The sequence below is a fragment of the Thalassophryne amazonica genome, chromosome 10 (assembly GCF_902500255.1).
Source record: "Thalassophryne amazonica chromosome 10, fThaAma1.1, whole genome shotgun sequence".
Classification (NCBI taxonomy): Eukaryota; Metazoa; Chordata; class Actinopteri; order Batrachoidiformes; family Batrachoididae; genus Thalassophryne; species Thalassophryne amazonica.
In genome coordinates this window covers 58,588,364-58,660,452 of record NC_047112.1, presented here as the reverse complement: position 1 = coordinate 58,660,452, position 72,089 = coordinate 58,588,364, and the positions used below count along the sequence as shown (strand labels likewise).

Here is a 72,089-nt window from a genome sequence, read left to right as displayed (position 1 = left end):
GGGACAAGACGTTCATCCAGTCACCTGTGGCCCTGGGTTGAACATCAGTGGAAGGAGCTGCACCCATCTCTCCCAGACATCCCTGATGGGGGCAAGCTTGTCAGATCCAGCTCTGGTATCTCTGTTGTCAAATCTGAGGACTCTTGATATCATTTGAAAGGTCTGAAGTGACGTTGTTGCCCAAAAAATATTTCTGCCTGTCGATGCATCCCACAGACTATCAGTGGCCTCACTGCAGGATCTGTACACTCCAGCAAGAAGAGCAAGAAGAACACCAGTATAACCATCAATGTATTCCTCATCAATGTCTTTCCACATGCTGCCATGGACTTTTTTCCTTCAAGGTTTGTCATAGCAATGATGAATCTTTTTAGTAACAATGGCATAAATAGCTCAAAACATGTCTTGATGTCACTGACTCTCATCACAGCAAACCTTGTGATTCCAGGGGTCATTTTGATGACATTTGCAGCAGCTGCCCTGCCATGTACATCAGGAGGTACTGAGCTCCAACAGATCTTACCATTTTTGGACTTGAATCTTTCAGTGGGAGCAGCTTCAGCACCGGTGACCTCCTCATCAGACACATCAGATGTGTCTGTGTCTTCTGGATGATACTCCACATTGTCTTCCTCCTCAGAAACCTGCTCATCTGAATCACTATGCTGCTCTGTGTCCTCTCCCTCATTTTCACCAAAAATACGAGGTCTGTTAGAAAAGTAACGGACCTTTTTATTTTTTGCAAAAACCATATGGATTTGAATCACGTGTGATTGCATCAGCCAAGCTTGAACCTTCGTGCGCATGCGTGAGTTTTTCACGCCTGTCGGTTGCGTCATTCGCCTGTGAGCACGCCTTGTGGGAGGAATGGTCCAGCCCCCTCGGTGGATTTTCATTGTCAGGAAAATGGCCGAACAACTGCCGCTTTGCTGCATCAAAATTTTTTCAGAAACTGTGAGAGACAGCCAGGTGGAAACCATTCGGAAACTTCAGATGGCTTTCGGTGAAGATCTTATGGGCATCACACAGATTAAGGAGCATTACAACCGGATTAAAGACGGCCCACAGCGGCTGAGGGCACGCCGCGCTTCAAGCGGCCATCGACAGGCTGAAACGACCAGATCATTTCCAAAGTGAAGGCTGTGTTGATCTGGGACGTCGTCTGACTACCAGAGAAATGGCAAGAGAGGTGGACATAGCACTTTTTCGGCACATTACACTGTTACAGGAGATTTTGTAATGAAAGACGTGCGGCGGAATTCGCGAGTCAGGACGGAGCCGCTAATGGCGCAGAACAAAAAGCACCTCCGTGTTGGAAGTCTCACGGGACATGCCCAGCTCTTCCACCATTCGGAAGATTCAGACAGCTTTGGGTGGCTTTTCAGTTGAGTGAGTATCCAAGAAATTGTCGAAGAGCTGAGCATGTCACATGTCCTGTGAGACCCGGAGACACGGAAGTGCTTTCGCTCCGCACCATTAGAGGCTCCGTGGCGAATTCCTCCGCTCCTGTTTTCATGACAAAATCTCCTTTAACAGTGGAATGTGCCGGAAAAGTGCTGATGTCCAACTTTTCTGCCATTTCTCTGGTAGTCAGACGACGTCCCGGATCAACACAGCATTCAGTTTGGAAATGATCTGGTCATTTCAGCCTGTCGATCGCCGCTCGGAGCGCGGCGCGCCCTCCGCCATTGTGCGCTGTCTTTAAACCAGCTGTACCACTCCTTAATCTCTGTGATGCCCATAAAATCGTCCCTGAAAGCCATCTGAATTTTCCGAATGGTGTCCACCTGGCTGTCTCTCACAGTTTCTGGAAAAATTTGATGCAGCGCTGCTCCAACCGTTCAGACATTTTCCTCACAATGAAAATCCGCCGAGGGGGGAGGACCAGTGCTCACTCAAAGCCTGCTCACAGGCGAATGACGCAACCGACAGGCGTGAAAAAACTCATGCATGCGCACGAAGTTTCAAGCTTGACTGATGCAATCACACATGATTCAAATCCATATAGTTTTTGCAAAAAATAAAAAGGTCCGATACTTTTCTAACAGACCTCGTATTATCCAGAACCTGCCTTACTGAAAATCTTTTTCTCGTTTTTGCATGCTACAAATTGGAGATGTCCACTCTGCAAGTCACCTGCCCGTTTTTGCAGGTATACTGGAAAACAAGGCAAAATGAGAATCCCCTAAAGCTCACATAATTGGGAGAAGAGCTGGCTGTCAGTGTGTTGGCTGACAGTGAACTTGTGATTTCAGTTTTGGGTCTAATTTTTGCTTTATAATCTTATTTTTATAACTGGGTCGAAAACGACCCTAACAACACAAAGGTCATAATTTCAACTTGAGCATTTTATAATTTAGTGAAAACATTTTTTTTGTTTTGTTTTATTTTGTTTACATAGAGGTTCCTGACAAAGTCATAAAGCCTTGATGCAATAAACAAATTTATATGGTTATTTTATGCATTTAAAACCTAAAAATGGGTCGGTGCCGACCCTAACACAAGACGAAGGTTAAACAAGTTTATTAACTCAAGGGGACGAGGATGACTGCATGTATTTTTCCCGGGGTATTTTTCATGTGTAACATGCAGCCCCGGCATCCCGGCCTGGCCAGTCGTGCCGGGGGGCAGATCAGTTTAAAACTTCGGCTTCTTAAGTTTGAATGAAAGCAAAAAACGTCAGCTTACCTAATTCTTTGTGGTCTCTAGGGACACATCCACAATACGAGCACTTGGCACTGCCCTTTTCAGGCAGGAACTCCTCACAATCGTCGCATTTGGTGCAAGCACCACGCTCCTTCCCGTGAATATCAGGTGCAATGATTTGCTGATCTGGTCCTGCTGTTGGCCGTGAGATGGCGTCCAGTGTTTGCAGAATTGGCGCGTAACGCACAGGGAACCTGGCCGGCCAGGATGGGGCCACATCCGGGGCCACATGCATTGCGGGATTTTGTAATTTGTGTTATAAACTCCTAATTTTATTTTTTACTGGGGTCTGACGAAAAACTACCCCCTTTTTCTAAACTCTCTGGAGATGGTTTGAAAAGCAACCCCCTTTCCTCGACTTTCTCAGGAAAAATCTTCCCGAGATGAACGGTTAAAATGTACCCCCTTTCCCGAGTAAATCGGAACGCGCATGCGGCCCCTTATGTGTCTGGAGTGGGGGGGCTGGAATTTCTAGTTGCTGGATCACGCTGCCTTTTGAGTTTTTCTGAGTTTTCCTGCTGATTTGAACATTGTTTCGTGGTACTACTGATCGCCCTTCTCGTTTTGACCTTGATCTCAGTTTCCTGCCTGTACACCTCACTGACACTGTTTGCACTTAGTCTCTCTGTACAGACTACAGACCTAAATTCTGTTCGTGATTTGAATAAACAACTGCGTTTTTAAGTACACCTGTCTGTATCTCTGCGTTGGGGTCTCCAATAATGCTACAGTTGTGACAAATGTTGCACTACTGTATGCATGGATTCTCCAGTCACAGGCAAGAAACCTATAACTCCTTACAGCTGTGATGTGTGTCTTGGTGGCTTCCCTCACTCTTCTTCTTGCACGTTCTCACATTTTTGAAAACTACCAAAATACCAAATTGTTTGTATTTCTTAATGATTGTTGTAAACGCAGTCGGAAACATTTCCAGTGACTTGGAAATGTTAATGGATCTATGCCCTGACTTGTAATTTAATTTATCCATTTGCTTATGGGTTGTGAAAATGAGGGACTGTGCTTAAAAATGGCTGTTAATGGTTCATGTGATATATTTGTTGAACATCTTGAATTGAAGCTAAAAGTCTACACTACAAGCTCATTTTGTTTGTTTTATTTCAGCTCCATTGTGGTGGTCTATAGAAGCCAAAAAAAAAAAAGTTAGGACGGGTCCTGATGGCTTGAATAGAGGTTTTAATGTCATATATCAATTCAGTATGTAAATAAACAAAACCATCCAACTGTTGCTGAAGTGTCTTCCTGATACTAGTTACTGAAGCTTTTTGACTAGCTTTTCTTTTTCTTTTTTTTTCTTTTTTTCTTTTAATTTGAAATGCACGTTTTATATGTATAGATAAAGTAAAAGGGATAACTGCTCTTACAATTTCCCTGTGTATTGTAATATTTCTACCAGTTATGTGTTATAACTCAAATTGTCCAACAGATGGCAGGATATTCCCGTTTTTAGAATCAGTAATCATTGTTGGGATATCTGATTCAAATATATTTTAGTGAATCTTAATGTCCAATATCAGATTTACAAAGGACTAAATGACACACACACACACACACACACACACACACACACACACACACACACACACACACACACACACATATATATATAGCACATATTTTTCTTTTACTTGTCATTTTCTTACACATTCCATCACAATGTCTTAATTTGCAGTTTGCAGTGCTGATCAACATTTAGTTGTGTAATTACCTCGGTCTACCGACAGAGGCGGTAGAGTTTACATTATCACTCCTGTTTGTTTCTGGGAAATTTGTTGATCCAAACCTGCCTCAGTTTTTACCCTGTAATTTATTTCTTCAGATGCTTTACACTTTGAGATAGGCTTTCTTTTTTCTCTCTTTGTATGACATCACAAAAGGCGACTTATCTGACTATCCTCTTGCACTGGAGGGAGCTGGTTTGTAAACATTTCACATTCTCCCACAGTGTAAACAGCGCGCGCATGCGCGCGTGTGTGTCTGTTATCCTTGAAAAGACGTGAGTTTTTAAATGATATCAGTGTGGATTAAGCACGTGGAGGCTCCACGTGGTGTGGTGTCTCTAGATGGCAGGCTCATCTGCATTTTTGGACAGATCCCGACCAAAGAGCACAAAGAATCAAACTCCACAAAAAAAATTTCCTTTGAAGGTCATGGGTTCAAATGCGGGTTAGGTGGATTGGAATCTTTAAATTGTCTGTAGGTGTGCGAGTGGGTGTGACTGTGTTTGTCTGTTTGTGGCCGTGTGACAGACTGGCGTCCTGTCCTGGGTGTACCCCGCCTCACGCTCTATGACTGCTGGGATAGGCTCCAGCCCCCCGCGGCCCTTAATTGGACCAAGTGGTTGAAGATGAGTGAGTGAGTGAAAAAAAGTGCCATTTGAATGTGTTGACTGTGTATATTCTGCAGGTTACAGTTTGACACACAGGTCAGGTGGCTGCGGGTAAGCTTGGTGAGAAAATATTTTGAACACCAACGAATTGGGCGGAATCCATATTCAGATGGCCATTTTCGATACCAGCTTTCCCCTCTCCCGAAGACCAGTGTATGTACCAATTTAATTTAGACGTCAACCTGTCAAAGTGTTATCCAGTTACAGTGTGTGGACAGAGAGATGGGTGAACAGATATTACCCCCTATTACAATACGGGGAATTACTTGCACACAATCTGCCTCATTGAATTGGCAGGTGACTTTAAAATGGCTTTTTTCTATCTTTCATTCTCTTTTTTTTTTTTTATACACAGACTTGACAGCATCAGCAATCACCTGACTGTCAACATGTATAATTATTTTGCTGAACTATTCTGATGATGATGAAGACAAGAAATTCAGAGGTTGGAGAGCTGGACAACCACTTTGTATGTCCTTCCACAGGAGGTACAGATTTCTGGCTCGTCCAGCTTTTTAGTCTTGCAGGTGTTACAGCACCTTGAAAAAATATTCATCTCCTTGGGATTTGACGTATTTTTAAATTTGTTCATGCCATTTCAAATACAAAAAGTAATTCCGGATTCTCGAAATAAAAATTTAGAAAATTATCTTCCTTAAACTCAAACTCAAAGCAAATCTATAAAACTTGATGCAAATTAAATAAAAATATCAAAGCCAAGATGATGGGTTGCATAAGTAATGGTCACTTTTATTGCCAGTTTTCTTAGACAAGTCAGGGATACATGAACATTTCCAAGTCGGTGAATACGCCTTGGACTTAATTTGCATCAGCCTGTAAGAAATATAAACACCATAGTACAATATGGTAAATCTGCATGGAGGAGGCAGTTCTTTAAAACTAAATGACTGTGCAGGAAGGAGACGAGTGAGGAAAGCCACAAAGACACCCAGACAACCCACAAGATGTAATTGGCTTCTCTGGCCACGACTGGAGAAATAGTGCACAGTGCACTTTTGTATTTTGCATTATCACTCTTAGCTTCATAGTGAAATGGTGCAGAGAAGGATGTTTTTCAACAAAAAAGATCAAATCTAGGCTTGCATCTCAGATGCACCTTTTGGCAATTTTGAGCTGAACTTTCAGGTCTTCTTTTTAAGAAAATCCTCCCCTAGACCACTTCATTATGAAGGTGTATAAGTGGTGATGCAAAATTCAAAATTTGTACTGTGCACAATTTCTACAATCACAGCCACAGAAGTCAATAACTTCTTCTGGGTTGTCTGGGTGTCTCAATGGCTTTCCTCACGCTTGTCCTTCTTGCACAGTCAGTCAGTTTTTGAGAACTGCTGTTTGTATTTCGTAAAGACAAATGAAAATAAAGTCCAAGACATATTTAGTGACTTGCAAATGTTCATGTATCCATCCCCTGATTTGTCTGAAGAAAACTGGCAACTAAACTGATTATTTACAGGTTTTATACCAAAGGGGTAACCCATCATCTTGGCTTTTATATTTTTAATTAATTATGTCAAGTTATAGAGATTTGCTTTGAGTTTGAGTTAAAGGAGGATCATTTTAGAAATTTTAATATTGAGAAACCTGAATTCCGTTTTGTATTTGAAATGGCATAAATAAATTAAAATGTGTAAAATCCCAAGGGGCTTTTGGCACTCAAGGACATTCAAGTTGTCCTGAAACCACTCCTTTGATATCTTGACAGTTTGATGGGGTCACTGTCCTTCTGCAAGATGAACCTTTGTCCCAGTCTGAGGTCAAGAGCACTGTGGAGGAGGTTTTCATCCAGGATGTCTCTGTATATTGCTGCATTCATCTTTCCCTCAATCCTGACTAGTCTCCCAGTTCCTGCTGCTGAAAACATTCCCACAGTATGATGCTGCCACCACCATGATTCACTGTAGGGATGATGCCTGGTTTCCTCCGAACATGACACCTGGGATTCACACCAAAGACTGGCATTCTCATCAGACCAGAGAATTTTGTTTCTCATGTTCTGACAGTCCTTCAGCTGCCATTTGGCAAACCCCAGGTGGGCTGCCATGTGCCTTTTACTAAGGAGGGACTTCCATCTGGCCACTCTAGCATACCAGGCCAGTCTCACATTTTTTTTTTTTTCATGCTCCCGTGACAAAATTAGTCAAATTTTCGTGACAGGTTTTTTTAAACTCACTATTCCTAACCCTACTCCTACCCCTGACCCTAACTTTAACCATAACCTAATCTTACTCTTTCCCCCCACCCTAACCATACCCCCCCCTTCACTTTTAATTTTGTGCAGCCATCACGGAATGAATTAGAATTAATTTGTGCTGCTGTGACGAAAATGAGACACTTTTCGTCAAAATAACATGAACCAATAGATTAATGTATATTTCGTCCTGCTGAATCACGACTTGCCGTGAGACCAGGTTGGGCATACATGCCTGATTGGTGGATTGCTGCAGCGATGGTTGTCTTTCTGGAATTTTTCTCCTCTCTCCACAGAGAAATGTTGGAGCTCTGACAGAATTGGGTTCTTGGTCACCTCCCTGACTAAGGCCCTTCTTGCCCAGTTGCTCAGTTTAGACTGGTGGCCAGCTCTAGTAAGAGTCCTGGTAGATCTGAACTTCTTCTGTTTATGGATGATGGAGGCCACTCTGCTCATCTGGACCTTTAAAGCAGCAGAAATGTTTCTGTACCCTTCCCCAGATCTGTGCCTCGAGACAATCCTGTCTCTGAGGTCTACAGACAATTCCTTTGACTTCATGCTTGTTTGTGCTCTGACATGCACTGTCAACTGTGAGACCTTATACATGTAGACAGGTGTGTGCCTTTCCAAATCATGTCCATTTAACTGAATTTACCTCAGGTGGACTCCAGTTAAACTGTCTAAACATCTCAAGGATGATCAGTGGAAGCAAGATGCATCTGATCACAATTTTGAGTTTCATGGCAAAGACTGTGAATACTTATGTACATGTGATCTTAGTTTTTTGTTGTTGTTGTTTTAATGCATTTGCAAAAGTGACAAAAAAATCTTTTTCACATTGTCATTATGGGGTATTGTGTGTAGAATTTTGAGGAAAATTTTTTTAATTTAATCCATTTTTGAATAGGGCTGTAACATAAAATGCAGAAAAAGTGAAGCACTGTGAATACTTTCCAGATGCACTGTACTTACTTTGAAGGAAACTTGTTGACTTTGTCCACAACTGTGTCATGTTGTGACTCTCAAGTGACAAATGTCAGAAATGGAGTAGACTGCAAAACAATGATTCAGCTCCAGTCTGCTTCAAATCATTCAGTTTCTGGGGAACTAACCGGTTGGTTTAGCCATTCTTGCCAATCATATTATGAACCTTCATTCTTAATTTCATATGTAGTGCAAGTGTTAAGACAACAATGGGGAGTGAAATAAGAATTTTGAGACACTGATAGATAAAAGTCATGAATTCCCCTTGGTGGCTTCTGAAACTTTCCTATCTTTGCCTTGAGGTAAAAACTCAGTTGCAGTTTCTGCTGACACCCAGTGGAAGGAAGGATCGGTTTGATGTCTACAAGTTCTACTTGAAAAAAATGCTTGAGGTTTTTTCAGTGGTTAATATAAAATATCCGTTTATATTTATGTTTGATTATTACGCCTACATTGTGATTCCTGCAGATTGTAATTGCCTTGCTGTCAAAACCTGTAGCAGGTCATGTGACCATTATGGAAATATGAGGTTTAGTTTGTTTATGAGAAACCCCAGCAGAGGTGGGTGTTAGGGTGTGCAAAGTGCAAATGCATTTAGGTTGGTGTCAGCAATACTGCAGTGAAAACCTCACGCTCAAAGTAATAAAGTCCATCATCACGTCAAGCCTGTGCTGAGGAGACCTGAGCAATTACTTTCAGTTCCTGTTACTGTGTGCAAAAGGATATACTTAAGGCCCCATTATGCAAAGGTTCAATGAATGCTAATGTTATTTTTCTTCTCCCTGTAGCAAAGATTGCACATAAGTCGTGCCATGCTAAGCTAATGCATCCTGAACCAGAGACAAACAATACAATGATAGCACCTTATTATTACGTATATATAAAAATGGTGGATGATGCTAATGAACAAAGAACGACAAAAAAAAAAAAAAAAAATTATTATTATTATTTGACAAAACCTGTTACAATGCGAAACAAACTTGGTGGAAAGCTCGCTAACATCACTAGACAGCAACCGATGTGACAGTAACTAATATACAATTATAGACTTTTGATGAACGGGTACACCGAAATCAAAAGTCTATAACTGCTTTATTATATGGAAAACAAGAAAATTTAGTTTGTCAAACATACTAAAACTGAAAAATCAATCTCAAGTTTCAACTCTTTATTATTACTGTCATACTGCACCAACTGACATCCCATCGATCGACTGGAGATGCCTGTTGAGTCATCAGGCTTGTTTTCTTATAAAGTTCGCCATTCGCCTGTCTAGCTTCCATGTAAAATCGACTGAGTACTCCCTCAAGCATCCGTCTGTCATAAGTTTCAAAGTTGGGCGCATGTTCCTTTTCAGTGACGCACTTGCGAAACATGTTGGCTGCTGACTGTGTATTTCTGTGGGTGTTCTTCGCATCTTTTTCGTGTAAAATTCATTTTAAGTCAGCATCGCTAACAGACGCAAACCTGTCTTCTGCCATTTTGTCAACAAACTGACAGCCAAAGTAGGCGTTGTATTGCGTTATCGGATTGGTCGTTATCAATAGAAGGCGTCGCTCGATTTGCTAGCGCTACGCTGCACGTGAGGTGTACTCGTTTTGCACGTGCGGTCAACTCGGCATGTGGTACAGCTCGGAAAGTGGCGAATGCGCCAATCAGAAGTTGGCAAAATCCCATACCATATAAAAATTACCAGTATCAAAGTCTGAATGTGTTAGCTAGTCAGTTTGGTAGCATCACCTTGACGTGGCCAGACCTCTGTAGATATAGACTGATTTGGTTTAGGATTAAAGCTAGCAAGTTGACAGCTTTGCTAACAAAGCAAAATATCAAGTAAATGCAACAATACATGACGTAGCATTTGCATGCCAAATTATAGTGGTCCAGCAGCAGGAAGGTCCAGCTTGGTGTCTTATTATTATCATTAATAATAATAATATGCATATGTCGCGGACATGAACAAGCGAAGCTCTTCAGCATCTCACCATGTCATTAGGTCCTTCAGATTTTTTTTTTTTTTTTTTGAGTAAATGCTTCAGGGGAGCATTGGCATGGCTAAAACCTTTCAGCTTCTGGTGGGGTTCCCCCCAAGACCCCCCGCCTTTTTAAGAATTTTTCTTTTTTAGCCTTTCAGATTCTGGTGGTGCTCCACCCCACAGACCCCCCCCCCCCCCCCCATTACAGCCCTCTTAACCCCCTGACACTTTAAGCATTTTTTAATGTAGATGTAAATTAATATTAAAAGTTTCCAGTTAGTTGACAGTAGGGCTGTACAATATGGCCAAATTATTGTATCTCAATATTGTCCTATCAATATGATACACGATATAACTATGATTTCGCACAAAGTGCAGCAACAGTGAAAATTAAACATTATTAAACAAAACAGTAATAATACCACACTCATTTTGCACTCATCATGAAGTTAGGATACTGTGCCCTCCAAAAGTATTGGAACACTTGGTATTTCACACATTTTAATTTGTTTATGCCATTTTAAATACAAGAAATACAAAAAATATAAAGAATAAAAAAGTCTACGATTGTCTTCCTCCAAAATCAAACTGAAAGCAAATCTCTAAAACTTGATGATATCTGTAAATAATAATCAGTTTTATTGCTAGTTTTCTTCAGACAAGTCAGGGGATGGAAACATGAACATCTCCAAGTCACTGAATATGTCTTGGACTTTATTTACATTAGTTATGAAAAAATACAAAAGTTTCTTTCACGAAAACATCAAATGTAGGCTTGCATCTCAAATGTACTTTCTGTCAAATTGAACTAGGACTAGAACTAGAACTAAACAAAGTGAAGCAGCATTTAGTTATTATGCTCCTCACCTGTGGAACAAAGTTCCTGAATATATGAGATCTGCTCAAACTGTCAGTTCATTTAAATTGTGCCTGAAAACAATATTGTTTACTGCAGGTTTTTCATAAATTACTTTTTATATATTTTTTCTTTTCACTGTTTGGAATGCACTTTGATTCATTTTATTTCAACATTTTATTTTTCTGTTTGAATTGCCTTTTGTCTTTTAATGCGCTTTTATTGTCATTTTAATTATGGATTTTTTGCTTTTGTAAAGCACTTTGAATTGCCTGTGTATGAACTGTGTTATATAAATAAATTTGTCTTGCCCTGCCTTATCAACAAGAGCAATCATACATTTCTGACGTCCGCCAATCCAGATCTGGATCAACTCCAAAATGCAGTGGAGTCTTTCATGCTCTAATATCAATCTGTGGTGCAAATTTGGTGAGAATCCATGAAGTAATTTTTAAGTAATCCTTCAAAGCCCATATAAAGGAAAAATCTTGATCCAGAATCAGGATCCAGATCCGCATCACCTCCAAAATTTAATGGAGTCTTCCTTGGCCTAATATGTGTCCATGGTGAAAATTTGGTGAGAATCCGTGGAGTAGGTTTGACGTAATCTTGCTAACAGAGAGACTGACAGACAAATCAATAAATGCCAATGATTTTATTACGTCCTTGGCAGATGTAATAATGACGGTGATCATGATTTGCAGCCTGAACATGAAGGCATACTCTATGTCTTATTATAATCTAATGTACTGTGAGGTGTTGACAACACATTTTTACAGATTTTAGTCACTTCCTTGAAATCTTAAAACAAAATTACAGCATACAGTATTATGAAGCATTTTCTGACACCAAATACAAAGATCCAACATTTATCAATCAATCAATCAATCAATTTTTTTATATAGCGCCAAATCACAACAAACAGTTGCCCCAAGGCACTTTATATTGTAAGGCAAGGCCATACAATAATTATGTAAAACCCCAACGGTCAAAACGACCCCCTGTGAGCAAGCACTTGGCTACAGTGGGAAGGAAAAACTCCCTTTTAACAGGAAGAAACCTCCAGCAGAACCAGGCTCAGGGAGGGGCAGTCTTCTGCTGGGACTGGTTGGGGCTGAGGGAGAGAACCAGGAAAAAGACATGCTGTGGAGGGGAGCAGAGATCGATCACTAATGATTAAATGCAGAGTGGTGCATACAGATCAAAAAGAGAAAGAAACAGTGCATCATGGGAACCCCCCAGCAGTCTACGTCTATAGCAGCATAACTAAGGGATGGTTCAGGGTCACCTGATCCAGCCCTAACTATAAGCTTTAGCAAAAAGGAAAGTTTTAAGCCTAATCTTAAAAGTAGAGAGGGTGTCTATCTCCCTGATCTGAATTGGGAGCTGGTTCCACAGGAGAGGAGCCTGAAAGCTGAAGGCTCTGCCTCCCATTCTACTCTTACAAACCCTAGGAACTACAAGTAAGCCTGCAGTCTGAGAGCGAAGCGCTCTATTGGGGTGATATGGTACTGCGAGGTCCCTAAGATAAGATGGGACCTGATTATTCAAAACCTTATAAGTAAGAAGAAGAATTTTAAATTCTATTCTAGAATTAACAGGAAGCCAATGAAGAGAGGCCAATGTGGGTGAGATATGCTCTCTCCTTCTAGTCCCCGTCAGTACTCTAGCTGCAGCATATTGAATTAACTGAAGGCTTTTTAGGGAACTTTTAGGACAACCTGATAATAATGAATTACAATAGTCCAGCCTAGAGGAAATAAATGCATGAATTAGTTTTTCAGCATCACTCTGAGACAAGACCTTTCTGATTTTAGAGATATTGCGTAAATGCAAAAAAGCAGTCCTACATATTTGTTTAATATGCGCTTTGAATGACATATCCTGATCAAAAATGACTCCAAGATTTCTCACAGTATTACTAGAGGTCAGGGTAATGCCATCCAGAGTAAGGATCTGGTTAGACACCATGTTTCTAAGATTTGTGGGGCCAAGTACAATAACTTCAGTTTTATCTGAGTTTAAAAGCAGGAAATTAGAGGTCATCCATGTCTTTATGTCTGTAAGACAATCCTGCAGTTTAGCTAATTGGTGTGTGTCCTCTGGCTTCATGGATAGATAAAGCTGGGTATCATCTGCGTAACAATGAAAATTTAAGCAATACCGTCTAATAATACTGCCTAAGGGAAGCATGTATAAAGTGAATAAAATTGGTCCTAGCACAGAACCTTGTGGAACTCCATAATTAACTTTAGTCTGTGAAGAAGATTCCCCATTTACATGAACAAATTGTAATCTATTAGACAAATATGATTCAAACCACCGCAGCGCAGTGCCTTTAATACCTATGGCATGCTCTAATCTCTGTAATAAAATTTTATGGTCAACAGTATCAAAAGCAGCACTGAGGTCTAACAGAACAAGCACAGAGATGAGTCCACTGTCCGAGGCCATAAGAAGATCATTTGTAACCTTCACTAATGCTGTTTCTGTACTATGATGAATTCTAAAACCTGACTGAAACTCTTCAAATAGACCATTCCTCTGCAGATGATCAGTTAGCTGTTTTACAACTACCCTTTCAAGAATTTTTGAGAGAAAAGGAAGGTTGGAGATTGGCCTATAATTAGCTAAGATAGCTGGGTCAAGTGATGGCTTTTTAAGTAATGGTTTAATTACTGCCACCTTAAAAGCCTGTGGTACATAGCCAACTAACAAAGATAGATTGATCATATTTAAGATCGAAGCATTAAATAATGGTAGGGCTTCCTTGAGCAGCCTGGTAGGAATGGGGTCTAATAAACATGTTGATGGTTTGGATGAAGTAACTAATGAAAATAACTCAGACAGAACAATCGGAGAGAAAGAGTCTAACCAAATACCGGCATCACTGAAAGCAGCCAAAGATAACGATACGTCTTTGGGATGGTTATGAGTATTTTTTTCTCTAATAGTTAAAATTTTGTTAGCAAAGAAAGTCATGAAGTCATTACTAGTTAAAGTTAATGGAATACTCAGCTCAATAGAGCTCTGACTCTTTGTCAGCCTGGCTACAGTGCTGAAAAGAAACCTGGGGTTGTTCTTATTTTCTTCAATTAGTGATGAGTAGAAAGATGTCCTAGCTTTACGGAGGGCTTTTTTATAGAGCAACAGACTCTTTTTCCAGGCTAAGTGAAGATCTTCTAAATTAGTGAGACGCCATTTCCTCTCCAACTTACGGGTTATCTGCTTTAAGCTACAAGTTTGTGAGTTATACCACGGAGTCAGACACTTCTGATTTAAAGCTCTCTTTTTCAGAGGAGCTACAGCATCCAAAGTTGTCTTCAATGAGGATGTAAAACTATTGACGAGATACTCTATCTCCCTTACAGAGTTTAGGTAGCTACTCTGCTCTGTGTTGGTATATGGCATTAGAGAACATAAAGAAGGAATCATATCCTTAAACCTAGTTACAGCGCTTTCTGAAAGACTTCTAGTGTAATGAAACTTATTCCCCACTGCTGGGTAGTCCATCAGAGTAAATGTAAATGTTATTAAGAAATGATCAGACAGAAGGGAGTTTTCAGGGAATACTGTTAAGTCTTCCATTTCCATACCATAAGTCAGAACAAGATCTAAGATATGATTAAAGTGGTGGGTGGACTCATTTACTTTTTGAGCAAAGCCAATAGAGTCTAATAATAGATTAAATGCAGTGTTGAGGCTGTCATTCTCAGCATCTGTGTGGATGTTAAAATCGCCCACTATAATTATCTTATCTGAGCTAAGCTTTATGTGTATTTTATGTACAAAAAAGTAAAACTTATCTTGACATTCACTCAAAATGCAGTATTATGTGTATTTCTAGTCCAGTTTTAAATGAAATAACATCAGGGGAAGAAACAGGGCCATACATGTAGAAGTTGATTTCAGAGTTTTCTTTTCGCCACCAAATATGTTTTAGAGGAGACAGGTTTCCATCAGTGGTTCTGTGCAGCTGTGACCAACGAAAAAACAACTACAAGAACAAAAACAACAGCCCCCCCCCCCCCCCCCCAAAAAAAAAGCCACAAGTATGCCTTAGCTGGCAGCTCAGTAATTTTGTTTCCTGAGTAAAGAACCAACATCCTGGTTGTAAAATTAATTTCTCAGCTACTGTTGGCTGAATTCAACTTGTGTGAATAATATTTAAAATACAGTAAAACTTGCATATAATGGATTGAGGTGGACCAGCGAATTTTGTCCGTTATAATCGAAATCTGTTATATGTATAAAACAGACAAAACCCGTTATATGTATAAAATGGACAAAATCATATTATATGAATGTAATAGATTAGTTACAGTCACAAGGCAGCAAATGAACTACGGGGAATCCTGAATCGGGACCTGCCTCATTTAATGACCGTGTCAGAACTTCATCTGAAAAAAAATAAATGCCTGTCTTAAATAAGGACATTATGTGCATTTAAAAGATTACATTTGGTTGAGTCACTCCTATTCTCAGTTTGCTGTGGAGTGGTACCTTAAAATCCTAAAGCCTGATTTATTCTTCTCCAGCTCTGTAGACATGCAAAGACGTCGACGTGTGCGTGACTCTTTAAAGTTCTCCGTCGTGTCTTATTTCAATGTGCCGCAGGATCAGATCAGCTGCTTTTTCTGGATCAATTTGTCCCTCAATGACCTCCACCTTTTTTATACAATCATCAACCTCCAAACCAACGATACGGTACTTACAATTTCCTCCATGAATTGCAAGTCATTTGAGTGTCTTTTTCTGACTCCTTGTCGTAAAGTTAGTCATATTTGCTGACTTTTCTTCCAATCATATTTGATCCATCATGGAAATTAAATCAGCATGCGCACTGCAAAAACTTTTAAAATATGACGGGAGAGGAAGGAGCGAAAGCGGAAAAGCAGGTGCACGTCAGGCTACGGGGAAGGTTTGCAGCCAGCCAGAGGGCTCTGATCTAATGGTCTTTGGTTCATCACACCCAGGGAATGTGTGAAACGTCCTGCCTTGTTTAGGTCCTGTGTCTGAGCACGGTAATCACGGAAATACAGTACCCACTCTCCTCAAATCAGTGAGTGTCAGTGCTGAACTTCATTTCGTACCTCTGTTACTGGGGCACATCTAGACTGATCTGTCTAGTACAGGTGATGAGTTTATAATGGAAATATATTGTGATGGGGTGGGGACATTTTGTCAGATGTGAGCGAAAATCTGTTGTAAATCTGTGATATACAGTGTTTATTACATGGAAAACAAAGCAAATGCATTGGAACTTTTGCTTTTCTCCCATGAGTGCGAATATCCAGTTCATACAATGACAGTTTAGCTGAGTTTTAACTGTGTGTCACATTGACAATAAAACTTACACTTACTGTGTTACAAGTGTGGCATCCGTTAGCATTCACAACATCACAAACATTTAGCAATGCAAAACGTCACTCTCAGAAAGGCAATAAGAAAACCAAAGTGGCGAGAGAGTGTCAGATATAGCAGCAATGCTGCGGCTGCAAATGTGACAGAAACATGACAACGGAAAATTCACCCCACGTCTTGTGAAGAACACCCTGAAGTGATAACACATTTCACAGTGTTTTAAAGAAACAGTCATTCTCAGTGTGAAAATGACTGTGTAACTTCAGTGCAGGAAACTGTTTTTTATCAAGTTATTAAAACAAGACATATATATATACAAAATTTCAAATTTTATTTAATTTTCACTTACAATACAATACAATTACAAGTTAAATTATATATATTATTATTATGAACCCGGAACCTTCTGCACTGAAACCAAGCACATTAACCACTTGGCCACCACCCCTGTTAAAAGGGAGTTTTTCCTTCCCACTGTCGCCAAGTGCTTGCTCACAGGGGGTCGTTTTGACCTTTGGGGTTTTTACGTAATTATTGTATGGCCTTGCCTTACAATATAAAGCGCCTTGGGGCAACTGTTTGTTGTGATTTGGCGCTATATAAATAAAATTGAATTGAATTGAATATATATATATATATATCAACAACCAAGAAAACTGTTGTGTGGGCCGCTGAAGAGGAGGTACTGCTGGCCCACTACCACCAGATGGTGCCCTGCTTGGAGTGCGGGCTTCAAGCACGAGAGGGCGTCAGAGCCGCTGGGAGTGACAGCTGTCACTTATCAGCACCAGCTGTCACTCGTTCAACTCATCACCATATAAGCCGGACTGCAACTCCACCTCCTTGCCGAGAAATCAGCTACCGTTCCAGGTAACCTTCTCTGCTGTGAATTTTCTGAGACTGAATATTGTTCTGTGTGCAGCCGTTTTCCTGTGGTGACAGTCTGAAGCTGGATTGGCGGATAGTGTGAGCGCGACGTCTTCGCCTCTCACTCCTTCCAGAGAAGTGACTGACAGGAGCTGCACGGGTGATTCTGTATCTGGAGGTGGAGGTTTTCCCTCCTGGAGGAACTAAGCTTTACACAATTGCTGGGTGTGTATTCACACACCCACCATTAACTGTTTCTTTTTCTGCCAGCAGTACCGGGTCTGACTGCTGAAGACAGTGGCCACCTGGGGCGCAGGGCTTGGCGGCTCCGGTGTTCTTCAGATCGGTTGGTGGTGGAAGCTGTGAGGGATCCGGCTCTTCTCTCGCCAGACGTCTTCTATCTTCAAGCCTGCCCACACGTCACCTTGTGTATAATTGACAATCCACATTATTGTTATTGTCTGTATTTTGTTGTGCGATTCACAACATTAAATTGTTACTTTTGGCTTATCCATTGTCCGTTCATTAACGCTCCCTGTTGTGGGTCCGTGTCACGACACCTTCCCAACAAAAACTAGATGTATCAAAATGTGTGGGAATATTACTTGGAGAGACATCTAGAACTGATTAGACTTTGAAAAATAGTTTGGTCAAAGGTCAATGTCAAGGTCATGGTATAAAAACTCACCTTTTCTGTATATCTCATCAATCAAGAAGCCAAGATAGACGATTATAGGCATGTATTTATCAGCAAAATATTTGTGATTGGTTAGTATTAATAAAGTCACACATAGTCAAAAACACCACACGCATACAGTTGTATGCAAAAGTTTGGGCACCCTTGATAATTTCCATGGTTTTGCTTTGTAAATCACTAGTTGTCTGGATCAGAAATTTCAGTTAAATATATCATATAGCAGACAAACACAGTGATATTTGAGCAGTGAAATGAAATTTATAGGATTTACAGAAAGTGTGCAGATCAAGCAATAATTGCAGATGGGCTTTCTGAGGTCCCAGATAGCTTTTCTGATTTCCTTTTCTAACTTTCAGAATTTAGTAAATTAGCATATGGTCCATTGATACTTATGTGTAGACACTAGTCCCTAGAGGCAACTATTTTTGGTTTCAAATCTGGGTAAATGCAGTCCCAGAAAATTCTGAATGTGACAAACAAGAAACAGGTGTTGTAAACAAGTCAGTGCTGCTAAAAATACAAACTTGCAGAAACAAAGACTATTCTGACATGGTTTGCACATAAGACTGACATAGCATGTTTCAAGTACACACATATATGTCAGAAGGTGGGGGGGACATACCATATTCTGTCCCCCCTGGTTGAAAAGGTGGGGGGGACATGTCCTCCCTATCCCCCACCAAACTGTGCCCATGTACGCTCACCTCCAGACCACCAAAATCCCAAAGACAAGGAAAAGTGGTTGCTAACTTCTACATTTCAGTTTCAGGGTTTCTGGTTGACAGTTGTATAATGTATGTGATAATATATTTGAGACTTCTGTATTTTGGGCTCCAACATAAGAAAAGAAAAGAAAAAAAAACTGAAAGGTAGATCCCAAAAACAGGTAAGCATTAAAGTGGCACTCCGACCAACTGCACATACACATTAACTGTAACAAAATAAAAACAAGGCCTAGTGCTGAAAACACTGGGGGGGGGGGGGGGGGGGGGGGGGGGGGGGTAGCTTTTTTGCAGTTGAACAGTGATCAAGATGGAAGGCCATATTTTATATCTGGTGCAAAGTAGAATAATCACTTTTCAGTTAGTGCAGTTATTTTTTGTGCGCAGTGCTCATGTTGTTTAAGTATTTGCATTCATATGTGTGCTTATGGGCATGTAAGTCTTAAAATGAGGTGTGCACTGTGCATTACTATCTTGAGGCAACAGAAAGTGACTGAAAATTAGACCAAAAAAAAAAAGAAGACAAAAAACCCTGGTCTGAAGTCAAGTGCAGAGTTTTTCTGCTGTTTAAACAGCACAATATTCAAGTAAGGCTTACGTCGACATACTGTAGTCTCTGCACTCATCTTCCTCTCTGCCTCTTGCAGTGCATTTGGCCTCTTAGGGCCACCGCACCCTCCTCTTCACTCATCACTCTAAAACAGAAGCAATTTGAAAACAAAAACCAAATAAAAGTAAAATCTAAAAGAAAATTTCAAAGCAGAGATTCTTTAGCAAATCAGGTTTGTAGCATATTCTTTAATGCTTGTTTTTTTTCTTCACCCAGACTCACAGGCAGGTTGCACAAAGACTGGACCAGCCTAGGGAGGGGCTGTCTGCACCTGGTGGGATATGGAAGACGTCGACTGGATGGAGATGGAAGCGTTATTGCCGTATCGAAGCACTCAGCTGCTTCACCTCGAGGACTCTGCTGGATGGTCCTGTAACTGATCCACAAATGCACTTTGACATTTTACACACAGATCGATTCTCTCACCAGAAAACCTCTTACTCGCTCACCTGAGGACAGGTGAAGTCCAGGAGCATGTGGTGGCGGCATGCGTCACTACATCCACCACAATATGCAGTCGCCTCGAGTCCTGTTTGGCACCCACCCAGACAGACAACATGTCCATCACCACATGTCTAAAATAACTATCTATGTGCTGCATCTACACTCACCGGTCACTTTATTAGGTACACCTGTTTATTTGCATGTTAACACTAATAGCTAAACAGCCAATCACATGGCAGCAAATCAATGCATTTAGGCATCTAGACATGGTGAAGACGACTTGCTGAAATTCAAGCTGAGCATCAGAATGGAGAAGAAAAGGGGATTTAAGTGACTTTGAATGTGGCATGGTTATTGGTGCCAGACGGGCAGGTCTGAGTTTTTCAGAAACTGCTGATCTATTGGGATTTTCACACACAACCATCTCTAGAGTTTAGAGAGAATGGTCCAAAAAACAGAAGCTATCCAGTGAGCGGGATATTGTGTGGATGAAAATGCCTGGTTGATGTCAGAGGTCAGAGGAGAATGGGCAGACTGGTTGAAGGGGTGACTGCATGATGCCATTATGTCAATAAGGACCAACATCTCTGAGGAATGTTTCCAGCACTTTGTTGAATCTATACCATGAAGAATTAAGGCAGTTCTGAAAGCAAAAGGGGGTCCAACCCAGTACTAGCAAGGTGTACCTAATAAAGTGGTCAGTGAGTGTATGTGTTGCATCATGCACAGAGAAACACTCGACATAAGCAAACGTATCACAGCTGATGTGCCCTCACAATGCAAATGATACTCCCCATCCTAGTCTCTCTTACAGTTGAATTCTATTCCACAGAGCGCCGTTCCTTCCCATTTCATCCTGAATAGTAAATCAGGGTGCGTTTTGAAGCATCACAGTAACTACTTGATCCATCTTTTGTCAATCTTGAACAAACTTGGTATATGCAGTAGTTACGGTCACCATCAGCACCAGTTTTACAACTGGGGTGAAATTTTCAAGATGTTCAAAAATTTCTTCCCGATTCGCCATATCGGTGTCATTACGCGGTCACTTCCAGGTGTTTGTAGTCTTAACAAGTTCAGTCATGTTCAAACATCTTTAAACGGGGTCGTCCTAGTGAGCACAGCTTGAAACTTGTCTGATTGTGCTCCATCATTTGCTTTTGTTTTCAAGCTGGTTGCCAGGTATTATATGACAGCCAGTTGCCAGGTCTGGACTTTATAAGCCAGCCTGATAGGGGGCATGAAAATTCAGTAAGGTATATCTTCTATTATACATTCCAAATCTAAGGTAGAACTCAACTAGTGTGTACTAAAGTATATCTAAATATCTAAAAAAAAAAAAAAGAAGAAGAGTAGAACCACTTAGGTGCCTGGTCTTGAGAACCTGGGATGGTAGGTTTCATCCCATTTTTGCACTTTATTTGGATCGTGGGGATCATAAAACATCTCCTGTGGAATAGGCTTGTTAGCAACTGTTTGATACAAAGTCCTTCCAGCGGGTCCCAGGGATCCTTCGAAGACACCTAGTACCAAAGACATGTAGTCATCACCTTAAGCCACTGGTTAGCATCCAAGTCTCACATTCATACAGCAAGACAGGCTGCACCAGGAGCTTAATGACTTGTACCTTCTTTCACCTGCAAAGTTATCGGCCTCACCAAACATCTCCATCCAGCAACTTCATAACTCCATGAGCTCTTCCCAAGTGTCTCTACATCTCATAGGCCGAGGCCCCAGAGGCAGGAATGTTACCTGCGTCCACAACTAGACAGCAATGTCCCAGGTTGAAGCACACTATTTTTTTGAAGGCAATGGAAGAAAGGAATCTGCCTAAACCAGACCCATGATTAATTAACAGAATAAAAACAATCTTTTAGCACGTTTCACTGTAAGATTATGCACTGTGCGCATAACAAAGTGAAGTAGGACACACCAAAAATGCCACTTGCACTTTATGCTGTATACTATAGATTAAAAACACACATTGGGGACATAATATGTTCTCAGTCATACTCACTGGTCATAACTTTGCTTCAAAAATTAGACTGATATCTTATATATAGTAATTTTGTGGTCTTTAAGTGGCTTGTAAAACAAATATACAGCAGACATATAATGCTTCTTAAGTTTGTGTACCCCTTGAGCTTTTACTTGTTTAAATTTTTAGGACATCAAAATCAAAACAGAAATTCAGGCTTTTTATATTAAAATTTCTAAAATGGTGCACTTTAAACTCACAGTGAAAAGTAATATGTCAGGATTTGAGATTTTGTGACGTTTGTTTAGGGATTTCCTGTTTAGGGGGAATTACTACAGGCAGATCCATGGTTGTGCGATGGGGTCTCCGGTATCCCCCATTGTGGCCAATCTGTACGTGGAGCGAGTGGAGAAGAGAGCCTTGACGTCTTTCACGGGCATCCCTCCCAGTCACTGGTTCAGATATGTCAATGACACATGGGTTAAAATCAAGCAACAGGAGGTTGAGAACTTTACAGAACACATCAACTCGGTGGACTCCAATATCAAGTTCACACGTGAGGATGCCAGAAACAACCATTTAGCCTTCTTGGGCTGTGATGTTACGATTGGAGAGAACAGGCAGCTCCAGACAGGGGTTTACAGAAAACCCACTTACACTGACCAATATCTGCTCTTTGGCTCAAACCACCCCCTTGAACACAAGCTTGGGGTGATCAGGACTCTTCAACACAGAGCCCTACAGGTGCCCACAACTACAGAGGGAAGGGCTAAAGAACAACAACTTGTCCGGAAAGCCCTAACAATATGTGGGTACCCACGATGGTCCCTGGATAAAGTGCAGAAGTCCCAGAGAACAAAGAGACCAGATAGACAGGAGACGGAGACAAGAAGAAGAGGAGTGTCTCTCCCTTATTTAGCAGGAGTAGGGGAAAAACTACAGAGGATCTTCAGACAGCACAAAATCCCAGTTTACTTTAAACCTGTTAACACCTTGAGACAGAAATTAGTTCACTCTAAGGACAGGATCCCTAGTTACACTACATTACAAGAGCAATGTAGTGTATTCTATCAGATGTCAGGAAAACTGTAATGAACACTACATAGGTGAGACTAAGCAACCTCTACACAAAAGGCTATACCAGCACCACAGAGAGGGCACCAGTAGACCTCAGTCTGCAGTTCATCTCCACCTTAAAGACACTAACCACACGTTTGAGGACAAGGAAGTTAAAATCTTAGCCAGAGAGAAGAAATGATTTGAGAGAGGGGTGAAAGAGACATTCTATGTGAAACAGTTGAAACCCAGCCTTAACCTGTTGTTTACAATGGGATACTCAGATTAAAGCAATTTCAGTCTTTTGTTCATGGTAATGAGTCATTCACGCCATCTGGAGAGGCGTCAGTCCCATTGTTAGGAGGGACAGCTACCCTGTCATTAGGAGGGTGCTAACTAGAGCACAATAGGTGCTAATTAAAGCAATTGTTTAGTCACTAGCCAATAGCAATCTGCCTCTCGGTAGGAGGGGTCTGGTTAGGTTTAAAACTCCAGCTTTTGTGGCTTCTGTTTGTTCTTCTCGACAAGGGTCAGACAGAAGTCAGACTACCAGAGCAAGAATTTTAGCTGAGGAAGCTTCTGCGATTTGAAGCGAAACGTCCTCGCGTCAAGCAACCCAGTCCAGTTGAAGATTCAAGCTTCTCTACTATGGAAACCTCCTGGACAACTGAGAGCCTACACAGAAATGTTGTTTGTTTTATTTTGTGGTCTGTTTTGTTATTTTTCTGTTCATTTATTTTCTTGTATGTTTATTCTCTTGCTGGGTTTTTCCTGCTTGGGTCTGTATGTCCCTTTCTCTCCTGTCTGTCTCCTGGTTCTTGGTGGTGGGCGTTTCACACTCTCTGGCCACATCCTCATTCTGGTCCTTTCACGCACACTTGTTCCTAATTTGCAGCTCATCACCTGAGTGTATTTAAGGTTCACTGTTTGCTCTGTTCCCTCGCCAGATTGATGCACCTTGTGCCTTCTCTTCACCTCAGTTCTCATATTTCATTCATTGTTCCCTTTCCTGTGTCCAAAATCATTAACCCAGTCTCTGTCCGTCTCCGTCTTCCAAGGTCCATACGTATTCGTTCCACGTCAGCCACGTCAAGCCATTCTGGTCCAGTCCTTTGACCACCCGCCTGTGTACCCGACCACACCTAAGCCTGATGTCAGTTGTACTTTTGCGCTTGTTGGACTGCCTTCTTGTGTACCAGAACCCGTTTGCTGTCTCAGTAAACTGTTTTTACATACAGCGCTACCTGTCTGAGTCCTGCAATTGTGTCCAGCCGCTTCTGCCTACCAAGCCTGATATAATATCAAGATCATGAAGTAAAAGAAATAAACATCTAAAAGTCAAAATGATGACTAAATAAATGCATCCTTTAGTATAACACAGATAAACCATCACCTTTACATCAAGTCTTCTTCAGACAAGCCTGGGCATGGATACATGAACATTTTAGAGACACTGATTATGTCTTGGACTTTATTTACACCAGTTATTTCATGATATAGATATTACTTTCCACTGTGGAATGAAAGGGCATCATTTTCAAAATTTTAAGATGAAAAGCTAGAATTTTTGTTTTGTTTTTTGATGTCCTAAAAACTTTCAAACATGTAAAAGCTCAAGTGGTTCACAAACATTGAAGCAGCACTGTAAAACAAACCAAATCAAAAAGCTTGTTTGCTGCTGAAGTGTCGTGTGGTGGCCTGTGGTTTTCTACTGTAGCTCACAACATTTCACTCTCACGACCACCAAAGTGACACCAACGCCCCTATAACCCAGACTTTCAAGTATGATGTCACTGTGGGTATTTTTACCTCCGCTAAAGAAGTAGAGAAGCTTGAATCTTCGACTGGACTGGGTTGCTTGACGTGAGGATGTTTCGCTTCAAATGACAGAAGCTTCCTCAGCTAAAATTCTTGCTCTGGTAGTCTGACTTCTGTCTTGACTCTTGTAGAGAAGAATAAACCAGAAGCCAACAAAAGCTGGAGTTTTTTATCCTAACCAGACCCCACCTACCGAGAGGCTGACTGCTATAGGCTAGTGTCTAAACAATAGCTCTAATTACCACCTATTGTGCTTTAGTTAGCACTCTCCTAATGACAGGACGGAAGCCTCCCCTGATGGCTCCCTTGACGACTCTCTCCTGATGACGTGAATGACTCATTACCATGAACAAAAGACTGAAACTGCTTTGACCTGAGTACCACATTGTAAACGGGACAAAGCGTGTCTGAGACCCGCTCCGCGGTTAAGGCTGGGTTTCAACTGTGGAAACGTCCTCACGTCAAGCAACCCAGTCCAGTCGAACATTCAAGCTTCTCTACTATGGAAACCACCTGGACAACTGAGAGCCTACACAGAAACTCCGCTAAAGAAGTTGGGCAGAGGTTATGTTTTTACCCCAGTTTGTTAGTTTGTGAACAGCCTGGGGCCCACCATTTTTCATATATCATTATTATTATTATGATTATTATTGTTATTTTCAGAGGAGTCATATCCTGATAGGCAAGAAGTGATTCAATTTTCAGGGTTATAGGTCAAATGTCAAAGACAGGAAAACTCTTGGAAAATTTTACAAAAATCCTCATCCTTTAACATTGAACAAATTTTCAAAAATTCACAACTCTAAAAATAAAAAATCACATTTCTTTCATATTTGAGAGTGTTATGTAGGATGTTTGATCCAGATCTGATCCAGATTACAGATTTTGTGGCTATTTTAACTGAACATTGAAAACCCCATTTAATATATATTTTACATTATATCTTAAGCCAACATGCCCCAATTACTCTCATATTTGAACGTGAGCTGCCAACTGGCACTCACTATCACCTGACAAACTTTGAGATCGGTGGCCTCATGTACAAATACTTGCATCTATTTCCTCCTGAAACATGGCGTACGCTAAAACCCAGAAACTGGCATAAGTACAAAAATATCCAGATGTATCAAAGTGTGCGTGCACGTAGATCCAAGGACATTCCGTTTGAACATCCAACTAAACGTGGAATTGAACGCGCGTGCCGATGTACCAAGCTCCCCTATTTCCACGCCCCTATTTAAATATGCAGATTCATGTAAATAGGCCCTTGGAGCTGGGATTCCCCACTCTGTCAGATCAGTCAACATGAACACAGAAAAGAAATTATACCCAGTGTGAGCCACAGATGACTGGAAATGATGTGGAGACACACAGGGATAGTTTATTTGGTACCCTGTCAAACGGAATAAACATGAAACTGGAAAAATCTTGGTAGGAGCATGTGTGAGGTTGTAAATGCTGTGGACTCAGAGCAGCACACACACACACACACACACACACACACACACACACACACACACACACACACACACACACACACACACACACACACACACACACACACACACAGAAGTTTAAAAAGTGAGGTGCACCGCGGTTGACAGTGTGTGACATTCACAACTTTACACATGCCTTTATTGACAAATATTGAACACAGGAAAACATCGGTTAAGAAGCTCTGCTGCTCTAGTTCTACCATCAAGAAAAATAAAACATATTGATAATAACAAACAACATATATGACTGCACAAATGCCCAAATGTGCCCACACTAGTTTTTGTTCAGAACAATTACACTATTTACACAGCAAGCAGCAACCCATCGTGCACCGTGCCAGCCTCCAGCCTGATGCACATTTGCACATCACATATGATGTGAACATTGATGGAATTAAATTGTTCCCTATTAACAAAAACAAATTCATCATGTGATGACGCCTTTGTTGTGCGCAGTTAATAGCTCCAATTACATTAGGGAAGCTGGCTTTCTCTGAAAATTGCACTTTAATGTTGTCAGAATGTGATGTACCTGGATGACATTCTGATGATTGCGTTCCACACATCTGGCTCGGTTCAAGGTTGACTGGCACACTCCTACCCGATCGCCCAGCTGCCACTGGAATGCCCCTTTTGCCAGGAAGCCCAATGTGGTCAACACCTGTGTGTGCACAGACAACCCCTGGCTCCTCGCCATATTGCACTCTGGGCCGACCGCAGTTCTGTGTGCAACGCCAATAACAGTGGCCTTGGTCATCGAAATCGGTTTATGAACCAATTATTGTCATTTGCAAGTAAATCTCTGAATACATGCTTACCTCGGATTGCACCATTTGCAAGGTCCTCTAACAATACTAATGCAGCCATCCATATAATTGCAAACACATGGGTGCCTTAATTGCTCATCAGTGTGTTTCTGATGTGCACATCACTCCGATGTCGTCTTGTTTTCACACAATTCACAGTTTCCAGCATCACCTCTACATGTTGGCAAAGGAACAATAAGCTGTAGAAACGTGTGAACGCCAGCTAGGATTTTTGCGTGACACACCACACAAATCCACGGTCATTTAACTTTTGATACATCTGAATGTTGGCATAGAGACAGGCAATGCCACGTTTTTGTGCGTATGCACGCTTTGTCCATGAGGTCCCTGCTCCAGATTGTGGATTTATTTGATTTTAACACTGAAAAGCCCTTTTTGATCTATATTTTGTGTTGTAGCTTAGCTTATGAAGTCATTTCTAACAGGACTTGGACCTTGAAAATTTTCTCCAAGGTATAAATTTGCGGAAATGGAAACTAGTGTTGGAGGAGGTTTGCGCGGTGCTCTAGTTGCTCCTTTGTTAAATAGGCATTAGATGAAATCATCAGATTGCAATTGTGTTACAATGTGGCATTTTATCCAAGAAAAATCAGGTATACATTTAGAGGGCATCACAGTCTACGCTTTTTTGGTAGATGGCTGACAGCAGCATACTCTGTCTCAGTTGGCTGAATCTCCAGCGCTGCATGAGGTCTTTTGGGAAAATCCAAGATGCTGTAGATGGGTGATGGTGCTGGCAAATTGATGGAAGCCACAACTGTTTCCTGCCAGGAGAAGCAGAGCTAAGATGAAACATTCCTGCAGTGGGTCTTGTTTTCAGCTTTAAATATTGGAAATGCAAATTTGGAATCTTACCTGTAGTATTGGATTAGGAATTTGCTGTTGATGATGCTCTGCATGCAAAACAAAACAGGCAGTGAGGTGCCAGTCAGACAAAGAATCAAATTTCACTGAAAGTCAAGTCTGCACATTAGCTACATTTAATTTATGGATTTTAAAAGCAGATATCTGGATATCGTCATGTAGGTTATATTTCCACCCACATCACTTTGTTTGTTAACGGGACGATGTGAAACCTGGTGACTTGATTTGAATGAACTTTAGCAGTTGGATAAACATTGTCCCAAGAAGATCTGGATTAAGTCATCAATTAGGAAGTTATTTTTCACTTTTATTAACATGGCATATTATTAGCATTGGGTGTGTTCAGATCAAGTACAGGAACTCAGGATCAATGATAAGGAATTAGATTCAGTATTCAGCAATCAAGATCAAATATCAGTGAGCAGGATCAAAACGCAGTATTTTAGTCAGCGGTCAGGATCACTGCATAGTGAACGGGATCAAAATGCAGGATTTAGGATCAGTAGTCAGAGGTCGGGATCACAGCACAGTGAGCGGGATCAAAGTGCAGTATTTAGGATCAGTAATCAGAGGTCGGGATCACAGCATAGTGAACGGGATCAAAGTGCAGTATTTAGGATCAGTAGTCAATGGTCGGGATCACAGCACAGTGAACGGGATCAAAGCACAGTATTTAGGATCAGTAGTCAGAGGTCGGGATCACAGCACAGTGAGCGGGATCAAAGTGCAGTATTTAGGATCAGTAATCAGAGGTCGGGATCACAGCATAGTGAACGGGATCAAAGTGCAGTATTTAGGATCAGTAGTCAATGGTCGGGATCACAGCACAGTGAACGGGATCAAAGCACAGTATTTAGGATCAGTAGTCAACGGTCGGGATCACAGCGCAGTGAACGGGATCAGTGGACATAAAGCAGAATCAACTGTGTCAGACATTTCCAAAACTAACTTTGATTCTTCATCACTGGCATATGTGGCACATGGCCATTTTTAACATTTTTGTCAAAAAATGTTAACAAGCGGACATAAACATGGGGAGAACATACAAACTCCACACAGAAAGAACAAGATGGGAAGAGATCCCAGGACCTCCTGGTTTGAGGCAGCAGTGTTAACCCTTAAGGCACCGTGCTGCAAAGTTTGCTGCATAAAAAAATAATAATAACTTTTTTAAAAAGAGCAGAGATTTCTGATGTCCCCCATTCCACATCCAGATCACCTCCAAAATTTAATGGGGTCTTTCATGGCCTAATATCTATCTGTGGTGAAAATTTGGTGAGAATCCGTGAAGTCATTTTGACGTAAGCCTTCAAAGCCTATATGAAGTGAAAATTGATCCAGAATCCGGATCTGGATCCAGATCACCTCCAAAATTTAATGGAGTCTTCCTTGGCCTAATATGTATCTGTCTTGAAAATTTCATCAAAATCTGTGCAGTAGTTTTGACGTAATCCTGCTAACAGACAGACAGACCAACAGACAGACAAATAAATAAATGCTGGTTATTTTATTGCGTCCTTGGCAGACATAAAAATGCAATCCTGCAGAAAAAGTATGCCACCATGATCAGTCTACTTCTCTCTGCTAAATAATCATCATCCTGTTTCACAAGCATCATTTGTGGTCCACGCTTCAACCAGCTTTGCAGGAACTAATACAGAAGCACACAGTCAGCTAAAACCTGCATTCATCGGCACGTATGGTAAATCGACAAACTGTGGTCTCCGAGGTCACAGTGGCTCTTAAAACATTTGAAATCGACTACGTTCTGGTTCAAAGCAGGCCAGAAGGCGTCATCTTTGAAATGACAGCATATTTATAACAAAGGGAAAAAAACTGACAGAGCAAACGTTTTATTTTTTCCACTCTGCCCTCAGTTATAGTAAGCACTGAAGGCGAACTACTCATCAAAGACTGTGAATCATCACACTTATCAAAAGGATGTGAAACAGCAACATGGCTTCTGTTTTGAGTTTGAAGCCACCACTACAAAAAAAAAGTGTGTTCCTCGCATTTGCATTTCTTGTATATGTGTTTGTTTCCTGAACGTGATTGGTTGAATGCTTCTGATACTCACACACACTGGAAATACTTGATGCTGGATCGCACATGGGTTTAAATGAGCAACTTTTGTTTTACGGTAAACATTCGGATTTCCAGTAGGGATGTCACAGTCAGAGTTTTTTAAATCTGTATCATTTTTTCTCTGTTTTATCTGCCGACACCAAGTCCTGAGCCAATACTTGCATTTTCCTAAACAATGCACTTGCACAGCACATTAAAGCAAATCCACTATTAACATTTGGCAATATAACAGCTCTGTCATTTGGCCCCTTCACACACAGCACAAATGAGGCAGAATGGCCCACTAAGGAGGAATCACATGCCATTCATGAAAAATATGAGCTGCCTCTTAACACCTCGTACACCTGTCACCAACCATTCACGCACGGCCGAAAGACAGAGTGCGCCCTGTGAGAGCCCATTCAATCCCTTTCTTGGCAGGTGTCAGCCAAATTCCAGGTGCCACACATGCACATACAATACCACTCGCGGAGCACTTAGGAAATGTGTGGCCATTCGCACAGCCAGCACAAAAATAGACAGCAGACGACCACTTTCAAGCTGGCTGTGAAATTTGTCTAAGTGCCCCCATGAGTGTTGCCAAGCAACACACATGTGGTGTGCCAGAGTGTTAACTTCCCCTTCAACACGTGGCGTGCGTGTGTTTCATGCCCCCCACAACACGTGGCGTACGTGTGGTTCGTGCTCCCCCCCACACACACACAACACATGTAACGTTCCGGGGGTGGGGGACACACTTGCATGAAATGCTGATATGTATTATGTATGTACAGACATGATCACATGGGGCCAGCCAGCCACGTCTGAGCGCACACAGCACGGCAAGGCGCCTCTAAACTGATTGCTGGCCAGCCACTCGCTGACAGCTGGAAATGACAGCTCAGTCCACACGAGGTGTTACATGAAAAACACAGAGACTACAGGTATAGAAATAATTACTGCAATAACTACATACACAATTACATGCCAAACAACTAAAATGAGTGATCTCACACACACACACACACACACACACACACACACACATATATATATATATATATATATATATATATAAATGGCTGCGTGGATCCTTGTCATTTGAGTGGTGACTTGTATGACACATGGATTATTCGTACGATTTGCCATTGTGTTTCATTGACATGCAATCATATACAAATAATGAATGTTTATGAGTTCAATGGTACAAATATATAATGAGGGGAAAGTACCATTCAACGAGGCGAAGCCGAGTTTAATGGTACTTTCCATCTTTCACTGAATTAAATATTTGTTCCATTGAAAGAATGTAAAACATTTATTATTTGTTTTATATAACATTTAAAATAGATCCATGTCATTTGATACTATATTAATTCATAAACAATAGAAAAGGGACTTATATTTTGGTGCGTCACTGCTGCTTTGACATCAACAATTCAACAGAAACTTTAAATAGGAGGCCAAAAATAATAGATACACCAACTTTATGTACTTCCAAAAAAGAAAAAGAAAAGACTGTATACTTCCTCAGTGCAGTGAAAGAATATCATGTCAGAAATTAGTCCAGCTTTTCATTCTAACTTCCTCCTAACAGCTCTTCATGCCTCCAAATGGCTTACATCGTAGTGGATGTGTTTTGTGTGTGTGTGTGTGTGTGTGTGTGTGTGTGTGTGTGTGTGTGTGTGTGTGTGTGTGTGTGTGTGTGTGTGTGTGTGTGTGTGTGTGTGTGTGTGTGTGTGTTAGAAGAATTAGCACCATCAATTAGCTCCTTCAAATCATCGTCCATCAGCAAAATAAACTCCGCATGTTTAGCTACCCCGCACCCACTAGTGGGCAGGGTTCACAGCGTGCAATGGTACAAAACGTATGGAACCAAATTTGCACGCTAAATGGAACCAAATTTGCACGCTAAATGGAACCAAACTGCATGCTAAATGCAATGAAACACTGATGGGACGAATAATCCATGTCACATGACATACAAAGCACCCAACAAATGACAAGGATCCACTCAGCCGTTACATAGTTCTTTTTAGCGTACAATTTTGGTGCTATATGAAATGTGCTATTGCACGTCCTGACCACCATGCATGCTCACACTACCAGAGGCGGCGTTTAGCTAAACATGGCGGAGTTTGTTTTACTGGTGAACAATGATTTGAAGGAACTAATTGACATTGCTAATTCTTCTAATACAAAAACAAACAAATCCACCACACATAAGCTGTCCAGAGGCATGAAGAGCTATTAGGATGAAGAGGATGAAGTTTGAAAAGCTGGACAAATTTCTGAGGAAAGCAGACAGCAGTCTGTACACGAAGTCAGTGGATGACATCACGGACTACTGAGAACAATTTTGGACTCCTATTTAAAGTTCATGTTGGACTGTTAAGCACCAGTGACGAACACCAAAATGTAAGTCCCTTTTCTGTTGTTTATAAATTAATAAAATATCAAATGACAAGGATCTATTTTCGCCATTATACGAGTATAAAACAAATGATTTTTTTCCCATTCTTTCAATGGAACGAATATTCGCCTCGTTGAATGGTACCCTCCATCTTTCACCTCATGAAATATTTGTACCATTGAACTCATAAACATTCATTATTTGTATTATATATATTTATAAAAGTGTACATAAACATAAAAAGAAGACCATGTTTTGTACTTTAGTCTGTCATACCTTTGTTTTTCACGAGGCACCAGATGAACCAAGGAAGCAGAGCAACTAAAAATGCCAGAAATGAAATTGCAGCAACAAAACTGATATCAACTAAAAAGGCATTGGAACCTTCATTTTCCCCATTGCTTGTGTTGTTCTGTGGTACTGGAGCACCTGGAACAGGTAAAATGAAAACATTTTTTTAAACAAATGTGTTTTTACTTGTCTCTTCTTTAGGTACTGCAGATAGATTTGGAAAGTACTGATAAAAGGAGTATCACACAACATTGTTGTTTTAACTCTACACTTTTAAGTGACAATTTCTGGCCATGTGAGGACATTTAAACCTGCGGCATACTTGATCAGGACTCATGGTGGCTCTGTGCTCCCAGACTTGACTTGATACTTCATCAGACAAGGCCATATGTGGGAGCCATCTGTCTGTTCTCATGGAAAGGATCATATTGCATGGGCATATTACTGGAATAGTTTGGCATTTATCCTCATGGTTGTGATTGATTTTGTTTTCATAGATGCCTGTGAAATAAATAGAATTAATGAAGATCAATAGATGCCTGAGAGAAAAAATGTGCAAGACCAATGCATGACCTTCTCCCATGTCTCCTCTGGATCATCCAGATGTCACTGGTGAACTTCAAATGGGCCTGGACATGTGCTGGCTTGAGCAGGGGGACCTTGCTGCCCTGCAGGATTTTAAACCATGACAGCATCATGTGTTATTAATGTACGCATACTCTTTGTGACTGTGGTCCCAGCTCTCTTCAGCTCACCAACAAGGTCCTCCCGTGTAGTTCTGGACTTTCTCAGAATCATCCTTACCCCACGAGGTGAGCTCTTGCATGGAGCCCCAGACTGAGGAAGATTGACAGTCATCTTGTGTTTCTTCCATTTTCTAATAATTACGCCCACAGTTGTTGGCTTCTCACCAAGCTGATTGCCTGTTGTCCTGTAGCCCATCACAGCCTTTTGCAGGTCTACAATTTTGTCCTTGGTGTTCTTATACAGTTCTTTGGTCTTGGCCATCGTGGACAGGTTGGAGTGTGATTGATTGATTGTGTGAACAGGTGTCTTTTATACAGGTAACGAGTTTAAACAGGTGTAATTAATACAGGTGAAGAGTGTAGAATAGGAAGGCTTCTTAAAGAAAAATTAACAGGTCTGTGATGTGATTTTGTCAATTTCTTTTTTTTTTTTTTAGATTCTGTCTCTCACAATTGAAGTGTGCCTATGATAAAAATCACAGACCTCTCCATTCTTTGTAGGTGGGAATAGTTGTAAAATCAACAGTGGATCAAATACTGATTTTCCCCACTGTATATTATATTGTTAATATTAACCCACATGACAACATCATTGTAATTTCTTATGTACAATAACAGACTTTACCTCTGCTGGTTGTGTTGTCCTCTCGGATAATCAAGTGGATATGATTGCTGTGCTTCATTTCTCCTGACTTTGGGAACAAAGTCGCCCAGTAAATCTTACTGTGGTTGTCTGTGAGATTCATGATGCAGTAAAATACAGCAGCATGCACATGATTAAAAACACAAGTGTTTGATCCTGAGCAATTTTTGTCCTTTGTACAGTCTGCAATCTTTCTTGTGTGTTCTGTGTAAACTGAAGAAGTACTGATGTCTGTGAAGTTCTGAAATTGGAACTCCAGGATGATGTTCTTGTTGAGGATTCCAATGACGTCTGTTTGGTGAGAGCAGCCTGTGGGGAAAACAAACAAACAAACAAACCAATAAATATATAAATATACGAGGTCTCTTAGATAATAAACCGACCCTTTTATTTTTTTTTTTAACTATATGGATTTGAATGACGTGCGATTACACCAATCATGCTTGAACCCTCGTGCGCATGCGTGAGTTTTTTCACGCGTGTCGGTGACGTCATTTCCCTGTGGGCAGGCCTTGAGTGAGATGTGGTCCCGCCCTCTCGGCTGAATTCCTTTGTTTCACACACTGCTCGAGACGGCGCGCGTTGCTTTATCAAAATTTTTTCTGGACCTGTGAGGAATATCCGAGTGGACACTATTCGAGAAATTAAGATGGTTTTCTGTGAAAAGTTTAACGGCTGATGAGAGATTATGGGGTGTTTCTGTCGGTGTAAGGACTTTTCACGGAGCGGGACGTCCTGCAGCGCTTCCAGGCGCTGTCGTCGGCCTATTTCGAGCTGAAAACATCCTAATTTAAGGCTTAATTCACCCAGGACATCGTGAGAGAACAGAGAAGATTCAGAAGAGGCCGGCATGAGGAATTTATGCGGACATTCCACTGTTTAAGGACATTTTTTTAATGAAAGACGTATGCGCAAATTCGCCGAGTCGTTTCCGTGACGACTCGGCAAATCTGTGTGCGCCGCGACAGGAAAAACACCTCTGTGTTGAAAACCATTTGTAGAATTCAGGCGGCTTTTGATGGCTTTCAACAAGTGAGTAACTGAGAAATTGTTTAACAGCTTGGGCATGTTCCAACTTGCCCGTTAAGATTTCCAACGGAGGTGTTTTTCCTGCCGCGACCCCCCGCGGTCGGGTCCAGCCCGACATGCGACTCTGCCCGCACGTTCTTTCATTACAAAATGACCGTTAACAATGGAATGTCCGAATAAACTCCTCATGCCGACTTCTTCTGAAAGTTCTCTGTTCTCTGACGACTTACTGCGTCAACAGAGCCTGAAATGTGGAAGTTTTCAACTTGAAACGGCGAGACGCTGCCGCCTCGAAGCGCAGATCCCCGTCAGGCGCCGTGGACCGTCCTTAAAGCGACACTACCAGACCAAAATCTCTCATCAGCCGTTAAAATTTTTACCGAAAACCAGCTGAATTTATTGAATGGTGTCCACTCAGTTGTGCCTTACAGTTTTGAAAAAATTTTTATCAAACAAAGCAACAGTCTCTGAGCCATTCCTAAACAATGAAAAAAATCGACGAGCGGGTGGACGACTCCTCACTCAAAGACTGCCCACAGGCGAATGACGTAACCGACAGGCGTGAAAAAACTCTCGCATGCCCACGAGGGTTCAAGCATGTCTGATGTAATCACACGTGATTCAAATCCATATGGTTTTTGAAAAAAATAATAAGGTCGGATACTTTTCTAATAGACCTCGTATTTGTGTTAGATGCACTGCAGCCATGGTCAGACTTATTGTTCAGATTTTTAAAGACAAATTTCCAAATGTGTTCAGAAATTAATACAAATAAACAGATTTCACATACTCAGAATATTTTATAAAATGTTCAAAATTACAAACCTTGGATGTATGTGTGACTTATTGTCGCCTTTGATGAATCTACACTAAATCATCATTATGGTATTTTTGACATGTCAAGAGATTAATATTATGAATTGTAAAAGAAGGTAACTAGTGAGGGAAGCTTCCAAGTCAGCCACAATAACTCTGAACAAGTGGTGAGCTTCTGTGACTGTGAGTGGAGAAAAAAATAAAAAAAAATTCAGGCTTTAATCTCCCATGTGCCTTCTGAGAAAATGTAGCTGAAATTTCCTGTCTTCTTCAAAAGACTTGAACTCCTTCACACATCTACACACATATCAAATCTGCTTTTATTGTTTTTTGTTTTTTTTGGGCGGGGGGGGGGGGGGGTATTTATTTATTTTAAAATATCAGATTTAGGCCTGCCACCCAAAGTTCCACCTGCCATACATCATTTCATCAACCACATAGTACAACTATATATACTATTTGTAAAACAATTACTCCTTGCCAGATTGTCTGGTATGTTAGTGAAAGACAACAAACAATCAGGCTGAAGACTTCTCATTTCTCAATTAAAGTACAACACAATTATGGTATAAGGTCCCAAAAAATGCAAATGGTATATCAAAACAAATAAAATAAATCATTCTTGGTATTTACTGTTACATTGCATGCAGTTGTTTAAATATAGTTCTATAATAAATGTGGCAATTACTGAAATGGCAAGGATATTTTAATTCTGATTTAAGAATAATTTTGTTCAATACTGGGGGGTTTTTAAGCCAGTGGTTCCCAATGTTTTCCATCCCTTTATTAGGCATTCTCTAAACTGATAAATATTTTTTCCTTTATGTACACTGCAAAACAAATAACTAAATACACTCAACAAAAATATAAACGCAACACTTTTGGTTTTGCTCCCATTTTGTATGAGATGAACTCAAAGATCTAAAACTTTTTCCACATACACAATATCACCATTTCCCTCAAATATTGTTCACAAACCAGTCTAAATCTGTGATAGTGAGCACTTCTTCTTTGCTGAGATAATCCATCCCACCTCACAGGTGTGCCATATCAAGATGCTGATTAGACACAGGTGTGCCTTAGACTGCCCACAATAAAAGGCCACTCTGAAAGGTGCAGTTTTATCACACAGCATAATGCCACAGATGTCGCAAGATTTGAGGGAGCGTGCAATTGGCATGCTGACAGCAGGAATGTCAACCAGAGCTGTTGCTCGTGTATTGAATGTTCATTTCTCTACCATAAGCCGTCTCCAAAGGCGTTTCAGAGAATTTGGCAGTACATCCATCCAGCCTCACAACCGCAGACGACGTGTAACCACACCAGCCCAGGACCTCCACATCCAGCATGTTCACCTCCAAGATCGTCTGAGACCAGCCACTCAGACAGCTGCTGAAACAATCGGTTTACATAACCAAAGAATTTCTGCACAAACTGTCAGAAACCGTCTCAGGGAAGCTCATCTGCATGCTCGTCGTCCTCATCGGGGTCTCGACCTGACTCCAGTTTGTCGTCGTAACCGACTTGAGTGGGCAAATGCTCACATTCGCTGGCGTTTGGCACATTGGAGAGGTGTTCTCTTCATGGATGAATCCCAGTTCACACTGTTCAGGGCAGATGGCAGACAGCGTGTGTCGCGTCGTGTGGGTGAGCAGTTTTCTGATGTCAATGTTGTGGATCGAGTGGCCCATGGTGGCGGTGGGGTTATGGTATGGGCAGGCGTCTGTTATGGACGAAGAACACAGGTGCATTTTATTGATGGCATTTTGAATGCACAGAGATACCGTGACGAGATCCTGAGGCCCATTGTTGTGCCATACATCCAAGAACATCACCTCATGTTGCAGCAGGATAATGCACGGCCCCATGTTGCAAGGATCTGTACACAATTCTTGGAAGCTGAAAATGTCCTAGTTCTTGCATGGCTGGCATACTCACCGGACATGTCACCCATTGAGCATGTTTGGGATGCTCTGGACCGGCGAATACGACAGCGTGTACCAGTTCCTGCCAATATCCAGCAACTTCGCACAGCCATTGAAGAGGAGTGGACCAACATTCTACAGGCCACAATTGACAACCTGATCAATTCTATGCGAAGGAGATGTGTTGCACTGCATGAGGCAAATGGTGGTCACACCAGATACTGACTGGTATCCCCCCCCCCCCCCCCCCAATAAATCAAAACTGCACCTTTCAGAGTGGCCTTTTATTGTGGGCAGTCTAAGGCACACCTGTGCACTAATCATGGTGTCTAATCAGCATCTTGATATGGCACACCTGTGAGGTTGGATGGATTATCTCAGCAAAGGAGAAGTGCTCACTATCACAAATTTAGACTGGTTTGTGAACAATATTTGAGGGAAATGGTGATATTGTGTATGTGGAAAAAGTTTTAGATCTTTGAGTTCATCTCATACAAAATGGGAGCAAAACCAAAAGTGTTGCGTTTATATTTTTGTTGAGTGTAATTGAAGTAATTAAAGAGTACATTTACTGTAAAGTTCCAGATTTTCTTGCCACTCTTAAAAATATTATTATGTAGCCTCACACCCAATATGAGCAGAAACACAGTAAGCAATCAAGTCATCTGTAGTTCATAATGTATTAAGGTTGGTAATTGTCTTTGCATACTTTATTTGTTGATTTTCTTTTCTTTTAATGTGGCAGATGTTGAGCATTAGGGCTCTCCACTTGCTGCTTGGAGAACGCTTTTGCAAGTGTCCCTGTAAGGAAGTAGTGTCCGAACAACTTGTCTTGTTCCATCAGTCAACTCACCATATAATAAGGCTTTAACTGGCCCGTTGTCAAATTAAATACAAATATTAAACTTAAACATTTAACTCTGGGCAGCACAGTGGCTTAGTGGTTACCACTGTTGCCTCACAGCAAGAAGGTCACGGGAATGATTCGGACCTGTGGCCTTTCTGTGTGGAGTTTGTATGTTCTCCCTGTGTTGGTGTGGGTTTCTTCTTGGTTTTCCGGTTTTCTCCCACATCCAAGGAATTGGGAGGTTATGTTAGGTGGATTGGAAACTTTAAATTGTCCGTAGGTGTGTGTGCAGATCTGAATGTGTTTATTTGTCTATATGTGGCCCTGTGACAGACTGGCGTCCTGTCCAGGGTGTACCACACCTCATGCCCTATGACTGCTGGGATAGGCTCCAGGCCCCCGTGACCCTTAATTGGAGCAAACAGCTGAGGATGGACGAGTGAGTGTGAGTCAGAACTGTGTGAATGGTCCTGTGAGAAATCCACTGAAAAGAAATATAGGGTCTGTTCATGTTGGACTGCAGCTCTGTATTCATGTCGACCATCCTGAATTAAGGAATTTATTATTATCATTATTTTTTTTTAGCACTGTTGTCGTGCGTTACCTGTGCTGCTCCACAGCCTGTCCAGTGGATTTTTATTTAGCACTGTTGTCGTGCGTTACCTGTGCTGCTCCACAGCCTGTCTAGTGGATTTTTATTTTATTTTAGCACTGTTGTCGTGCGTTACCTGTGCTGCTCCACAGCCTGTCTAGTGGATTTTTATTTTATTTTATTTTATTTTTTAGCACTGTTGTCGTGCGTTACCTGTGCTGCTCCACAGCCTGTCCAGTGGATTTTTATTTTTATTTTATTTTATTTTTTAGCACTGTTGTCGTGCGTTACCTGTGCTGCGCCACAGCCTGTCTAGTGGATTTTTATTTTATTTTAGCACTGTTGTCGTGCGTTACCTGTGCTGCTCCCAGCCTGTCTAGTGGATTTTTATTTTATTTTATTTTATTTTTTAGCACTGTTGTCGTGCGTTACCTGTGCTGCTCCACAGCCTGTCTAGTGGATTTTTATTTTATTTTAGCACTGTTGTCGTGCGTTACCTGTGCTGCTCCACAGCCTGTCTAGTGGATTTTTATTTTATTTATTTATTTTTTAGCACTGTTGTCGTGCGTTACCTGTGCTGCTCCACAGCCTGTCCAGGGATTTTTATTTTTATTTTATTTTATTTTTTAGCACTGTTGTCGTGCGTTACCTGTGCTGCTCCACAGCCTGTCTAGTGGATTTTTATTTTATTTTAGCACTGTTGTCGTGCGTTACCTGTGCTGCTCCACAGCCTGTCTAGTGGATTTTTATTTTATTTTAGCACTGTTGTCGTGCGTTACCTGTGCTGCTCCACAGCCTGTCTAGTGTCGGATTCCCTGTTTGGGAATCCGCTAGCTTAGCGTAGCTACTAGCTCTTAGCCGTTTTAGCATGGCGGCTTCTCCTGTCTCTCCCGTACTTTTCTGCTCTGGGTGTGAAATGTTTAGTTATTCCTCGGCCTCTTTTAGCAGTAACGGTACATTGTAATAAGTGCAGCTTATTCGTAGCTTTGGAGGCCAGGCTGGGCGAATTGGAGGCTCGGCTCCGCACCGTGGAAAATTCTACAGCTAGCCAGGCCCCTGTAGTCGGTGCGGACCAAGGTAGCTTAGCCGCCGTTAGTTCCCCCCTGGCAGACCCCGTGCAGTCGGGAAGGCAGGCTGACTGGGTGACTGTGAGGAGGAAGCGTAGCCCTAAACAGAAGCCCCGTGTACACCGTCAACCCGTTCACATCTCTAACCGTTTTTCCCCACTCGACGATACACTCGCCGAGGATCAAACTCTGGTTATTGGCGACTCTGTTTTGAGAAATGTGAAGTTAGCGACACCAGCAACCATTGTCAATTGTCTTCCGGGGGCCAGAGCAGGCGACATCGAAGGACATTTGAAATTGCTGGCTAAGGCTAAGCGTAAATTTGGTAAGATTGTAATTCACGTCGGCAGTAATGACACTCGGTTACGCCAATCGGAGGTCACTAAAATTAACATTGAATCGGTGTGTAACTTTGCAAAAACAATGTCGGACTCTGTTGTTTTCTCTGGGCCCCTCCCCAATCAGACCGGGAGTGACATGTTTAGCCGCATGTTCTCCTTGAATTGCTGGCTGTCTGAGTGGTGTCCAAAAAATGAGGTGGGCTTCATTGATAATTGGCAAAGCTTCTGGGGAAAACCTGGTCTTGTTAGGAGAGACGGCATCCATCCCACTTTAGAGGGAGCAGCTCTCATTTCTAGAAATCTGGCCAATTTTTTGGGATCCTCCAAACTGTGACTGTCTAGCGTTGGGACCAGGAGGCAGAGCTGTGGTCTTATACACCTCTCTGCAGCTTCTCTCCCCCTCCCATCCCCTTATTACCCCATCCCCGTAGAGACGGTGCCTGCTCCCAGACCACCAATAACTAGCAAAAATCTATTTAAGCATAAAAATTCAAAAAGAAAAAATAATATAGCACCTTCAATTGCACCACAGACTAAAACAGTTAAATGTGGTCTATTAAACATTAGGTCTCTCTCTTCTAAGTCCCTGTTGGTAAATGATATAATAATTGATCAACGTATTGATTTATTCTGCCTAACAGAAACTTGGTTACAGCAGGATGAATATGTTAGTGTAAATGAGTCAACACCCCCGAGTCACACTAACTGTCAGAATGCTCGTAGCACGGGCCGGGGCGGAGGATTAGCAGCAATCTTCCATTCCAGCTTATTAATTAATCAAAAACCTAGACAGAGCTTTAATTCATTTGAAAGCTTGTCTCTTAGTCTTGTCCATCCAAATTGGAAGTCCCAAAAACCAGTTTTATTTGTTATTATCTATCGTCCACCTGGTCGTTACTGTGAGTTTCTCTGTGAATTTTCAGACCTTTTGTCTGACTTAGTGCTTAGCTCAGATAAGATAATTATAGTGGGCGATTTTAACATCCACACAGATGCTGAGAATGACAGCCTCAACACTGCATTTAATCTATTATTAGACTCTATCGGCTTTGCTCAAAAAGTAAATGAGTCCACCCACCACTTTAATCATATTTTAGATCTTGTTCTGACTTATGGTATGGAAATAGAAGACTTAACAGTATTCCCTGAAAACTCCCTTCTGTCTGATCATTTTTTAATAACATTTACATTTACCCTGATGGACTACCCTGCAGTGGGGAATAAGTTTCATTACACTAGAAGTCTTTCAGAAAGCGCTGTAACTAGGTTTAAGGATATGATTTCTTCTTTATGTTCTCTAATGTCATATACCAACATAGAGCAGAGTAGCTACCTAAACTCTGTAAGGGAGTTAGAGTATCTCGTCAATAGTTTTACATCCTCATTGAAGACAACTTTGGATGCTGTAGCTCCTCTGAAAAAGAGAGCTTTAAATCAGAAGTGTCTGACTCCGTGGTATAACTCACAAACTCGTAGCTTAAAGCAGATAACCCGTAAGTTGGAGAGGAAATGGCGTCTCACTAATTTAGAAGATCTTCACTTAGCCTGGAAAAAGAGTTTGTTGCTCTATAAGAAAGCCCTTCGTGAAGCTAGGACATCTTTCTAATCATCACTAATTGAAGAAAATAAGAACAACCCCAGGTTTCTTTTCAGCACTGTAGCCAGGCTGACAAAGAGTCAGAGCTCTATTGAGCTGAGTATTCCATTAACTTTAACTAGTAATGACTTCATGACTTTCTTTGCTAACAAAATTTTGACTATTAGAGAAAAAATTACTCATAACCATCCCAAAGATGTATCGTTATCTTTGGCTGCTTTCAGTGATGCCGGTATTTGGTTAGACTCTTTCTCTCCGATTGTTCTGTCTGAGTTATTTTCATTAGTTACTTCATCCAAACCATCAACATGCTTATTAGACCCCATTCCTGCCAGGCTGCTCAAGGAAGTCCTACCATTATTTAATGCTTCAATCTTAAATATGATCAATCTATCTTTGTTAGTTGGTTATGTACCACAGGCCTTTAAGGTGGCAGTAATTAAACCATTACTTAAAAAGCCATCACTTGACCCAGCTATCTTAGCTAATTATAGGCCAATCTCCAACCTTCCTTTTCTCTCAAAGATTCTTGAGAGGGTAGTTGTAAAACAGCTAACTGATCACCTGCAGAGGAATGGTCTATTTGAAGAGTTTCAGTCAGGTTTTAGAATTCATCATAGTACAGAAACAGCATTAGTGAAGGTTACAAATGATCTTCTTATGGCTTCGGACAGTGGACTTATCTCTGTGCTTGTTCTGTTGGACCTCAGTGCTGCTTTTGATACTGTTGACCATAAAATTTTATTACAGAGATTAGAGCATGTCATAGGTATTAAAGGCATTGCGCTGCGGTGGTTTGAATCATATTTGTCTAATAGATTACAGTTTGTTCATGTAAATGGGGAATCTTCTTCACAGACTAAAGTTAATTATGGAGTTCCACAAGGTTCTGTGCTAGGACCAATTTTATTCACTTTATACATGCTTCCCTTGGGCAGTATTATTAGACGGTATTGCTTAAATTTTCATTGTTACGCAGATGATACCCAGCTTTATCTATCCATGAAGCCAGAGGATACACACCAATTAGCTAAACTGCAGGATTGTCTTACAGACATAAAGACATGGATGACCTCTAATTTCCTGCTTTTATACTCAGATAAAACTGAAGTTATTGTACTTGGCCCCACAAATCTTAGAAGCATGGTGTCTAACCAGATCGTTACTCTGGATGGCATTTCCCTGATCTCTAGTAATACTGTGAGAAATCTTGGAGTTATTTTTGATCAGGATATGTCATTCAAAGCGCATATTAAACAAATATGTAGGACTGCCTTTTTGCATTTACGCAATATCTCTAAAATCAGAAAGGTCTTGTCTCAGAGTGATGCTGAAAAACTAATTAATGCATTTATTTCCTCTAGGCTGGACTATTGTAATTCATTATTATCAGGTTGTCCTAAAAGTTCCCTAAAAAGCCTTCAGTTGGTTCAGAATGCTGCAGCTAGAGTACTGACGGGGACTAGCAGGAGAGAGCATATCTCACCCGTGTTGGCCTCCCTTCATTGGCTTCCTGTTAATGCTAGAATAGAATTTAAAATTCTTCTTCTTACTTATAAGGTTTTGAATAATCAGGTCCCATCTTATCTTAGGGACCTCGTAGTACCATATTACCCCATTAGAGCGCTTCGCTCTCAGACTGCGGGCTTACTTGTAGTTCTTACTTAGGGTTTGTAAGAGTAGAATGGGAGGCAGAGCCTTCAGCTTTCAGGCTCCTCTCCTGTGGAACCAGCTCCCAATTCAGATCAGGGAGACAGATACCCTCTCTACTTTTAAGATTAGGCTTAAAACTTTCCTTTTCGCTAAGGCTTATAGTTAGGGCTGGATCGGGTGACCCTGGACCATCCCTTGGTTATGTTGCTTTAGACGTAGACTGTGGGGGGGTTCCCATGATGCACTGTTTCTTTCTCTTTTTGCTCCGTATGCATCACTCTGCATTTAATCATTAGTGATCGATCTCTTTTTCCTGGTTCTTTCCCTCAGCCCCAACCAGTCTCAGCAGAAGACTGCCCCTCCCTGAGCCTGGTTCTGCTGGAGGTTTCTTCCTGTTAAAAGGGAGTTTTTCCTTCCCACTGTGGCCAAGTGCTTGCTCATAGGGGGTCGTTTTGACCGTTGGGGTTTTTCATAATTATTGTATGGCCTTGCCTTGCAATGTGGAGCGCCTTGGGGCAACTGTTTGCTGTGATTTGGCGCTATATAAGAAAAAAGTTGATTGATTGATTGATTCATTCATCTTCTACCGCTTAGTCCATTTAAGGGTCACGGGGGGCTGGAGCCTATCCCAGCAGCCATAGAGCGCGAGGCAGGGTACACCCAGGACAGGACGCCAGTCTGTTGCAGGGCCACAAACAGACAAACAAACACAGTCACACCCATTCGCACACCTACAGACAATTTAAAGATTCCAATCCACCTAACCCGCATGTCTTTGGATGTGGGAGGAAACCGGAGCACCCGGAGGAAACCCACGCAAACACGGGGAGAACATGCAAACTCCACACAGAAAGGCCAAAGGAATTGAACCCATGACCTTCTCGCTGTGAGGCAACAGTGCTAACCCCTAAGCACCGTGCTGCCCATTATTATCCATCCATCCATTTTCTTCCGCTTTATCCGGAGTCGGGTTGCGGGGGCAGCAGCTCAAGCAAAGCCGCCCAGACCTCCCGATCCACACACACCTCCCCCAGCTCCTCCGGGGGAACCCCAAGGCGTTCCCAAGCCAGCCAAGAGATATAGTCCCTCCAGCGTGTCCTGGGTCTTCCCCGGGGCCTCCTCCCAATGGGACATGCCCGGAACACCTATCCAGCGAGGCGTCCAGGGGGCATCCGGAAAAGATGCCCAAGCCACCTCAACTGACTCCTTTCGACGTGGAGGAGCAGCGGCTCGACTCTGAGCTCCTCCCGAGTGACCGAGCTCCTCACCCTATGTCTAAGGGAGTGCCCAGCCACCCTGCGGAGGAAACTCATCTCAGCCGCTTGTACTCGCGATCTCGTTCTTTCGGTCATGAGCCAAATCTCATGACCATAGGTGAGGATCGGAACGTAGATCGATCGGTAAATCGAGAGCTTTGCCCCCCTACTCAGCTCTCTCTTCACCACGACGGTCCGATACAGCGACCGCATCACTGCAGATGCTGCACCGATCCATCTATCGATCTCACGCTCCATCCGTCCCTCACTCATGAACAAGACCCCGAGATACTTAAACTCCTCCACTTGAGGCAAGGACACTCCACCGACCTGAAGAGGGCAAAGCACCTTTTTCCGGTTGAGAACCATGGCCTCGGATTTGGAGGTGCTGATTTTCATCCCGGACACACTCGGCTGCAAACCGCCCCAGTGCACGCTGAAGGTCCTGATTTGACGAAACCAACAGAACCACATCGTCCGCAAACAGCAGAGATGAGATTCTGTGGTTCCCAAACCAGACCCCCTCTACACCCTGGCTGCGCCTAGAAATTCTGTCCATAAAAATAATGAACAGAACCAGTGACAAAGGGCAGCCCTGGTGGAGGCCAACGTGCACTGGAAACAGGTTTGACTTACTGCCGGCAATGCGAACCAAGCTCCTGCTGCGGTCATACAGGGACTGGCTAGCCCTTAGCAAAGGACCCCGGACCCCGTACTCCCAGAGCACTCCCCACAGGGTGCCCCGAGGGACACGGTCGAATGCCTTCTCCAGATCCACAAAACACATGTGGACTGGTTGGGCGAACTCCCATGAACTCTCGAGCACCCAATGGAGCGTGTAGAGCTGGTCCAGTGTGCCGCGACCAGGACAAAAACCACACTGCTCCTCCCGAATCCGAGGTTCGACCATCGGTTGAATTCTCCTCTCCAGTACTCTGGAATAGACCTTACCGGGGAGGCTGAGGAGTGTGATCCCTCTATAATTGGAACACACCCTCCGGTCCCCCTTCTTAAACAGAGGGACCACCACCCTGGTCTGCCAATCCAGAGGGAATGTCCTCGATTGCCACGCGATGTTGCAGAGGCATGTCAGCCAAGACAGTCCCACAACATCCAGAGACTTAAGGTACTCAGGACGGATTTCATCCACCCCAGGAGCCTTGCCACCAAGGAGCTGTCTAACCACCTCGGTGACTTCGGCCTGGGTAATGGATGAGTCCGCCTCTGAGTCCCCAGTCTCTGCTTCCTCTTCAGAAGACGTGACGATGGGATTGAGGAGATCCTCGAAGTACTCCTTCCACCACCCGACAACATCCCCAGTCAGGGTCAACAGCTCCCCACCCGCACCGTAAACAGTGCTGGTGGAGAGCTGCACCCGCCTCCTGAGGCGTCGGACAGTTTGCCAGAATTTCTTCGAGGCCGACCGATAGTCCTCCTCCATAGCCTCCCCGAACTCCTCCCAGACCCGAGTTTTTGCCTCTGCGACCGCACGGGCTGCGGCACGCTTGGCCTGCCGGTACCTGTCAGCTGCCTCTGGGGTCCCACCTACCAACAAAGATAAGTAGGACTCCTTCTTCAGCTTGACGGCATCCCTTACTTCCGGTGTCCAGCACCGGGTTCGGGGATTGCCGCCGCGACAGGCACCAGAGACCTTGCGACCACAGCTACGAGCGGCCGCATCGACAATGGAGGTGGAGAACATGGTCCACTCGGACTCCATGTCTCCAACCTCCCCCGGGATCTGGGAGAAGCTCTCCCGAAGGTGGGAGTTGAAGACCTCGCTGACAGAGGTTTCCACCAGTCATTCCCAGCAAACCCTCATGATACGTTTGGGCCTGCCAGGTCTGACCGACTTCCTTCCCTCCCAGCAGATCCAACTCACCACCAGGTGGTGATCGGTCAACAGCTCTGCCCCTCTCTTCACTCGACTGTCCAAGACACATGGCTGAAGGTCAGATGATATGACTACAAAGTTGATCATCGACCTCCGGCTCAGGGTGTCCTGGTGCCATGTGCACTTATGGACACCCTTGTGCTCGAACATGGTGTTCGTGATGGACAAACTGTGACTAGCACAGAAGTCCAACAACTGAACACCACTTGGGTTCAGATCGGGGAGGCCGTGCTTCCCGATCACCCCCCTCCAGGTCTCATTGTCGCCGCCCACGTGGGCGTTGAAATCCCCCAGGAGAACAATGGAGTCCCCAGTCAGAGTGCTATCTAGTACCCCTCCCAGGGTCTCCAGGAAGGTCGGGTACTCTGCACTGCTGCTCGGCCCGTAGGCCAAGACCACGGTGAGAGACCTGTCCCCGACTCGAAGGCGTATGGACACAACCCTCTCATTCACCAGAGTGAACTCCAACACATGGCGACTGAGCTGGGGAGCAATAAGCAATGTGACCCCAGCTCTCCGCCTCTCCGCGTGGGCAACGCCAGAAAAATGAAGTGTCCAGCCCCTCTCCAGGAGTTGGGTACCAGAGCCCAAGCTGTGCACGGAGGTGAGCCCGACTATCTCTAGTCGGTATCTCTCAACCTCCCACACAAGCTCAGGCTCCTTCCCCCCTAACGAGGTGACATTCCACATCCCAACAGCCAGGGGCTGTGAGCATGGACCGGGCTGCCAGGCCACCCGCCCTCGACCGCCACCCAATCCTCTCTGCACCCGACCCCCATGGCCCCTCTGCAGGTGTTGAACCCACAGGAGGGCGGGCCCACATCGCTCTTTCGGGCTGAGCCCGGCCGGGCCCCATGGGCTAAGGCCCGACCACCAAGCGCTCGCGCGCGAGCCCCAACCCCAGGCCTGGCTGCAGGGTGGGACCTCGGCTCCGCCATACCGGGTGACATCTCGGTCTTTGATTTTTTACTGGTCATGGAGGTTCTGAACTGCCCTTAGTCTGACCCGTCACCTAGGACCTGTTTGCCTTGGTAGATCCTACAGGGAGCACAAAGCCCCCGACAACATAGCTCCTAGGATCATCCGGGTACGCAAACTCCCCCACCACGATAAGGTGGCAGCTACAGGAGGAGGCCCATTATTAGTAGGCAACGTCCTACGAGGACCCTATTGTAATTGCGCTGTTTATTATTATTATTATTATTATTAGGGCCCGAGTAGGCAACGTCCTACGAGGACCCTATTGTAATTGAGCTGTTTATTATTATTATTATTATTATTATTATTATTATTATTATTATTATTATTATTATTTATTATTATTAGGGTCCGAGTAGGCAACGTCCTACGAGGACCTTATTGTAATTGCGCTGTTTATTATTATTATTATTATTATTATTATTATTATTATTATTATTATTATTATTATTATTATTAGGGCCCGAGTAGGCAACGTCCTACGAGGACCCTATTGTAATTGCGCTGTTTATTATTATTATTATTGTTTATTATTATTATTATTATTATTCTCACTCTTGAAATCAAAATTTCGGCCTCTTCCCATGCTCAAAAACTCACCAAACTTTCCAAAGTCGTCTGGGCGTATCTGAAATTCGATGTTTTGGGGGCCTCGCACATGGTTGCAGAAAAATCGCGAAATAGCGCCCCCTAGAAATTTTCAAAAACCCCTCCGCATTGGGCTTTTTTTGTCGTAGCCTCACGAAATTCGGTACACATATTTACCATGCCAGGACGCACGAAAAGGTCTCTTACTGTCATGGTGAAATATCGACAGGAAGTCGGCCATTTTGATTTTAAGTTTCGATTTTGAGCAAATTTTTGCCATTTTTGGCCATTTCCAGTACTTACATTTGAACGAACTCGTCCTACGGATTTCATCCGATTGACTTCAAATTTGGTCAGAATCATCACAACACAATGGTGATCAAAAGGTATCAAAAGATTCTAATTAAGTCAAAAGGCGTGGCTGCTAGGGGTCGTCAAACTTTGGTGAGCTTTTTGGAGCACGCCATTTCACTTCGAACGGCTGTCACGCCCACATACTTCATCGTAGATCCTTCAAACTTGCTGGACATGATGAGGGCTCCGCCCTGAACGTCTACATATCTTAAGTTCCCACCTGCGCCATAGCGCCCCCCGGTGGTGGCGGGAAATGTCCTATTTTTACTTTAAGAGGTCCTGATGTCACATACGTAACCCAATCAACTTCATTCCACTTTTAAAACATGCAGAACAAATTGGTGAACATAGGCGATAAACGCCGTGAAGTTACGAATAACGGCGTCCGTGTGGCGGCGTACCGAATATTGCCCATTCGCCATGAAATTACGTTCTTCCTTTTGACGGCTTTAATTTTGGCACATCATCATGAACATTGATACACAGGTCGAGGACGACAACCTCTTACAATTCATAGGGGCGTCGCCCATGGGCGGGGCAAAATGCCTCAATAGCGCCCCCTTGAAACTTTCAAAACCCCCTCCCCATAGGGTTTTTTTTTGGAGTAGGGAGATGAAAATTGGTACACATGTGTGACTTGCATAGACGTACAAAAAAGTCTCTTGCACCATGGGTCTACTCCAAACAGGAAGTCGGCCATTTTGAATTTTCTTCTCATTTTGGCGTGATTTCCACATGTTGTATTTGAACAAACTCCTCCTAGGGATTTTGTCCAATGCACTTCAAATTTCTTCCAGATCACCCAGAGACGATACCGACCAAAAGTTATCGAAAGCTTTTCTGTATGTCGAAGGGTGTGGCCGCAATGGTGCCGCCATTTTGACCCTTCGCCATATGAACATTATACTTAAACAGGTACTGAAGTCATATATTTAACCCCATCAACTTCCTTCCGCTTCTAAAACATGCAGATCAACTTGGTGAACGTAGGCGATGATCGCCGTGAAGTTACGAGTAACGGCATCCGTGTGGCGGCATGCCGAATATTGCCAATTCGCCATGAAATTACATTCTTCCTTTTGATGGCTTTAATTTTGTCATATCATCATGAAAATTGAAACACAGGTCAAGCACAACAACCTCTTACAATTCATAGGGGCATCGCCCATGGGCGGGGCAAAATGCCTCAATAGCGCCCCCTTGAAACTTTCAAAACCCCCTCCCCATAGGGTTTTTTTTGGAGTAGGGAGATGAAAATTGGTACACATGTGTGACTTGCATAGACGTACAAAAAAGTCTCTTGCACCATGAGTCTACTCCAAACAGGAAGTCGGCCATTTTGCATTTTCTTCTCATTTTGAAATGATTTCCACGTTGTATTTGAACGAACTCCTCCTAGGGATTTTGTCCAATGCACTTCAAATTTCTTTGACAGCATCCAAAGATGATACTGACCAAAAGTTATCGAAAGCTTTTCTCTATGTTGAAGGGTGTGGCCGCTATGGTGCCGCCATTTTGACCCTTTGCCATGGAACATCAAGTCATGATAACTCCTTCATGCAGTCCTAGTTATTGTTATTATTATTATTATTATTATTATTATTATGTTCAGATTATAGTAAGTTGATAACTTAGGTTAGCACAAAATTGCTCATAGTTTATAAAAAACACAGCTGGACATAGGTTGAATAAAGTTTTAAGATAATCAATTTGTAAAAGTACAATTACATCATGTTATTTATTCTGACTAAACAAGTTTTTTAACTTTAAAAAAAAAATCACAAATCTAAGGTTAGTTATTTAATCACAAAATTTAATTTACTTTGATATTTCTGAGTAGTTGTTGTTGTCCATTCAGCTGCTCCCGTTTTGTGTTTTGGGTCGCCACAGCGGATACAACCAGAGCTGCATTGATATTTGGCACAAATTTTACACCCTTCCTGACGCAACTCCAGTGTAGAATGTAGGTAAAATAAAGAAGTTAGAATAACTTAAATAGAGTCTTACTGTCGCTTTAAGGACTTCCACGGAGTGGGACGTCGCGCAGCGCTCCGAGACGCCGTCGTCAGCCTGTTTCGAGCTGAAAACCTCCAAATTTAAGCCTCTGTTGACCCAGGACGTCGTGAGAGAACAGAGAACTTTCAAAAGAGGTCGAGATCAGCAGTTTATCCGGACATTCCACTGTTAAAGGAGATTTTGTAATGAAAGACGTGAGGACGGATTGGCGCGTCGGCAGGCGCGCCGCCACAGGAAAAACACCTCCGTTGGAAGCCTTAAGGACAAGTTGGAACATGTCCAGCTGTTAAACAATTTCTCAGATACTCACTCTACTGAAAGCCATCAAAAGCCGCCTGGTTTTTACAAATGGTTATCAACACGGAGGTGTTTTTCCTGTGGCGGCGCACCGTGCCTGGCTGAGTTGGAAAATCCATGCAAATCATTTCCTTTTTTGTTTTTAAGTTGAATGGTGAATCCTCCTTTTTTCCCCTTTCTTTTCTGATTGATACGCATAAACCAATGAGCAATGTCAATATTTGCTCTGAGAAAATAACTGTTTTTTTCCTCAGAAAAAACATGAAATTTGTCCTCCTTGCTGACTAACCTCTTGCATTTTGCAGAGCAGTGTAGGTAATTGTTCCATGTGGTTACACAGCTCCGTTGATGACCCCCCCCCCCCACACACACACACACACACACACACACATACACACCCACAACACCCCCAGTGTGGAAGTGAGCACTTAGGCTTCGAGAAATTTCTATTATAACATCACTTAAAAAAAAAATCAAAACAACAACATTAGATCCTCAAATTTTTGCTTTTTCCGAACAGAACATACAAAACCACAAACTGTGTCTCTGCACAAATTGATAAATGAATAAAAAGAAAGCAAAAAAAAAAAAGGTAGGAAATTACAAATGTAGGCCACTGAGTATAGGAATCATAAACATAGGAGTTAAAATGAAGTCAAAGTTGGTAATGACTTGAAGTATTCAATGAACGGATTCCATTAGTGAAAGAACTTGGCAGAGCAACATTTATTAATCTTTTCTAAACGAAGAAATTACATAAAATCCTTAATAGTTGTGCTGCCTTGGTGTCTGCTCTGCTCCCCTTCTCTTCTCTGTGTTTCCACGCGGCTGTGTCATGGAGCTGACTGACTCACCTGTCTGCAATCATCACACACCTATAATAAAACCCCGGTCTCTTCTTTCCACATGCACCATAAACTTGGCTCAGCTTTGTGGTACCTGGCCTCAGTTCTTCCTTCCTAGGAGATCTGTTCTGTCATGTACACTCAACAAAAATAGAAACGCAACACTTTTGTTTTTGCTCCCATTTTGTATGAGATGAACTCAAAGATCTAAAACTTTTTCCACATACACAATATCACCATTTCCCTGAAATATTGTTCACAAACCAGTCTAAATCTGTGATAGTGAGCACTTCTCCTTTGCTGAGATAATCCATCCCACCTCACAGGTGTGCCATATCAAGATGCTGATTAGACACCATGATTAGTGCACAGGTGTGCCTTAGACTGTCCACAATAAAAGGCCACTCTGAAAGGTGCAGTTTTATCACACAGCACAATGCCACAGATGTCGCAAGATTTGAGGGAGCGTGCAATTGGCATGCTGACAGCAGGAATGTCAACCAGAGCTGTTGCTCGTGTATTGAATGTTCATTTCTATACCATAAGCCGTCTCAAAAGGCGTTTCAGAGAATTTGGCAGTACATCCAACCAGCCTCACAACTGCAGACCATGTGTAACCACACCAGCCCAGGATCTCCACATCCAGCATGTTCACCTCCAAGATCGTCTGAGACCAGCCACTCGGACAGCTGCTGAAACAATCGGTGTGCATAACCAAAGAATTTCTGCACAAACTGTCAGAAACTGTCTCAGGGAAGCTCATCTGCATGCTCGTCATCCTCATCGGGGTCTCGACCTGACTCCAGTTCGTCGTCACAACTTCGCACAGCCATTGAAGAGGAGTGGACCAACATTCCACAGGCCACAATTGACAACCTGATCAACTCTATGCGAAGGAGATGTGTTGCACTGCATGAGACAAATGGTGGTCACACCAGATACTGACTGGTATCCCCCCCCCAATAAAACAAAACTGCACCTTTCAGAGTGGCCTTTATTGTGGACAGTCTAAGGCACACCTGTGCACTAATCATGGTGTCTAATCAGCAACTTGATATGGTACACCTGTGAGGTGGGATGGATTATCTCAGCAAAGGAGAAGTGCTCACTATCACAGATTTGGACTGGTTTGTGAACAGTATTTGAGGGAAATGGTGATATTGTGTATGTGGAAAAAGTTTTAGATCTTTGAGTTCATCTCATACAAAATGGGAGCAAAACCAAAAGTGTTGCGTTTATATTTTTGTTGAGTATACATTTCAGCCATGTTTTTGACCATTTCTCTTTGCTCCCTGTTTCCAGTGTCACCTGCCTCCTGTCAGCTCCATCTTGGCCGCCTGGTCCTGGTCCTTGTCCTGGTCCGGCGTCTGGTCTAGCCCAGGTCTCCCTGCTCCAGTGCCTCCCTCCACATTTAACTGCACATTTACTCATTTTTGTACTCCAAGAAATTGTGACTTTGTTTTCACCTCAGCTCCCTGCATTTTGGGTCGTATTATTCATTTGGCTAACTGTAACATCCATAAAGAAACAAGGGGAGGATTGGGTGATTTCCAGAGAGAGTAAGATATGATGTCTCACCAAAAGGGGAGTAAAAGTAAGTATTTCATATTGCCAGATACCGAGGGTATCTTGAACAGATGGAACCCCAAATACAGCAATGAGAGGGTCCAATTGTATCTGAGTACATAAAACCTTAGATAAAATAAAAAAGAAACCACTCCAAAACAGAAAAAGAACAGCATGTGGCTCAAATTGCAAGGAGAGGCATGACGCTTTGGTCCAATATGTTAGGATAAACAACACTTTGAAAAGTGGACCCTATTTAATACCTTGAACTGTATAAGTTGTGACCTGGCACAAGGCGTGCCTAAGCATATATTAAGCACAGCCTTGTCCCACCATTGATTTGTCAGCTCATATTCAAGCTCACTCTCCCAAGCTGTTTTAATTTTGGTACCGATCAGGCGTCAAGAGCCATGAGCAGGGGCGTCGGACTGGGGTGGGTAAATGGTACTATGTACCCAGGGCCCAGAGCATGGGGGGGGGGGGGGCACAAAAAACTGGCATTAAATACATTTTTGTGCTGCATGTTATTAATATCCATACAATTTATGTTGTAAAAGAATATAATTAGAATAAATGTTGCAAAACATAATTCTGCTCTAACAATAATATTGAAAGATCGCTGAGGGCCCTTCCACCCCTGCACAGTTGTACAATGGTTTAGTCCAGAAGCAGAGGCGCCCCCCCACACACACACACATCCCAAACGGGATCTGACAGAAAGAGGTGGTGTTTAGTAGTGCTGAAACAACTGTTCGATTTAATCGATTATTAAAATAGTTGTCAACTAATTTAGTCATCAATTAGTTGTTAAATAACTTTGTTTTACCGCAAATGTTTAGTTTCTTCCATATAAATCAACCGTTTCTGCAGCGCGGCTTTGCTTTGAACCTTGGACCAATCGAAGCAGTGATTCGCAGATTGAAGCAGTGCTTCGATCTGCGAATCACTGCTTCGACCTGGTGCTTTGTTGATTCAGTGCTTTATTTCGCTTAATCTTAATTTTTCCCCACTAAAACCCAGCTTCGATCTGCGAATCACTGCTTCGAACTGGTGCTTTGTTGATTCAGTGCTTTATTTCGCTTAATCTTAATTTTTCCCCACTAAAACCCAAAAGAGCATATGTCTGAGAGTAACATTTGCCTTTTTATTTTAATCTGACCTGTTATGGTCTTCTGAAACAGTTGATAGATGTATTTTATAACTTAAAAACGGGGCCGATGCTAACGCGTTAGCATGTCTATGGCGTTTTCAATATTAAGGTTAGAATTAAGCTGTTGCAGCTGTCAGCACATTTGTTTTCTGTATAATAATTCATGGCTCAGTGTTTGTTGTCGTAAAAGAGTCAAATGTATTACAAATTGTAATTTTATTCATTTATTTGTATTTATATATCAATAATAATAATAATAGAAACAACATCAATAATAGTAATAATAACTAATAATGCCACAATACAGTTTTAGAGAAACAGACAAAAAGAATCTGATAAACAAAACAGAAAATTTAAACCAACTAACAATGAACATAAATAAGTATAGAAATAACTGTTTCCTGTGAACACCTAGTGACTCTTAAACCTCCACTTCATCCCTGTTTTAAGTTTAATGACAATTTGTTTCAGTTAAACCACATCTAAGCTGTGTTTTTACACAAGAAAAAAATAAAATGCAGTAAACTGCACATTTGTGTCTTTTTTCATGAAAATATCTTATTAAATATAACATATTACACTTTAGTCAGGCCTTTAAAATACTTTCGTGGACTCTTGCTGTAATACGAGGGCTGTCAATAAAGTAACGGTCCTTTTTATTTTTTTCAAAAACTATATGGATTTCATTCATATGTTTTTACGTCAGACATGCTTGAACCCTCGTGCGCATGCGTGAGTTTTTCCACGCCTGTCGGTGACGTCATTCGCCTGTGAGCACTCCTTGTGGGAGGAGTCGTCCAGCCCCTCGTCGGAATTCCTTTGTCTGAGAAGTTGCTGAGAGACTGGCGTGTTGTTTGATCAAAATTTTTTCTAAACCTGTGAGACACATCGAAGTGGACACGGTTCGAAAAATTAAGCTGGTTTTCAGTGAAAATTTTAACGGCTGATGAGAGATTTTGAGGTGATTCTGTCGCTTTAAGGACTTCCCACAGTGCGAGACGTCGCTCAGCGCTCTCAGCCGCCGTCGTCAGCCTGTTCAAGCTGAAAACCTTCACATTTCAGGCTCTATTGATCCAGGACGTCGTGAGAGAACAGAGGAGTTTCAGAAGAAGTCGGTTTCAGCATTTTATCCAGATATTCCACTGTTAAAGGAGATTTTTTTAATGAAAGACGTGCAAACGGGTCCGCGCGTCGAGACGCAGCCGCCGCGACGCTCCGCCACAGGAAAAACACCTCTGTTGGAAGCCTTAAGGACAAGTTGGAACATGTCCAGCTGTTAAACAATTTCTCATATACTCACTCCACTGAAAGCCATCAAAAGCCGCCTGGATTTTACAAATGGTTATCAACACGGAGGTGTTTTTCCTGTGCCGCCGCACCGCGTTGGCTGCGTCCCGACGCGCGGACCCGTCCGCACGTCTTTCATTAAAAAAATCTCCTTTAACAGTGGAATATCCGGATAAAATGCTGAAACCGACTTCTTCTGAAACTTCTCTGTTCTCTCACGACGTCCTGGATCAATAGAGCCTGAAATGTGGAGGTTTTCAGCTTGAACAGGCTGACGACGGCGGCTGAGAGCGCTGAGCGACGTCTCGCACCGTGGGAAGTGCTTAAAGCGACAGAATCACCTCAAAATCTCTCATCAGCCGTTAAAATTTTCACTGAAAACCAGCTTAATTTTTCGAACCGTGTCCACTTCGATGTGTCTCACAGGTTTAGAAAAAATTTTGATCAAACAACGCGCCAGTCTCTCAGCAACTTCTCAGACAAAGGAATTCCGACGAGGGGCTGGACGACTCCTCCCACAAGGAGTGCTCACAGGCGAATGACGTCACTGACAGGCTTGGAAAAACTCACGCATGCGCACGAGGGTTCAAGCATGTCTGACGTAAAAACATATGAATGAAATCCATATAGTTTTTGAAAAAAATAAAAAGGACCATTACTTCATTGACAGCCCTCGTATGTTGTCAGTGGTTGAGATAGTTGCTGTAGGCATCTAAACCTGATGGAAATCTCTTTGTGGTGTGTCGCGATGTATGTATGAGCAAAATAAAACAAAACACTACTCCAGGTATGTTTTTGATGAGAATATAACATAACTTTGTTACAAGGTCAAACGTTGATGTTGTGTAACAAAGGCCTATTAATAATAACTCACTTAAAGAAATAATGGCAAAAGTCACATGTAAGTAAAAAAAAAGATTAATCGACAAAATAATCGACCGATGAACTGATTAGTAAAATAATCATTAGTTGCAGCCCTAATGTTTTGGCTGAAATAAAATATGTCTTTCCTAAAAAATCAAAGTCCGGATTTCAAAAAAGAAGAGAAAAAAGGACAGGGAAAGAAAACTAAATGAGGGAAAGCAGCTGCTAACGAAATTCTTTGAAAAGAGAGGTGAGCTTGAAAGCTAGCTATATTGAGTTCGGGGGTCTGGGGGACCAAATTGCATCATTTTCTAGAAAAATGGTGCAATTTGGTGCATTCCTGTGCATTTTAACAGATAGGAATGCACCAAATTGCACCATTTTTCTAGAAAATAATGCAATTTGGTCCCCCAGACCCCCCAACTCAATATTGCTCCCCCAACTTTAAAAAGGGTTCTGACTCCCAGGTGTGATCTAAGGTATACATGATTTAGACCTGGTTTGACTACGCATTAGAAATTTGGTGTTTACGTTAATAAAAAAGAACATAACAGTGGGGGGGGGGTCTTCAATATGGCTAGTACCTAGGGGCCAGAATTTGGTGCTACGCCCCTGGCCATGAGGTCACCATATATAATAGATATAAGTGATTTCTGTTTAAATCCAAGGTTGTTCAGCAGGGAGTGAAGGACAACACAGAAAAAGACAAGGCACAATGTCTAATTTGAAAATAAAGAAATAAGTGGGACGTGGGTAAATTAAAAATTGAAGACAAATCAGAAAAAACATCATTCTGATGCCTCAATTACAGTGAGGAAACTAAGTATTTGAACACCCTGTGATTTTGCAAGTTCTCCCACTTAGAAATCATGGAGGGGTCTGAAATTTTCATCTTATGTGCATGTCCACTGTGAAAGACATAATCTTAAAAAAAAAATCCGGAAATCACAATGTATGATTTTTTTAATAATTTATTTTTGTTACTGCTGCAAATAAGTATTTGAACACCTATCAACCAGCAAGAATTCTGGCTCACAGACCTGTTAATTTTTCTTTAAGAAGCCCTCTTATTCTGCACTCTTTACATGTATTAATTGCACCTGTTTGAACTTGTCACCTGTATAAAAGACACCTGTTCACACACTCAATCAATCACACTCCAACCTGTCCACCATAGCCAAGGCCAGAGAGCTGTCTAAGACACCAAGGACAAACTGTAGACCTGCACAAGGCTGGGATGGACTACAGGACAACAGGCAAGCAGCTTGATAGAAGACAACTGTTATGATTATTTATTAGAAAGTGGAAGAAACAAAAGATGACTGTCAGTCTCCCTCGGTCTGGGATTCCATGCAAGATCTCACTTTGTGGGGTAAAGATGATTCTGAGAAAGCTCAGAACTACACAGGAGGACCTGGTCAATGACCTGAAGAGAGCTGGGACCACAGTCACAAAGATTACATTAGTAACACATGATTCTGTCATGGTTTAAAATCCTGCAGGGCAGCAAGGTCCCCCTGCTCAAGCCAGCACATGTCCAGGCCCCGTTTGAAGTTCACCAGTAACCATCTGGATGATCCAAAAGAGGCATGGGAGAAGGTCATGTGGTCAGATGAGACTAAAATAGAGCTTTTTGGAATCAACTCCACTTACCATGTTTAGAGGATGAGAACAACCCCAAGAAAACCATCTCAACCGTGATGCATGGGGGTGGAACATCATACTCTGGGGTGCTCTTCTGCAAAGGGGACAGGACGACTGCACTGTATTGAAGGGAGGATGGATGGGGTCATGTATTGCGAGATTTTGGCAAACAACCTCCTTCCCTCAGTAAGAGCATTGAAGATGGGTCATGGCTGGGTCTTCCAGCATGACAATGACCCCAAACACACAGCCAGGGCAACTAAGACGGGGCTCCGTAAGAAGCATTTCAAGGTCCTGGAGTGGCCTGGCCAGTCTCCAGACCAGAACTCAATAGATAATCTTTGGAGGGAGGTGAAACTCCAAACCTGAAAGATTTGGAGAAGATGTGTTTGGAGGAGTGGACCAAAATACCCGCTGAAGTGTGTGCAAACCTGGTGAAAAATGGCAGGAAACGTTTGACCTCTGTAATTGCAAACAAAGGCTACTGTACCAAATATTAATATTGATTTTCACAGGTGTTCAATACTTATTTGGGTCATTTTTTTAATAGGGTGCCATTTGGACATGATAACTTGTGGGAAAAAATATCTGATTCACCCAGATTAAAATGTTCCCTTAAAAAAATAACATATTTAACTTACTGAAAAACGTATTGGTCGAGCTCAGGCACCTACATAATATTATATTTATATATTTTAACAGCATGTGACACATGCAATGTGTCCACTCTGTTAAGGACATAGACGTACCATGTTAAATGTGTTTTTACCTGCATGACTCCTTATGAATTATCTTTTTAAATAAACCATATATCCCTCATTTAGTCAGATAGTTTATTTAAAACCAACTATTTTAAGTAAGCTTTATTGAGAAAAACAAGGGTGCGTATTATGATCATGGAATATATTCCTCTGGTTAATTTCTAAAGAAAAGTGAATTATATGTAGATCGCTAAAAATTTCTAGCATGTACAATCAAACCCTCCATATCATTATGTCACCATACATACAGAATTAAAATATTTTTATTCATGAAACTATGATGGAAAAATATCAACATAAACAGAGTGGACAAAGGTGTAACAGAGTGGACCGTAACATAACAGAGTGGACAAAAACACAGCCCATGATGGACCTACTGTCATTAAATACTTTTGCAGGCAAATATACAATGATAAGCACAATTCAACACAAAAATGTGCAATGTATCAAATTCACTTGAAACATCAAAGGAGTGAAAATGGAGTTAACTGGCTACAGTAACGTAACCAGACTGGCCTAAAGGTGAAACCCAGGGTGAAAGAAATAAGGAAGTAGAGCTACGTTCTTGTTTTCACAAACCACCTGCAAAGAATTTCATCAATGAGATAATAAAAGATAAAAAAAGATATTAATAAATTTACAAATTGTCCTCGTTTGTTAATGTGAACATTTATGCACCAGACCTTATCTTAAATGTATTGTCATATGTGATTACCGACATTTGGAGGACAACATCGTGTGGGAGTGGAATGGCCCTTTAACCACTATAGTTTTCAATCTGCAGAACATTTCCTATTATGAGCTCTACCTTGAAGGCCCTGCACATCTCTTGCTGACCGTCTGGAGTTGCAAAAGGGGGTGTCCTAGTGTCGTCTTGCTCTGGCTCTTGCCCTGATGACTTTATTTGCTTCTCTCCATTCTTTCTCATTGCCCTTTTCTCTCTCTCAGACAATTCATTTATTCCTTTCTTTTGCCTTCCTCCCTGTCCCTCCTCCATTTTTCTCTCCCTTTCTTGAGGTAAAGCTGTCTCCTTCGCTCAGGGATCAGCATCACGGCGCTGTGTTTCAGCTGGACCTTAGTGCAGGTGACATCCTAAACAAAGGCTGCATAGTATTTAGGATATATACAGGCTATACTATTCATATTCATGTACATATACATAATCATCATCAACTTCAGTCTTTAAAGATCTTATAAGTCAACAATACATACAGTATGTGCACTCTGTTAACTTGTTGTCCACCATGTTAATTGAATAAGGCTTACAGAGTGGACCACTAACAGAGTGGACATTTTGAGCTAAAGTTAGCCCTCAGCCTGGCTTTGCTAGCATAAACAACTAAGAGGGACTTTCGATACTTGATGAGAAATCTATAATTTTACACAAAAAACTTTTGAAATTATTCAATTTGATTAATTTCTTTGATATATAGCTTTAACAGAGTGGACACGTTATGATCAACCACACTGATCCTATTTCATAAAACTGTAAAATCTGTTTTTAAAGAGAAAAAAAATGAAACAGCTTACCGCAGTTGATTTTCCCGCCACTGGTGTGACGTCGCCTCATGAGTGTGATGTCATCGATAAACAGGGGGAAATTTTTAAAGGGACGGTAACAAGACTTAACAGAGTGGACGGTGACACCGGGGACAAACATAAAATCGTATTTTTTTTAATTTAAATATATATTTTGAATAAAAATCAGCACATGATTAAAGATAGTTTATCAGGGACAATAAAATCATAACCATTTTTTGGGATTTTTTTCTACTTTTATTAGTTATTTTCTAGATTGAATTTGAATGAGCCGCCCTGGGGACATAGCAAAATTCCTTTAAACAACCTTTAAAACAAAGTCTATATAATGTAAAAAGATAGATTTTTGGAGTTTGTACCCTTGAATTTATAATAGACAACAATTGATAATACACAAAACACAAATTGAATGAGTATTAGTTGAACTTTTGTGAAAATACAGCTTAATTTATGTTGGGGACACAAATGGCACCCTATAAAAATAATGACCCATTTGCAGCAGTAACATACAAATAAATTATTTAAAAAAATCATACATTGTGATTTCCGGATTTTTTTTTTATTTTTAGATTATGTCTCTCACAGTGGAGATGCACCTAAGATGAAAATTTCAGACCCCTCCATGATTTCTAAGTGGGAGAACTTGCAAAATTGCAGGGTGTTCAAATACTTATTTTCCTCACTGTATGCCACAGACGATAAAAGGGATAAGTAAGAGATTGGGGAAATAAATGATTTTTCAATAATGGCATCCTAGTAGAAGGAGGGACAAATTTAAAATGAGACTTAAACTGAGACCAAATCCTGAGTGCTGAAGGCTTAATGGGCAACAAAGAATAAATTAAAAAGGCAGATGAAGAGAAGGAGAGAGAATGAATCTCAAGTCTACACCACAGTAACTCAGGTGAGTGAAGCCAGTAGATCCATTAGTGAATATGTGAAGATTAGTAACATAAAAGAAAGTTGAGCAGGATGAGACCACCATTAAACCATTGCAGTAAAGATGGTCCAATCTGGGGTCTTTACCACCCCACAGGAACAATAAATAATTTGGTCTAATGGTTTAAAAAAATGCTTTGGCAAGAAAAAAGGGGTGCACAGAAATTAAAAGAGGAGTCTGGGCAAGATGTTCATCTTAATTATATTAAATTAGGCCTATTGATGACAAGGGGGAGAGAGTTCCGTCCTCTGAAAATCTGCTTTGATCTGAGCAACAGGGGAACAAAATTGGCATCATAGGTAAAGTACGGGTCACACTAATCCCCAAATATTTAAACCCTGATGGGCTGAATTTGAAGGAATATCAGATTGGTTGAGTGACGGACTAAAGAATTTACAGGGTAACGTTCACACTTTATTTTAATAACTTGAAAAATGAATCAACACCTCTGCAACAAAGACAAAACTAGAGAATACTAATTAGTGGATCAGATAATATAAAAGAAGAGCCATCTGCATACAAGGAGAATTTAAGTTCAATACCAGAACGAAGGATGCTGTGAAATGAAGGAGGGAAGTTAATGCAATGAAAGAGATTCTATGAAAAGGAGAGGGGAAAGAGGACAGCTCTGTCTAGTACCTTGGATAATATAAAATAACCTGGACTGGTATTATTCGAGAGGACACTGGCCTGGGGGGAGGTATAAAGAAGCCTAATCTAAGACACAAACTTCTCCCCAAACTGAATGTGTTTAAGTACAGCAGAGAGGTAATTCCACTCGACCCCAGTCAAACGCTTTCACCACGTCGAGTGAAATAACCACCTCAGGAACAGAAGACGAGTGTGTAGAATACATTGCATTATTTATTCTAAATAAACAGTGTATGGACATTAATCAGGTGCCACCCCTTAGTGAAGCCATTTTATTCATGTGATATAATTTCCAGGAATAACTGCGTCAAGATGAGTTGCTAACACTTTAGCCAAAATCTTAAGATCCACGCGACAGAGGTCTATAGGGCTCTCATGATGTGGATCCTTACCCTCTTCAGTAGAAGTGATATAGATGCTTGTGTTAGAGTGTGTGTGTGGGGGGGGGGGGAATGACACACTTTCTAAAGTTTCATATACTCAGCCAGAAGCAGAGGCAGTGACTTATTCATGAACTTTTAAAAAACTCAGTAGAAAGCCCATCAGGGCCTGCTGCCTTATTCAGGGCCATATATAGGAATGTGAAAGGGGGGGTTTCAAATCCTTGAGTTGGGGGTCCAGTGGGCTGCAGAGCCCCCGGTGGGGTCGAAGGGCAATGTCCTCGTGGGGGCTCAGGGGGCAAAGCTCCCGAAGCAGAAGCTTTTTGAGGATTTAGAGGGGTAAAAAGCTACATAAATTTAATTTGAAACCCCCAATGTAACCGACAGGCGGTGGAAAAAACTCATGCATGAGCACGAAGGTTCAAGCTTGGCTGGATGCAAGTGCACATGATTCAAATCCATATAGTTTTTGCAAAAAATAAAAAGGTTGGATATTTTCTGACAGACCTCGTATTTAGCGGTATTAATAATTCGCGTTACATTATGCACTATGTACGTATATGTACGTTATGTATTAAAATAGCGGTATTAATTTGGCGACCTTGTTTAAACTCGTGAAATTCGCATAATAAATCCCACGCGAATATTTGCACCTTTACAGTATTTGCAACAGGAAGGAGAAGCTCCCTTTATTTCTCAGCTTATACATACAAACATGTTTTTTACAAACCAGACAAGTGTACGAGGGTAGGCTGAAAAGTTCTAAGGCTCAACTATAATGCAGTTAATGCATTACTCCTTCATGGGGAGCCTTAGAACTTTTCAGCCTACCCTCGTAATTGTGTGTCTACATGGGTATTTACAAGCCTACTAATCTGTTTGATATCAGAGGAGGATAGGGACCAGGGAGCAAAATTCTCAACCCCCATGGGAAAGTTTATCTAGCAGTTTCCCCTTTCATCACTTAAGGGATTACTCTGGCAGAGGAAATGAAACTTGAGGGTGTCTGATAATAGCTGTGTAACAGTTAGTGCTTGTTGCTTATTATCAATGAAAGAAAATCCATAACGTTGATATCCAGATCAGAAAAAAAATCAGCAGAATTCTCGGGGGGGGGGGGGGTGGGGTTCGCTTGAACCCCCTGAACCCCCTCTATATACAGGCATTTATTAGTCTGCATATTTTAATTGACAGCATAATTTCATCTAAGTATAGACACTCATTGGTCAACAGTGGAAATGTCAAGATCTGAGGAAGGAATACATATCATCTGCAACTGGCAATGATTCAGATTCAAAAAGAGGAAAAAGTAAAAAACATTTTTGAAATGTCATGAACAGATGCAGGGTCTGAAATGAGACTGTCAGCTGAATCCATAATTTGACAAATTAGTCGAGGGTTGACGTTTCAATTGATGTGCCAGAAGTCGACTTGGCTTTTCATCATGTTCCCAATAAACTGAGAAAGAATTAAAAGACGTTCTGCATCAGATGGTGTGAGGAGGTCCAATTCAGTCTGTTAAACCTGCTGCTGTTTCTATCAATTCTGTGATGGATTAATGGCATTTTGTCTGTCAGTATTCTGAATTTAGTAGAGAGTTCAGTTAATTTGATCCTTCGGCTTCTGTAATGGTATGCTGAATAAGAAATTATTTGGCCACGGAGATAAGCTTTAAGAGAAGAGGAGATCAAGTCATTTTTATTAAGGATCAAAAAAATCATCAACTGCAGATGCAGTGAAAGTATTAAACTTGTTGTCAGATAGTAATAAAGGATAAACCCACCATGGAGAGAAAAAAAAACAAGGTTGATCTTTAAATTTTATATGGAGGTAAAGAGGGACATGAGCTGAGATGATACTCTGAGGAAGTCACCCTGAACATTAAAGAATGACCAATGAAAAAGTCATCTATACGGGAATAGGATTGGTGTACATGAGAAGAGAAGCAACAAGCCCTTGTTTGTGGGTTAAGTACTCTCCAAGGATCCACAACCCATTTTGAAGGATAAAATCAGATAACTGATTTAGACATAGAGAACTGAGTGAGGACACAAGGAGAGGAAGGTCTAAAGATGTTTAAATCACTTGCAAGAATTGAGAGATGGGTATCAAGAAAAGGGGAAGTGCCAAATATTTATTTATGAAATCTGGGCAATCAAAATTTGGGGCGTAATTGTTTATGAATAAAACTGGATTGTGAATAAAATACCTGCGATTATCAAGTATCTGCCGCTCTCATCACCTCTCATTTTGGAAGCTTTGAAGTGACCTCTTAGTAATTGAGATCACTACTCCTCTGGCTTTAGATCTAAAAGATGAATGAAAAACATCACCTACTCATGGATAATTAAGTCTAAAGTGATCAGTATTGCAGAGCTGAACATGTCACGTTTCAGTTTGATCGTATCTGCTGTGGAACGATCATTTGACTACATAACAGCTAAATATGTGCCGTGATGAGGGATGGAATCAGAACTGAGCAAGAAACAAGTCGGCGCACTTGCATTTTTGAATAAAACAAAGTTAGTAAGTAGTTAGATGAACTTAATATATCTTTATTTTAAGCAGTCCCGATATTGTGGAACCTGTGGCAAAATAAGTGTAATTAAAGTGTGTTTCAACTGTTTGAGTGGCAGTTTGAAGTGACAATTTTAAAGATGTGTGACAGTTATTCAAGTTTGACTTTTCTCCTGACAATAAGGGATCAGTAAGTAAAAGTAAAGAAAGTCATCATGAGATTACAAAGATTTATTACATATATACAATATACGTGTAACAAAGTTTATGATCGTGTATTTTTACAGTCTTACTACTGCAACAAAAACCACAGTCACTTAGATTGTTAATTTAGAATTTCAAATATGAACCTTGCCTGAGAAAAAAAAGCCATTCGTTAACACAATTTTGGGGAAAACTATGAGAATTTTTCCACAAGACGATGCTTCAATGAACAGTTGAAAAGTAATTACCAGCATGACACTCCAGGTTGTAAATCATGCATACTGTGTATTCTTTACTGCTTAAAAATATGTAAAATTTAAAAAGCTCAGACCCAACCAGAACAATATGTAACATAATTCATCAAAATAAAAGAACTTACCATTGTGAAGCATGTGAGCTGTGACAATTAAACAAAACCCAAGAGGCTTTGTCATGGCGCCGTCCCCCATTCTTGATACTACAGATGAAGTATTGATGCTTGAGAGGAGGGATGGCCTTTTCTTTTGTTACACTGTTTCTTCTGTGCTATTTGGTTTGCTGACTCCTTTTGGTTTTATTTTTTCAAAGTAAAGAAACTATTCGCCAGACTGAGAGGAACAAAGTGCAAACAGGAACTCAGGGGAGGAGAGTTATCTACCTGCAGCATCTCAAACGCCTCCCGTGACGGCAGACTTCAAAAGGGCTTCATGGACATGTGGTGCAGACTGTGAGGATCTCAGCCCAAGACGCTGGCGCTCACATGATGTATTTAAAATCAGGAACAAGAGAATTTCCATCACATTGTGAGACAAAGTGTCATTTTAATCTCAGTACTCGAGTCAAAGTATCAACTGATGCTATTTAGTCTACGTTTTCACAAGATGGCTTGTAAAATGTTTTCCTAAATCTGAGTTGTTGTCTCAGATTACAAAAAAAGTAATTTTTCTTACTTACACTGAGTAAAGTTTTGTTTTAGCTGTTTTGTCTTTTTGGAAGACAGACAATGAAAAGAATTTTATAAATTCTGCATAACAAGCACTTCCTTTCTCAGACACAGTGGCACAGTTACTCACAGTTACCCACAGACTTCACTCACAGGTCCTATTTGCGGAAAAAGTGCAGTCATTTTTAAGATGGTTACATTAAAGGGGTCCTCATACTATAATTTTGGAAATATTTGTTAGTGTGTGTTTTTTGTTCCACAACTTATCAGTTTCCACAAACTTTCCACAAACTTGTGTGCATGGTAACCTGACTCCAGAATGGCCCTGAAAGGGGTTGTTTCAGCAAAGGTCAAGGTCATTGGGTCAAAGATCAACATTTTGGTTCTTTCCAGGTCCTTGACCGATTTCTACCAAATAGATATGTAAATGACAGTAAACCCCACAATTGGCATTAAAAGGTTTGTTTTGATAAAGAAGTTCTAGCTCATTGGGACAAAAGTCAAAATTTAAGTTTTTCACTATAATGTGGCCTCAGAAAGTAGCAAATTATATTCTTGCTCTTATTTATGAATATTAGTCAAATCATTAGCCTATTTTTGTTGTGAAAGTGTTGGAACACGGACCCACAACAGGGGGCGCAATGAACGGACAATGGAAAAGTAATACAAGTTTTACTGTCGTGAAAGTGCACAACCAATACAACAATTGACAATTTGGGTTTACACCGAATTCCACTGGTGGCGTGTGGGCAGGCTCGAAGGTAGGAGACGTCTGTCCAAGTCGAGCCGGAACCACCCAGATTTCCCCTGCCACCGAACCCTGGAAATACCGGAACCGCCAAGTCCCGAATTCCCAGGTGGCCACTGCCTCCGCTCGTCGGATCCGGTACTGCTGGCAAGAGAACAAACACACAGGTGTGGATGCGGCTGCACCCAGTACACAGAGAGGGAAGTAGCTGACTCCACCTCACGTCAATACTGCAGAAAGGTGAGTACTTATCTTTTAGTAGTCAGCTGTTCTGCAAAACTCAGAGAGACAATATAATGTAGCAGAGAATCGTTACCTCTAACGTAAGGCGATATCTCGGCACTGAGGTGGAGACGCCGTCCTCCTGATATACCTCTGTGCTGAGTGGAACAGCTGTGTCTGGTGATGGGTGACAGCTGTCACCCAGGCTACTCCCATAAGGCGGCAGCGCCCTCTGGTGCCTGGAGCCCGCACTCCAGGCAGGGCGCCCTCTGGTGGTGGTGGGCCAGCAGTACCTCCTCTTCAGCGGCCCACACAACAATTTTTGAGATTTTGTAAGATTTTGTATACATGTGTTTACATTTGACAGTGTGTTAAGAGCACTTGTGATGTCATAGCACAGGAAACTGGAGGAAACTTCATTTGAGAAATTCTCAAAGAAATAAATTCCAATTATCAGAAACTGTATTTCAAGGTTGATATGATCTTTATCTTTTAGAAACTGCTATTTTAATATGAGTTGAGTGTCCCTTTAAATACACCCAGGAGATGAGATGCAAATAGGGAACAGGTGTACATAGAAAGCACCAGAATGAGGGTGTGGCCAGAGAGAGGGAAACACCCACCACCAAGAACCAAGAGAGACAAGAGAGAAAGGGACAAACAGACCCAAGCAGGAAAAAAACCCAGCAAGAGAATAAACATACAAGAAAGCAACTGAACAAACGAACTCAACCAAAACATAAAACAAAGCAAACAAAAACTCACATCCTGACAAAGGTCATTGGGGTCAAAGTACAAAAGTTAAGTTTTAATTTCAATTTGCACTGAACTTGGCACGAGGCTGGGTACCAGAACTTCCCAGGCAAGATCAACCAAAGGCCAAATATTAAGGTGAATGTCAAGGTCATTGGGGGTCAAGGGTAATTTTTCTGCCCCATTAAAATGTTTTGAAATGTTTACAAAAGGACACCATTCAAAGGACAAACTACCAAGAATAGGCATTTACGTATCGCAGAACTTCTTCTCCCATGAACAAATATATTATTCCACAATTAGAATTCATAATGGGAACAACAAAAAGATTCTATCCCAACAGACAATGTCCAGATAAATAAGTCATGTTTACAGACAACATTCATACAGGAAATTCTCTCTTAAACAAGGTGGCTGCATCATTATCAATGCTATATCTACCCCACCTGTCTTCCACAGTCCTTAGCATCTTTATGCTCATTGATACTATCGCCCAGTATGTGAAGCAACCAGAGGTGCATGATCCAGCATGTTGTCTTACCCACAGCAAAGGTTATTGACAGCCAAATTTGAACAACTCTTGTTGGTTGTGGGTGCAGGTTCCACACAACTCTCGCTGTTAATAAATCCATTTGCAGCCTTGGATACAACTGATCGCTGCATTCTTTTGGAAAGAATTCAGAAATGTTTTCAATTTCAGTTTATTTTCATTTATATAGCGCCAAATCATAACAGAGTTGCCTCAAGGCGCGTCACACAAGTAAGGTCTAACCTTACCAACCCCCAGAGCAAGTACACAGGCGACAGTGGCAAGGAAAAACTCCCTTTGATGTTTTGAGAAAGAAACCTCAAGTAGACCAGACTCAGAGGGGTGACCCTCTGCTTGGGCCATGCTACCGACACAACTGACAATACGAATAAACAGGAAATTTTGGGAGTGCATGCTGCTGCACAGGATGCGAGGTCTGCAGAAGAAGACACCCACTCCCATCTGTGGATGGAGTCGCACCTCAAACAGAGCAAAAAATCAGAATCAAGCATCAGAAAAACAACAAATACAACAACTTAATTGCTGACAAACAACAAATCCTTTGTCAGCAATTAAGCAACAAGAAAAACAGAAAAAATACTAAGGTGATCACTGGCCCCTCGCCCTAAGCTTCACTAAAAGACCCAGACTTTAGATAAAGTTAAGGCCGTGGCACGCTCTCTTTACTAATGACATGAATTTAAAAGGGTAGAAAACATAGTAATATACTATGCCAGTATGTTAGCCATATGAAAGGAGAGACTGAGATTATTTTGATTGGTCCTGCTAGATAAAGACAAATTTATGATCAGTTTTCATTGCAACTGGATGATTGTGTTCGTCAAAACAATGAAAGAATGTACAATGATGTCTTTTGACCGGCATATCAGCAAAGTGGCTATAAAGACTGCCCATTTTTATTTATGTAATACTGGAAGCATAAGACTGATCCTGTCTATAGGGAATGCTGAGACATAGATTCATGCTTTTGTGTCAGCCATAATTGATTATTGAAATGCATTGTTTTCTAGGTTACTACACTAGAGGATGAAATATGTACAGATGATTCAATATACAACAGCTCAAATCTTGAGTGTAACTTGGAAATCTGGTCACATTACTCCAGTGTAACATTCTCTGCACAGCCCAGTCTCACGTATTTTTTTGTGCTCCCGTGACGACATGAGTGTTGGGAAAGTGTAAGTACACGGACCCACAACAGGGGGCGCAAATGAACGGACAATGGAATAGGTCAAATACAACACTTTACTGTTGCGAACGTGCACAACAAACACAACAGATTACACAATAGATCAGAGGTCAAATTACAAGGTGGCTTTGGGCAGGCTCGAAGATAGGAGACGCCTGTCCAAAGCAGAACCGGAACCACACGATTTCCTCCGCCACCAGACCCCGGGAATACTGGAGCCGCCAAGTCCCGAACTCCCAGGTGGCCACTGCCTCCGCGTGTCGGACCTGGTACTGCTGACGAGGAACAAAAACACAATTAAACGTGGGTGCGTCTGCACCCAGCAATCTGCACGGCAGGGAAGCTACCTCCACCTCTCGTTGGAAAAAAGTCTGTTATCACTCACAAAAATCACAAAAAGGGCTTTCTATCAAGCAGTCAGGCTGAGGATATTACCTTTCAGGGAGAACGATATCTCGGCAAAGTGGTGGAGATGACGTCTTGCTGATATACCGATGCAGATCAGATGAGTGGTGACAGCTGTCACAGGTGATGAGTGTCAGCTGTCACCCGGCTGCTCCTGTGAGGCGGCAGCGCCCTCTGGTGCCTGGAGCCCGCACTCCAGGCAGGGTGCCCTCTGGTGGTGGTGGGCCAGCAGTACCTCCTCTTCAGCGGCCCACACAACGAGTCAAATTTTTGTGACAGGGCTTTTTTTAACTCACTATTCCTAACCGTACTCCCACCCCAACCCTAACCTTAACCATAACTTAATCTTACTCCTTCCCCCCCCCTAACCATAACCACCCCCCCCCCCCCCCCACCCACCCCCAGCCATCGTGCAGCCATCACGGAATGAATGAAATGAATTCATGCTGCCGTGACAAAAATGCGGCACTTTTTGTCACAATATCACGAACCAATAGATTAATGTATATTTCGTGCTGCTGAATCACGACTTGCCGTGAGACCAGGTTGCTCTGCACTGGCTGACTGTTCCTGACTGTTCACTTTGGTGTCAAATGAACGGTACGGAGGCCCAAGTGCAAACTTGCTGGACTGATGAGGGCTCCGCCCTGAACGTCTACATATCTTAAGTTCCCACCTGCGCCATAGCGCCCCCCGGTGGTGGCGGGAAATGTCCTATTTTTACTTTAAGAGGTCCTGATGTCACATACGTAACCAAATCAACTTCATTCCACTTTTAAAACATGCAGAACAAATTGGTGAACATAGGCGATAAACGCCGTGAAGTTACGAATAACGGCGTCCGTGTGGCGGCGTACCGAATATTGCCCATTCGCCATGAAATTACGTTCTTCCTTTTGACGGCTTTAATTTTGGCACATCATCATGAACATTGATACACAGGTCGAGGACGACAACCTCTTACAATTCATAGGGGCGTCGCCCATGGGCGGGGCAAAATGCCTCAATAGCGCCCCCTTGAAACTTTCAAAACCCCCTCCCCATAGGGTTTTTTTTTGGAGTAGGGAGATGAAAATTGGTACACATGTGTGACTTGCATAGACGTACAAAAAAGTCTCTTGCACCATGGGTCTACTCCAAACAGGAAGTCGGCCATTTTGAATTTTCTTCTCATTTTGGCGTGATTTCCACATGTTGTATTTGAACAAACTCCTCCTAGGGATTTTGTCCAATGCACTTCAAATTTCTTCCAGATCACCCAGAGACGATACCGACCAAAAGTTATCGAAAGCTTTTCTGTATGTCGAAGGGTGTGGCCGCAATGGTGCCGCCATTTTGACCCTTCGCCATATGAACATTATACTTAAACAGGTACTGAAGTCATATATTTAACCCCATCAACTTCCTTCCGCTTCTAAAACATGCAGATCAACTTGGTGAACGTAGGCGATGATCGCCGTGAAGTTACGAGTAACGGCATCCGTGTGGCGGCATGCCGAATATTGCCAATTCGCCATGAAATTACATTCTTCCTTTTGATGGCTTTAATTTTGTCATATCATCATGAAAATTGAAACACAGGTCAAGCACAACAACCTCTTACAATTCATAGGGGCATCGCCCATGGGCGGGGCAAAATGCCTCAATAGCGCCCCCTTGAAACT

General features: G+C 41.9%; 1 protein-coding gene across 1 annotated transcript; it reads right to left on the bottom strand.

Annotated features, from left to right (window-relative positions):
* Positions 1-27,139: 27,139 nt before the first annotated feature.
* LOC117519530 lies at positions 27,140-66,095 on the bottom strand. Its single transcript, XM_034180835.1, has 5 exons — positions 66,016-66,095; positions 34,021-34,347; positions 32,635-32,787; positions 27,873-27,910; positions 27,140-27,781 (listed from the first exon to the last, which is right to left on the bottom strand). The coding sequence occupies exons 1-5, from the start codon at positions 66,083-66,085 to the stop codon at positions 27,629-27,631; spliced, it is 741 nt and encodes a 246-aa protein (XP_034036726.1). The 5' UTR covers positions 66,086-66,095; the 3' UTR covers positions 27,140-27,628.
* Positions 66,096-72,089: the final 5,994 nt, after the last annotated feature.

Excerpts from the sequence above, each read along its gene's own strand:
- LOC117519530 (XM_034180835.1), bottom strand. The coding sequence starts at position 66,085 with ATGGGGGACGGCGCCATGACAAAGCCTCTTGGGTTTTGTTTAATTGTC. Across the intron at positions 34,348-66,015 it reads AGCTCACATGCTTCACAATG|GCTGCTCTCACCAAACAGAC; the intron begins GTAAGTTCTTTT and ends TTTTCCCCACAG. Across the intron at positions 27,782-27,872 it reads TTCCTAATCCAATACTACAG|GAAACAGTTGTGGCTTCCAT; the intron begins GTAAGATTCCAA and ends TTCTCCTGGCAG.